Here is a 72,089-nt window from a genome sequence, read left to right on the forward strand (position 1 = left end):
CACCTTTCTCATTTTAAGCATCACCATTTTCAGTTTTATAACATTTCTTGCTAGCCTGGAGCCAATGTCAAGGTCTTCTTCACAGTGAAAACCTCATAGCATCATAATTATCCTTAATCAAGGGATAGGGAAAAATCTTCCCCCTAAAAAAAATCCAATTTGATGATTATTATCAAGATTTAAAAGGTACATCCCCAGGTCAGTTCTGATTTGTTTTAAAATGTTTTCTCTGAACTCTCAAACAAAAGACAGGTTTTGTTTTGTTTCTTTCCAGAAATGGTAACAGTATAACTGAAATCCACTGTGTGAATGCCTGTGTGCTCAGCTGTGTTGATGAACTGGTAATTAAGAGACTTGTTCTATCCGAAATCCATAGTTGAAACAGCTATATGGCCTTGAGTAAATCATATAATTGATTTCAACTTTGGCTTCTTCATGTGAAAAATCAGGTATAGTTTTGCCAAACAGTTTCTAGATAGGTCTTAGAGACCCCAACCTCACTCTAGATTGTCAAAGTATGCATGTGATAAACTTTTACTAGCTAGTAAACAGCTTGTCTTGGAATGTTCTCTTCATGTAATTGTGTTTTCTTTGTATTTATAGCCTTTGTTTGAACAGAATTCTTGTTCTGTCATGATGGACAAAATGACCAAAGGAAAAACAAACACCTCATTTAGAATATACACACCTCTATAGGAAACATACGTAAAACACACGCCTACACACATCCAGTTTTACTTGCGGAGGTAACCCCTTTAAAGATGGTGTGTTGAATAAACACGTTGCCTGCACAAAGCCAGATAAAGAACCAGGCCACCTCCCCCAACTTAGGCCCCTTTGTTTTAAAGATCTTGGTTGATTATGAAAACTGACCATTTGGGCCTTTTTGGGTTTTTTTGTCTTCTCACATTTTACATTCCTACTTTTATGTTTTAAATTTAACAATAAAGGGGGAGCCTGAAAGACACTAGGCCCCTACCCTTGACCTCAATAAAAGCAGAACTCCAGGACCACACCCTCTGCCTATAACCTCCTGACTGCAGATGCACTGTGTAAGTTTCAGGTCCTGAAAGTAATAAACCTTTATTTTTCCAAAGTTTCCTGACAGTTACTGCTGAAGGGTGACTTGCGCTCACAGTAAGAACCACAAGGGCTTGTCTACAACACTGGTTATTGATGGGCTGAGACAGGCACAGAAAACACCCTGTATGTACGTGCCTCAGACACACAAATGCAGCACTGGAAGTGGCAACTAAAAATTGTCACTCCCCATCTGCGTCAGCAGGGATAAATTCACTAGCCATTGTAAGTGCTGACCTTCAATGCATCTAAAAGGAGTTTAGGGCACGGATCAGGAATGGGGCACTCGAGGCTCTGGGAAAAACTGGCAGAAGAGGCTTTAAGAAAGTTAGATATTTTTCAGGAAAAGATTTTATGCATCCTATCTTTTACTAGCAAAGTAAAATCATTATAACTAGAAAAGTACTAAAATCATTAACAGAGACATCTGCTTCTCTTGACTAGCAGGAACCTTCTGTGGAGATGTGTGCTTGACTGCCCGTACCCCTTCACCAAAATCGTACGTATATTGACACTCCCCTACCTCTTTGGAGCAGGTCCTCACAGTTATCTGGTAGTCTGTCTCCCAGGCTATAGTCCTCATATTTTTCCCCAAATAAAACTTAACTCACAACTCTCATGCTGTGGATTATTTTTCAACTGGCAAATATTGAAGAACACCTAAGCTCTCCACCTCTGAACTTAGGCACCTACTTTCCTTAGCTCATTTGAGCTGCTATAACAAATTACCATGGACTGGGAAGGCTTTAAACATTCATTTTTTAATGTATTTATTAAAAATATATAAACGTATTTTTTCAGTTCTGGAGGGCTGGGAGTGTGCTATCAGGGTGCCAGCATGGTTGGGTTCTGGTGAGAGCCCTCAGTTGGGCTATAGACTGACTTCTGGCTGAGTCCTCATGTGGCAGAAAGAAGGCCAGAGAGCTCTCTGGAGTCTCTTTCACGAGGGCAGTCATTCCATCATAAGGATTCCACTTTCATGACCTTATCAACTCACAAAGGCCCCATCTACTAATACCCTCACATTTAGGGTTAGAATTTCAACATGTAAATTTGAGAGGAGGGAACACACACATTCAGTCCATAAAAATGGTCATTCTTTCATTTATTCAACAAAATTTTATTAACCATCTACTACTACATTCTGGGTGCTGTTCTACTGTGTTATGAGAGTCCTATGGGCTAATGAGTTATCTAAGTATCCACAGGTATTTTTATGAAGATCAAGATTCTGCTCAACAGAGAGCAATTGAGCTGGTTATTTTCTTCTAGAACTGAAAGGAATATGTCTGGATTTTTCTAATTCTCCACCCCCCCCTCCGGCCCCCCCCCTCCCCCCCGCAGTTTACAAGTCAGAAGACTGAGAAACAGAGTAGCAGAGTGAAGATAAAAGGAGAAAGGGCTTCTTTATTAATCTAATTATAATAGCAACTAGGCAAGTCTCTCTTAAAACACTGATTTGAAGCGACACTCTGAAGTAACAGACTTCTAAGTGTTTATTTAGCGGGAGGCCATTCATTTGTCAATTAAAAGAAAACACACTATACACTATACATCATGATTCACTCTGCTGTATAGCAGAAACCAACACAATATTGTAAAGCAATTATCCTCCAATAAAAATAATAAAATCTTTAAAAAAGGAACTACCCTTATTGCCCTCTTCTCTAACTTTCAACATCCATAAAGGAATTCCCCCTTTAGTCTCTTGAGCCCTACTTCACCGGGACCCTCTGTGAAGCTTATGGGGTTTGATAATCCCACCTCTTTCCTAGGCTCCCCCAGCCCTAGGGTGATGACTGCTTTCTGCAGTTACTGTCTCATGTACCTCACTGTTCCTCCCCTTGGTTTTTTTGAATCCACCAATATCTGTTTCACTTTTTCTCTAATTTAACTTCTCTCTGTTGAAATACCTAGTGTATGGTTTCTGTTTTCTTGAATGGTCCCGGATTGATACAGATAGGGAGTAACCAGGTGAGAGAGTGAAGGGTATCCCAGACAGAAGGAAGAGAAACAACAAAGCAATGAGGGCATGAGTGTGCACAAGGTAATTTAGAACCTGGGCAGACAAGTGGGGAAAGGGACAACATAGGAAGATAATGGGAGAGGATAGGGGTTGTGACTTGTTTTTGTATTTTCTTTACAAAATGTCAGTAATTAGTTTGTCAGTCTTTTAATGGACACTACAGGTATAAAATGAGACTACTGGGACATGACTGATGGGTTAGTGGAACTGGAACCTTGGAAAATCCTTCCCCCCAAAACCAACTGGACAAAATTATTAAAAACAACTGTTTCTGAACTCAGAAGTTAACCAAATGCATACAACAAACAGAGAAGCATGTATTTGAGAAAAACAACTGGATCTTGATAAGAAGAGTGGAATCTCTGACATTTTAACTCAAAGATGCTCATTCCACTCCCAGCACCATGGAGCAGTAGCCATGAGGAATGGCAGCTGGACAGGGCTAAGCTGATTTCGAGATTCACAGAAAAGCTCTACCATCAGGGATAATTTTGAAAACAGAACGATCCAGAGACAACTTCTGAAACAGTGGTTTGAGGGGCGATGTGTGGACCTTCTTCCCAGTGAAACAACTGTAACTCGTGAAAATAATGAAACACAGATTTAATGTCTCTGGAAGTTATCCTAAGGGAATACAGTAAAGGAATAAACATTTAAAAAAGAAAATATGCTGAATCTTGGTTAGAACAGCAAGACTTTATGGCATTTGAAACATGAAATGCTTCTTTTCTCCACCCACCCCGCCCCGTACCTGCCCCCTCGCCAGATGAGAATGACGGAAACTCTGTTCTGGTGGGCACAACCAAGAACACAGGGCTTCCCTTTCCCCAGCTTCCAGTAGAGGGTATCTTCCCCAGAAGGGTCAAACACCAGCATTTCTCACCCCCTCCAGCTCTATGTTGCAGAAATTCTATTCCAGGCAGAATGACTGAGAAATTGAAGACTCCCTTCCTCCTCCTAGCCTCTACTTGTAGGGCACGAATTTGTATTCCAGGTGTGGTAGACTAATAATTCTGGGCCCAAATATCACTCCCATCCAACTTCCTTGTTGGGAGAGACAAGCTGAGAAGATCTGTGTGCAAAGCTAGCACGTCACTCTGGGGAAAGTGGGCCACTGTCCCTGTCCTCAGTTCTGGAGCAAATTGCAGAGGTTTCAGAAAGGCAGAACATAGAACAGAGTGCTCCAAAGTTCTCACTGAGAGAACTGAGTTTATTTGGGAAGTTCAAGGCTAAGGACACTCTCAAAAACAGTGGCTACTGGTGGTAGGCAATTAGGAAGAGGCTGGTAGTTACATGAGAGCAACAAATTAAACCACAGACTGACTGGTTTACCAGAGAAAACCCATAGAAAGAGGAAACTAAGAGCCCTCTGGAATTGGAAAAAATTGCAATGACTAGTCTCAAAGACTGCCCATGCAAAGGGGCCTACATTTAATTGACTGGTCAAAAATAATGAAGTAATCAGTCAGCAATTACTCAAGCTGTTAGGGTGCTGTGTCAATAGATGCAGACAGCTTAACAGATCAGGATAAGAGATAGTCAAAGAGCCAAGAAATTTTCCTAAAATCACTGTCAATTCAGGGTGATTGTGTGCATGCCCAGGATTACACCTTCTGAGGAGTAAAAGCTGCATTCTCCAGGAGAAATAATCTTTACTAAAATAGTCAAGTAAACAACTAAACAAACAAGTAAACAGCATCAGTATCCAGCTCCACAGAGGGAGATCAGTGCATAGAGTTACTACAGTATATTACCTCAAATGTTCAGCTTTCAACAAAAACAACAGCAGCAACAAAAAGAGACATGCAAAGAAACAGGAAAGCATGACCCTAAAACAGGAAAAAAGAAAAAGGGCAAGCAACAGAAACTGCCCTAGATAGGACCAAGTTATCAGATTTAGTAGGGGTATGCCTCGATGTTCAAAGAACTAAAGGAAATTCTGCTAAAAGACATTAAAGAAAGATATTATGGCAATATCTCATCAAAGAGATCATCCATAAAGAAAAATCATTTTCAAAATAGCAAAACACAAATTTTAGAGTTGAAAAGTACACTGCTGCTAAGTCGCGTCAGTCGTGTCTGACTCTGTGTGACCCCATAGACGGCACCCTAACAGGCTCCCCCGTCCCTGGGATTCTCCAGGTAAGAACACTGGAGTGGGTTGCCATTTCCTTCTCCAATGCATGAAAGTGAAAAGTGAACGTGAAGTCGCTCAGGTGTGTCTGACTCCTAGCGACCCCATGGACTGCAGCCTATCAGGCTCCTCCATCCATAGGATTTCCCAGGCAAGAGTACTGGAATCGGGTGCCGTTGCCTTCTCTGGAAAAGTACACTAGTTGACTTGAAGTGAAAAGCTCAATAGTATATTTGAATTGGAAAATTATATTTGTAGATACATTGATAGAGATTATAGAGGAATAGAGAGAAAGATCATGAGAAAAATAGATATGTTCTCATAGGTATGTGGCACAATTTTAAGTACGTGAACATACACATCATAGGCAAACCACAGGAGAGGGGAAATAAAAAAATAGGAAAACTATTAGAAGAAATAACTTGAAACTTTCTCAAATTTAATGAAAAACACTAATCTGCATATCCAAGAAGCTCAGCCAGCTCCAACTAGGATAGTATAAAATAATACACTTCCAGACTATTAGAAAAAGTAAATAAGTTCAGCAAAGCTACAGAGTATAAGGTCAATATACCAAAACCAATAATATTTCTATAAATTACCAATGAAAAATCTGAAAATGAAATTAATAAAAGATTCTGAAACCATTTACCTCAGATTGGGAATTGAACCCATGTGTTGGAACTTGAACCCAGCCAAAACCCAGTTTGGGACTTGAACCCACATGGCTGGGGCTTGAACCCAGTCAAAATCCTGCTTGGGACTCTAACCCACGTGGCTGGGACTCAAATCTAGCCAAAACCCATGGTCTTCCAACTGAGATTTGGTTTTAGGACCTAATGAAGTTCAGGTTCTTAATGTCTCATCACAGAATGAATTCAGTGAGAGACAAAATGATATGTAATAAGTATACTTATTAAGACAGAAACATACTCCACAGACAGAGTGTGTGTCATCGCAAAGGGCAAGTACAACAGCCTTTAAATGTGGCATGGTTAGTTTTTATGGGCTGGGTAATTTCATAGGTTAATGACCCTGTGGATCACAACAAATTGTGGAAAATTCTTAACGAGATGGGAATACCAGAACACCTTACCTGCCTCCTGCAAAACTGAATGCAGGTCAAGAAGCAGCAATAGTTAGAACTGGACATGGAACAACAGACTGGTTCAAAATTAGGAAAGAAGTATGTCAAGGCTATATATTGTCATGCTGCTTATTTAACTTATATTCAGAGTACATCATGTGAAATGCTGGGCTGGATGAAGCACAAGCTGGAATCAAGATTGCCAGGAGAAATAACAATAACCTCAGATATGTAGATGAAAACCACCTTTATGGCAGAAAGCGAAGAGGAACTAAAGAGCCTCTTGATGAAAGTGAAAAAGGAGAGTGAAAAAGTTTGCTTAAAACTCAAATTCCCAAAACTGAGATCATACCATCTGGTCCCATCACTTCCTGGCAAATAGATGGAGAAATAATGGAAAAAGTGAGAGACTTAATTTTCTTGGATTACAAAAATCACTGCAGATGGTGACTGCAGCCATGAAATTAAAAGATGCCTCCTCCTTTGAAGAAAAACTATGACCAATCTAGACAGTATATTAAAAAGCAGAGACATAGTTTGCATAGCTTATTTGACAAATGGTGCTCAGTTCAGTTCACTTCAGTTCAGTCGCTCAGTCGTGTCCGACTCTTTGCGACCCCATGAATCGCAGCACGCCAGGCCTCCCTGTCCATCACCAACTCCCAGAGTTCACTCAGACTCACCTCCATCAAGTCGGTGATGCCATCCAACCATCTCATCCTCTGTCGTCCCCTTCTCTTCCTGCCTCCAATCCCTCCCAGCATCAGAGTCTTTTCCAATAAGTCAAATCTTCTCATGAGGTGGCCAAAGTACTGGAGTTTCAGCTTTAGCATCATTCCTTCCAAAGAACACCCAGGGTTGATATCCTTTAGAATGAACTGGTTGAATCTCCTTGCAGGCCAAGGGACTCTCAAGAGTTTTCTCCAACACCACAGTGCAAAAGCATCAATTCTTCGGTGCTCAGCTTTCTTCACAGTCCAACTCACATCCATACGTGACTACTGGAAAAACCATAGCCTTGACTAGACAGACCTTTGTTGGCAAAGTAATGTCTCTGCTTTTGAATATGCTATCTAGGTTGGTCATAACTTTCCTTCCAAGGAGTAAGCATCTTTTATTTTCATGGCTGCAATCACCATCTGCAGTGATTTTGGAGCCCCCAAAAATAAAGTCTGACACTGTTTTCACTGTTTCTCTATCTATTTCCCATGAAGTGATGGGACCAGATGCTATGATCTTCGTTTTCTGAATGTTGAGCTTTTTAAAGCCAACTTTTTCACTCTCCTTTTTCACTTTCATCAAGAGGCTTTTTAGTTCCTCTTCACTTTCTGCCATAAGGGTGATGTCATCTGCATAACTGAGGTTATTAATATTTCTCCCAGCAATCTTGATTCCAGCTTGTGCTTCATCCAGCCCATCGTTTCTCATGATGTACTCTGCAGATAAGTTAAACAAGCAGGGTGACAATATACAGCCTTGACGTGCTCCTTTTCCTATTTGGAACCAGTCTGTTGTTCCATGTCCAGTTCTAACTGTTGCTTCCTGACCTGCATATAGGTTTCTCAAGAGGCAGGTCAGGTGATCTGGTATTCCCAATTCTTTAAGAATTTTCCACAGTTTATTGCAATCCACACAGGACAACTGCATATTCACACACAAAAATAAAGTTAGAATACTTCCTCATAGCTTATATGAAGACAAACTCAAAATGGATTATAGTCCCATTGTTACAGCAAATCTACAAAACTCTTGAAGAGAAAATATATAACAGAAAAGAATCTGAAAAGAAATATTTGTATAGGAATCACTTTGTTGTACACATGAAATTAGCACAATATTGTAAATCAACTATAGTTCAATAATAATAATAAAAATATAAGACGTATGCTAAGAAAAAACAGCCAGGCATAAAATACCATATATTGAACAATTAATATTTATATGAAATATCCAGAAAAGGCCAAGTGACTGGAAGAAGATTAGTGGTTGCCTGGAGCTGGAGGTGTGAATATGCAGACAAGGAGTCTTTGGGGGTGATAAAGATATTCTAAAATTGATTTTTGTAATGGTTTGATAATTAAGTACATTTATTAAAAGTCAGTGAACTAAGCACTTAAAGTGGGTAATTTTACCGAATGGATATTATAACTTGATAAAGCTGTTAAAACAAAAAATTTACAGTTATGTGGGATATATGTCCAAATAGCAAAAGGCATCACATACTAGAAACAAATTGAGGGAAAATCAATCACTGTGTTTTGGGTTGGATGGTACTAAACATGAAACATAGATTGGAAACCATTCTTGGTTTTGTCTGTACCTGAACAAACCCCAAAACCCACTAAATACAGTCACTTGTGGTTTTCTAAGGTTAAAGTTTAAGCCAGTCCACCATGAGATTGGTGCAGAGAGAGTTCACATAGGTACTGGTGGTGGGAGCTAAGGGAGCAGAATCTACATTGCAGCACTGCTTTGTTATTTTCTCCTAGTGTGATATGAATATTATATGTAGAAAGTTGAATGTGATAGTATTTGAAATGGGGAGATTCTTAGAACGTCACCTTGGAGGTCTCCTATATAGTCGCTTTAACAACAAATGTTTTTTTGTTTAGTTACACACATTTTTATTTGTCTGCAGATCCTCATTGAATTATGTGCACGTGGAGCAGCAGATGCTGTGATTTTTGGTAAATGACTCTTTGTTGTTGTTGTTTTCAAAATTTTAATTTTATTATAGTTGATTTGCAATGTTGGGTTTGTTTCAGATGTACAGCAAAGTGAATCAGTTGTATGTATCCACACATCCATTCCTTATTAGATTCTTTTCCTATATAGGCCATTACAGAGTATTAAGTAGAGTTCCCTGTGTTTTACAGTATGTCCTTGTTAGTTATCCAACTTGTATATCAGTTCAGTTCAGTTCAGTCGCTCAGTCGTGTCCGACTCTTTGCGACCCCATGAATCGCAGCATGCCAGGCCTCCCTGTCCATCACCAACTCCCAGAGTTCACTCAAACTCACCTCCGTCAAGTCAGTGATGCCATCCAACCATCTCATCCTCTGTTGTCCCCTTCTCCTCCTGCCCCCAATCCCTCCCAGCATCAGAGTCTTTTCCAATTAGTCAACTCTTCGCATGAGGTGGCCAAAGTACTGGAGTTTCAGCTTTAGCATCATTCCTTCCAAAGAACACCCAGGACTGATCTCCTTTAGAATGGACTGGTTGGATCTCCTTGCAGTCCAAGGGACTCTCAAGAGTCTTCTCCAACAACCACAGTTCAAAAGCATCAATTCTTTGGCTCTCAGCTTTCTTTACAGTCCAACCCTCACATCCATACATGACCACAGGAAAAACCATAGCCTTGACTAGACAAACCTTTGTTGGCAAAGTAATGTCTCTGCTTTTGAATATGTTATCTCGGTTGGTCATAAATTTTCTTCCAAGGAGTAAGTGCCTTTGAATTTCATGCAGTCACCATCTGCAGTGATTTTGGAGCCCAAAAAAATAAAGTCTGACACTGTTTCCACTGTTTCCCCATCTATTTGCCATGAAGTGATGGGACCGGATGCCATGAGCTTCGTTTTCTGAATGTTGTAGATGGTAGTATGTATGTTCATCCTAAGCTCCTGATTTATCCCTCCCCACCTGTTTCCCTTTGGGAACCATAAGCTTGTTTTTCACATCTGTAAGTCTGATTCTGTTTTATAAATAAGTTCATTTGTATCATTTAAAAAATTATATTCCACATATGAGTGATATAATTTGATATTTGTCTTTTTCTGCCTTACTTCTCTCAGTATGATAATATCTAGGCCTATCCATGTGGCTGTAAATTCATTATTTATAGCCGAGTAATATTCCACTATAGGGCTTCCCTGGTGGCTCAGTGGTAAAGAATCTTCCTGTAGGTGTCGCTTCAAAATTATAGCACTATTTACAATAGCCAAGATATGCAAGCAGCCTTTAACAGCAATTCAAATAAAAATGCCTAGAAATTTATAAGGTTTCCCTGATGACTTAGCAGGTAAAGAGTCCACCTGCAATGCAGGAGACACAGGAGACATGGGTTCGATTCCTGGATCAGGAAGATCCCCTGGAGGAGGTCATGGCAACCCACTCCAGTATTCTTGCCTGGAGAATCCCATGGACAAAAGAGTCTGGTGGGCTGCAGTCCAAAGGATTGCAAACAGTTGGATACAACTGAGTGACTACCCACACACATACAGAAATTTGTTAGTGATACAAAAGGACATGTCAGCCAGTAGATCACTATGATCTGTGATGGCCTTAGGTGATTACTGGGTACTAGATATATCAGTGTAAGTGGCAAGGAGCCAGTAGAAAGCGAGGGCTGCCATCAACAGAGCTGCTTTCAAACAATTAAATCTCCATTTTCTTCTGTAGAATTCCCCCTAATTTTTGAGGATCATTCTCTTCTGCTAATACCCATCACACCCTCCTTTATTTGCCATGTATCAATCTTTCCCTTACATTGTAATTGAGTTTAGTATTGAGTTCATGACCTTCTTTCCACCCTAAATTTTGCTTTCATTCCACGTGTTTTCAATAGTCATCTGGATGACACATCTGACATCTAAACCCTCATAGTTTCTTGCCTTTTCAATCCAGTGATCTTCTTCCCCTTTTCACCACTTTAGAGAATCAGACCCATGGGCATACATTACAGCTTGTCATTAGCTGTAATTTCTCTGCCACCTCACTGCTCCTCTTAGTGAGTACACCCTCCTTTTCTTCCTGTAGCCTCCTGGATTTTTCACTCTTACTAATCTAATAAGTTATTAGACTGCTTAGACACAATATCGAAGGCAAATTTTCCTGTCAATGGCCAGATAGCAAAAATTTTAGCCTTTTGGATCACATGCTCTCTATCACAATTATTCAAATCTGCTGTTTCAGAGGAAAAGCAGTCCTAGACAATATGTAAGCAAATAGGAATGGCTGTCTTCCAAGGAACACTTTACTTACAAAAACAGGCCACAGATCAGATATGATCCATGACCACAGTTTATACTCCTCCCTCAAGTTTAGACTCAGACCTAGACATGGGCTTATGCAAGAAAATGCAAGTTATTTAATTTTTCTGAGCCTTGTTTCTCTGTCTATGTATTGGGGATGATGCTTTCTAACTCTCCAAGTTTATAAGAATGAAATGAAGGAACTTTGCTGGTGGTGCAGTGGCTAAAACTCCATTCTCCCAGTTCAGGGGATCTGGGTTTGATCTCTGATCAGGGAACGAGATCCCACATGCCTCAAATGAGAGTTCACATGCCACAGCTAAAGATCCCTCATGCCACAACTAAAAAAGATCTCATATACTGCAACAAAGATGGAAGATCTGGTGTGCCTCAGTGAAAACTCTGTGCAGCCAAGGAAATAAATAAATATTAAAAAAAAGAATTAACTGAGAAGATGTATCAGCATCATGTAATTGACGGCACACAGTTGAGGAATTAGAAAAAAGCAAATGGAAAACATTGCCCCACCCCCAAATTCACTGTTACTTATAAGAAATCTGGCATTGGAGAAGGTGGCTTATATCTGTAGGTAAGTGGCCTTTCTAATACTGAACCCCAGAATCAGAGAAGCTTACCTACGTTGTCTAGGCAGCACCACACCAAGCCAGGCCTTCTCGAACAGGAAGAAGTTGAGGAGACTGGGTACCTTTTTATAAAAAATCATTAAGGTCTGTCCAAATGGATGGAAATATCAGGAATGGGTTCTTAATGTTCTGGCGAGGGCAAATGTTCATCCCCTTCTCCCACTGTTGCCAGACTGGATGTTTATGTTTATGAGGTCAAGGCCGCCTCTCCCACCAGAGCGCTGGCAACACGCTGACACATTGTCATAGTTTCCTGAGTGTGTGCCAGGGGAGTTTTTCTGCATTTAGCTCAAATTTCTCTGTGAATGTATTCCAAAAGCAGACTAGAAGGGAATTTAAGCTTCCAGGACTTCTGGATGTGAGTGAAAAAGACCCCACTAAGGGGGTAAGATTCCTTGGCCATCTTTTCTTTTTATGCCAGTGTTGCATTTCCCTTGGGGTATGCTAAAGTTTAAATTGACAAAATTGTCTAAGTTATTTTCCAATTAAATATTTTTACTCCCCCCTCACCCACCAAATCATTGAGTAAAATTAACACTATAGGAAAAGTGTACTTTTGAAGTATATAAGTACCCTCTTCCCCTCGAATGTGGCTTCATACCATCCCTGCCATTGAGCAAAGTAATTTTAATTTGAGAAGCAAAAGCCAAGGCTTTGTTATATCAACCAAAAATAGTTCTCCTTCATTACACTTCTTTCCTTTCAAATTGGTCTCTGTGATGTGGAGACACACGCTGAACCCACCACACCCATTCCTATGGAGTGCGGGCTTGCACAAGTCCAGGGCTGGGAGCTCTAGCCTCAGCTCAGAGGCTAGCCTCAGCTAGCCTCACCTCAGCTCTAACTGCAGCTCAGTTGCTGACGCGGTGACCTCAGGCCAGTTTTGTAGATCCTCTCTGTGTCTCAGGGTGGTAGTAACTATCCCAACTAGCTCAGCAACTCTTATATAAACAAAATGAGTTAATTACATATTTTAGGGGTACAAAGCATTTGTCTGTTTACTATGCTATTATCTAAGGGACTGTGGGAATTATGCTGTGGCTCAGAGCATACATTTATCATCAAAAATTTAGGGAGCCAAGTGTTTTCACTTATTTCTACATGAGAGAAGGCTGTTAGGGTTTACTTTAAGAATCCTGGATGCACTATTATCATTGTCAGAATTTGAGTAGTACAAGGCAGTAGACAGAAATATGCCTTAGAAGGGCAGGGAAGGATTGGCAGGATCTAGATCTCTTTTCTTTCAATATATTCCTTTAGAAATTATCTACTCAATCTCTGTGCCAGTCTTCTACATGCTGTGATCACAGTCCTGATAGCCATACAGTTATATGTATAGATTAATACAGATGCAAACACACAAATGTTATGTGTACATCATAGTATGTATGTGAAATAAACATATGTCTATCTATATATGGGCTTCCCTGGTGGTTCACTGGTAAAGAATCCACCTGCAAACGCAGGAGACCTGGGTTCAACCCCTGGCTTGGGAAGATCTTTTGGAGAAGGAAATGGCAAGCCACTCTAGTATTCTTGTCCAGGAAATCCATGGACAGAGGAGCCTGATGGGCTACAGTCCGTAGGGTTGCAGAATCAGACATGACTTAGTGCCTAAAGAACAACACCTATATACACATCTCTACCTAGATATTCATCTCTATAGTTATCGTTATGCAAGTGTGCATGCATACTCAGTCGCTCAGACGTGTCTGAATCTTTGCCAATAGAATTTTAGCATGGAGTCCATTCTATGGGCTCTGTCCATAGAATTTTCTCTTTTGGATGCTCCCCTATCCTGTTACAGAGGCAGGCTACGGTGTGATTAAGACCTATGCCTCCTCCTTTTACAGCCTGAGATTTAATCTAGATCATCATTGTTGGATTGCTCAATCGATGTAGTTGCTTAGAGCAAGGGGAAGACTTTACAAAGAATACAACCTGAATGTTGAGAAGAACCAGTCAAATAAAATCTTAGTCATTCAGCAACTGTGGTCAAAGGCTATTTTCCTTCTTTCCAGTTTTTTAGATACTTCTGCTTTTGTGTAAGTAACTAATTCCACGTGACAGGGAAATGAGGGCATAAGCAAGGGAAATTCATTATGTAAATACGTAAAAAGTGTAAGACTGCAGTAAGAGGTGACCATGGGCTGGGATTAGATGTGTCTGTTTTCTAAAATGAATTTCTTCCTCCTCCTGGCTTCTTTCTCTGGCTCTGTGAAGTGAGCAGGGGCAGGGCTGTGATCCTATGAGTCACACTTGAGCCACCAATGGCATTTCAGCTTTTGATCAATGAAGCTTATAGGCAAAGTCCAGTCCCGAAATAAATGCAAAGACTGCTTTATCTGAAGAAAGTCTGGACGGCTGTAATTCCTGTGGGAGAATATGAGAATATGATGGAGAAGACATTCATTCATAGGTACTGTCCAACTCTTATTTGTAGGTATAATGGCAGAAACAGGAGGGAGAACCATAGACTCATCAGGGATTTTCAAATGGTGCCACCCCGTAGGGGATGAAAATGAGTTTTATTGGGGCATGAAAAAAATACTTTTAAAATGAAATAGTCACGGCGAGCTGAAGTGGTGTCCCTCCGCCCGGCCGAGGGTACTCCTTTTCGTGTCCTTCCACCGTTCCCGGGCGGCGTCTGAGCGGCTCACCGGGGGCGGCGACGCGTCTGCGGCGCGGACGGCGAGGCTCCGGGGCTATAAAAATAAATAAATAAATAAATAAAATGAAATAGTCACATAGAATAAATATAATAACTAGAAAATATCATAGTACAATGGATGCAGTACAAATAAGCATTGTTTATGAAACTTGTGATATGTGTGTGTATACATGTGTGTGTGTGCCCTGAAATGAGATTTAATATGATCTTACTGTGTGTCTCAGGCAAAAGAAGTTTGGGAAATGTTGCCATAATTTAGCTCTTTGCCACATACTTTTGGCATTCTATGTTTGCAAAACAAACTAAAATTCTGGCCACTCAACAGTGACCTTCTCTAAAGAATATACTCTTGCCCTTTATGGCAATGTTTCTAAACTACTTCAACATGAGGCAATTAAAAACCTGAGGTGGAATAAGCTGCCTAAGAAAGCAAAAGGGAGATTTAGAAGGAAGCCTCACCTGCTTCAGGGAGACAGGATACCAGATAATGCATATATGCGTGTGTGTGTGTGTGCGTGCATGCGTGTGTGTGTGTGTGTGTGTGTGTGTGTGTGTCTGAGAGAGATTTAGAGACCAGAATTCATTAGAGGGCATCAGAAAAAAAAACCTGTTTCTTAGGGTAAACAGCTGTAAAACCTCACTACACCTGCTGCTGCCGCTGCAACAACTGCTAAGCCATTAATGCGAGATCCCTGATATGACTCAAATGAAAAATTCATCTGAGAGTTAGGAACCAGGAGTTCTATCCTGCTTCAACTAGTTCAGTTCTTTTCTTTGGGGAGGACAGTTGTTTCTGATTTCTAATAGAACCTACGATGGAACATCTTGGAAACCCAGAAAAGGGCAGCTGTCTAGAACATAAGCTATTCTGGAAAAGTACTGAGGAGGAAGCTAGGTATGCAGAGCAATGTCATGTTTATTTGATTCAACATGTGACTATTTTTCCTGTCCTCTCTTATAGGCTCCTCGCTTTATTTCCAAATACCATAGCTCATAAATTACTGCTGATGTGGATGTTCGTATTAGCTTTCTGGGTCATTTCCTTCTCTCTCAAAGACCATACAAAGGTAGGTATTGTTTCCTTTTTCAGCATTTCAGAAAAGGTCACAATGGAATGTTGGAATGTTCACTGGGATTAACGCAAGAATTAAATGTTAAAAGCATGTAATCTTAGCAATAGATGTGGGTGAGAGGATCCTTTTTTTTTTTTCTTTTTTACTTTACAATATTGTATTGGTTCTGCCACACATCAACGTGAATCCACCACGGGCGTACACGTGTTCCCCATCCTGAACCCACCCCCCGCCACCTCCCTCCCTGTACCATCTCAAGGTCATCCTTTGTTAAGCAGTAATTCCTTTAACAATATGCATTCTATTATTCTTATTTTTTGAGTGACAGGTAGATTGCAGCCTCTATGTAGTGTTTGGTACTGCTAACCATTCTGCCTAAGCGTTTTCTCCAACCTTGGCCTCTGAGCCTCCAATCCAATTATCTCCATGTCAGTCCTTGCCTTTTTCAGTTTTTTTTTTTTCCAATTCTTTACATCAGTTCAGTTCAGTCACTCAGTTGTGTCCGACTCTTTCCAATCCCATGAATCACAGCACGCCAGACCTCCTTGTCCATCACCAACTCCCAGAATTCATCCAAACTCATGTGCATCGAGTCGGTGATGCCATCTAGCCATCTCATCTTCTGTCGTCCCCTTTTCCTCCTGCCCACAATCCCTCCCAGCCTCAGGGTCTTTTCCAATGAGTCAACTCTTCGCATGAGGTGGCCAAAGTACTGGAGTTTCAGCTTTAGCATCATTCCTTCCAAAGAACACCCAGGACTGATCTCCTTTAGAATGGACTGGTTGGATCTCCTTGCAGTCCAAGGGACTCAAAAGTCTTCTCCAACACCACAGTTCAAAAGCGTCAATTCTTCAGCGCTCAGCTTTCTTCACAGTCCAACTGTCATATCCATACGTGACTACTGGAAAAACCATAGCCTTGCCTAGATGGACCTTTGTTAGCAAAGTAATGTCTCTGCTTTTGAATATGCTATCTAGGTTGGTCATAACTTTCCTTCCAAGGAGTAAGTGTCTTTTAATTTCATGGCTGCAGTCACCATCTGCAGTGATTTTGGAGCCCCAAAAATAAAATCTGACATTGTTTCCACTGTTTCCCTATCTATTTCCCATGAAGAGATGGGACCAGATGCCATGATTTTAGTTTTCTGAATGTTGAGATTTAAGCCAATTTTTTCACTCTCCTCTTTCACTTTCTTCAAGAGGCTTTTGAGTTCCTCTTCACTTTCTGCCATAAGGGTGGTGTCATCTGCATATCTGAGGTTATTGATATTTCTCCTGGCAATCTTGATTCCAGCTTGTGCTTCATCCAGGCCAGCGTTTCTCATGATGTACTCTGCATATAAGTTAAATAAGCAGGGTGATAATATACAGCTTTGACGTACTCTTTTTCCTATTTGAAACCAGTCTGTTGTTCCATGTCCAGTTCTAACTGTTGCTTCCTGACCTGCATATAGGTTTCTCAAGAGGAAGGTCAGGTGGTCTGGTATTTCCCTCTCTTTCAGAATTTCCCACAGTTTATTGTGATCCACACAGTCAAAGGCTTTGGCATAGTTAATAAAGCAGAAATAGATGTTTTTTGGAACTCTCTTCCTTTTTCGATGATCCATTGGATGTTGGCAATTTGATCTCTGGTCCCTCTGCCTTATCTAAATTCCAGCTTGAACATCAGGAAGTTCACGGTTCACATATTGCTGAAGCCTGGCTTGGAGAATTTTGAGCATTACTTTACTAGCGTGTGAGATGAGTGCAATTGTGCGGTAGTTTGAACATTCTTTGGCATTGCTTTTCTTTGGGATTGGAATGAAAACTGACCTTTTCTAGTCCTGTGGCCACTGCTGAGTTTTCCAAATTTGCTGGCATATTGAGTGTAGCACTTTCACATCATTTTTCAGGATTTGAAATAGCTCAACTGGAATTCCTTACCTCCACTAGCTTTGTTCATAGTGATGCTTTTAAGGCCACTGGACTTCACATTCCAGGATGTCTGGCTCTAGGTGAGTGATCACATCATTGTGATTATCTGGGTCATGAAGATCTTTTTGTACAGTTCTTCTATGTATTCTTGCCATCTCTTCTTAATATCTTCTGCTTCTGTTAGGTCCATACCATTTCTGTCCTTTATTGAGCCTATCTTTGCATGAAATGTTCCCTTGGTATCTCTAATTTTCTTGAAGAGGTCTCTAGTCTTTCCCATTCTATTGTTTTCCTCTATTTCTTTGCGCTGATTGCTGAGGAAGGCTTTCTTATCTATCCTTGCTATTCTTTGGAACTCTGCATTCAGATGCTTATATTTTTTCTTTTCTCCTTTGCTTTTCACTTCTCTTCTTTTCACAGCTATTTGTAAGGCCTCCTCAGACAGCCATTTTCTTTTTTGCATTTCCTTTCCATGGGGATGGTCTTGATCCCTGTCTTCTGTACAATGTCACGAACCTCTGTCCGTAGTTCTTCAGGTACTCTGTCTATCAGATCTAGTCCCTTAAACCTATTTCTCACTTCCACTGTATAATCATAAGGGATTTGATTTAGGTCATACCTGAATGACCTACTTTACTTTTCCCTACTTTCTTCAATTTCAGTCTGAATTTGGCAATAAGGAGTTCATGATCTGAGCCACAGTCAGCTCCCAGTCTTGTTTTTGCTGACTGTATAGAGCTTCTCCATCTTTGGCTGCAAAGAACATAATCAATCTGATTTCGGTGTTGACCATCTGGTGATATCCATATGTAGAGTCTTCTCTTGTGTTGTTGGAAGTGGGTGTTTACTATGACCAGTGCGTTCTCTTGGCAAAAGTCTGTTATCCTTTGCCCTGCTTCATTCCGTACTCCAAGGCCAAATTTGCCTGTTACTCCAGGTGTGTCTTGACTTCCTACTTTTGCATTCCAGTCCCCTATAATGAAAAGGACATCTTTTTTGGGTGTTAGTTCTAAAAGGTCTTGTAGGTCTTCACAGAACCGTTCAACTTCAGCTTTTTCAGCCTTACTGCTTGGGGCATAGGCTTGGATCATCATGATATTGAATGGTTTGCCTTGGAAATGAACAGAGATCATTCTGTTGTTTTTGAGATTGCATCCAAATACTGCATTTCGGACTCTTTTGTTGAGCATGATGGCCACTCCATTTCTTCTGAGGGATTCCTACCTGCAGTAGTAGATATAAGGATCATCTGAGTTAAATTCACCCATTCCAGTCCATTTTAGCCACTGATTCCTAGAATGTCGACATTCACTCTTGTCATCTCTTGTTTGACCACTTCCAATTTGCCTTGACTCATGGACCTAACATTCCAGGTTCCTATGCAATATTGCTCTTTACAGCATGGGACCTTGCTTCTATCACCAGTCACATTCACAACTGGGTATTGTTTTTGCTTTGGCTCCATCCCTTCATTCTTTCTGGAGTTATTTCTCCATTGATCTCCAGTAGCATATTGGGCACCTACTGACCTGGGGAGTTCCTCTTTCAGTATCCTATCATTTTGCCTTTTCATACTGTTCATGGGGTTCTCAAGGCAAGAATACTGAAGTGGTTTGCCATTCCCTTCTCCAGTGGACCACATTCTGTCAGACCTCTCCACTATGACCCCTCCGTCTTGAGTGGCCCCAGACGGCACAGCTGGGTTTCATTGAGTTAGACAAGGCTGTGGTCTGTGTGATCAGATTGGCTAGTTTTCTGTGAGTATGGTTTCAGGTCTGCCCTCTGATGCCCTCTTGCAAAACCTACCGACTTACTTGGGTTTCTCTTACCTTGGACGTGGGGTGTCTCTTCATAGCTGCTCTTTACTTTGGATGATGTTGCCCCTCCTGACCTTGAACGTGGAGTAGTTCCTCTCGGCCCTCCTGCACGCACACAGCCTGGCACTCTCGGTTGCCACCCCTGACCTTGGGCGTGGGGTAGCTCCTCTCCGCGGCACTTCTGCGTGGTCTGTCACAATTCTTTACATAGTTCAGTTCATGTTTCTTGATTTTTCCTTTTCCTCAGTCTTTTTAAGAACTGATTTTGCTTTACTTTTTCCTCTTCTCAACCATTCAGTACAAATCTGATCTTTCAAAAGTCTGTTTTCATCATCTTCTTGTCCTGATCAAAAACTTTCACCAATGGCTTTCAGAGGGCAGTGCTGAAGAGATCAACTCCTTAACCATTCAAGCGTCTTCTAAATTTGAGCCGAGCTTCTTTTCAAAGTTATCTATTCCACCTTGGTCTAATACAGACCCTCACCTCCAAATGAGAAGGACCGCAAATCTAGGACGTTCAGACAATGATGGAAACTGGTAAACTGTAGAGCTCTCAAACCACAGCTCAGAAACTTCCTCTCTGTGAACCCTCTCTGTAAATATGTGTCTTCTAGATTTCTTCCATCAATCTTCTTCTTGTTCATGCTTGTACTCTTTAATTCATATGCTCAGGTCCCATCCACAAATATTTGTGTTTCTTAAAAGTGAGGCCTGGACAATCTGCACTGAAATGCCCATGTTTGTGCATGTGTGTGTAAAATGCAGATTCCTGAGCCCTACTCCAAAGCTGCTAAAAACAAATCTCTGGACTTGAGCCTAAAATGAAGTTTTGAAAAATCTAATCAGAAAAGATACAAGTACACCAATGTTCATAACAGCACTGTTTACAACAGCCAAGACATGGAAGCAACCTAAGTGTCCATCAACAGAGGAATGGATAAAGAAGATGTGGAATACATACTCAGTGGGATATTACTCAGCCATATAAAAGAATGAAATAATGCCATTTGCAGCAACATGGATGGAGCTAGAGTTTATCATACTAAGTTCACTCAGCAAGTCAGAGAAAGACAAATGTTGTATGATATCACTTATTTGTGGAATATAATAAATGATACAAGTGAGGTTATTTTCAGAACAGAAATAGACTCACAGACTTGGAAAACAATCTTATGGTTACTAAAGGGAAAGTAGGGATGGGGGAGGGGTAAATTAGGAGTTTAGGATTAACAGATACACACAACTGTATACAAAATAGAGGGACCTTGGTGATCCAGTGGTTCAGACTCTGATTCCACAACAGGGAACTGATTTCTGCTTGGGGAGCTAAAGATACCACATGCTGTGCAGCACAGCCCCCCCCCCGCCAAATAGAAAAACAGCAGGACCTACTATATAGAACAGGGAATTTTATTCAATATCTTGTAATAACCTATAATGAAAAAGAATCTGAAAAAGAATATATATATACATATATATATATATATATATGTATATATATATGAATAACTTTACTTTAGACCAGAAGACAACTGTACCCCAATAAAAATGAACAGAATGATAAAGTTTCAACAAGTCCCCCAGCTGATTCTCACACTCACTGAAGTTTGAGAATCACTGCCTTTGTATTTCCAGATCTGAGATCTTTTCTGTGCCTCACTCTTGAATTCATTCCTTGGTTATCTGCACCTCAGTTTCACTAGTGTTACCAACACAGAGAAAAGCACACAGAGGTTATCTTCTTCCTTGCCTCCGTCCTTGGCAAAACAGAATCATATGGAAACAAATTCTCTGTGCTTTCTCCTATGTCTCCTGTGTTGCCTCAGCCCATTAGTCAACTAAACCAATTCTCTCTGCACAAGCAATCAGTCACGAATCTCCTAAATTCTACCTCCTGTTTCTCTCGTATCTATCCTTTTATCTCCATCCCCAGAGTCTTGATTTAGTCAAGTCCTTTGTCATTTCTCATCTATGGTGTTGAAATAGTCCCCTCATTAATTTCCCTGCCTCCAGGCTCAGCCTGATCCAATCATTCATTCAACAAACCTTTGTTGGGTATAGATTGTGTGTCAGGGCTGAACTGGGTATTAGGGATACAGAAATATAGGACATAATCTTTGTGTTCAAGATCCTGAGATTGTATTTCTAAAAGAAAAATGCCATGCTCCCAACTTCAGGGGAAACATGGCGGGGTTCAGACTTCCTGGCTCAGTGTCTTAGTCAGGGTTTTTTATGAAAGGATTTAGGACCTTTCATAAAAAAGGATCTAGGTATTCTTGCACTGGCCAATTCCTCTGCTTTTTCTTCCTCCAAGTTTTCATGTAGCTAGTGCTCTGCCTTCAGGTCTTTGCTCAAATGTCATCTTTATTTAGCACTAGAAATGACCCCCACCCCACCACTTAGCATTTCCCTTACTCTGACTTTAAAAAATAACGATAATACTTTTCACTTTCTAAAATACTATATAATTTATTTATTTACTCTGTTCATTGATTATTGTCTCTCTTGGCCTGCTGTAAGGTGACCTCCATAAGAGAAGGATTTTTATCATTATTTATTTGTTGGTATATCCCAAGTGCCCAGAACAGTGGTTGGCACATAGTAGGTGCTTAACAAATAAATTTCTTTAAATTACAAAATAAGGACTGCTCAGTGGTCTTGGTGAGATATAATGGTGACCTGAAATAAGGTATAACAATGAGGATGGAAAAAAGTCAAGGAATTTGAGTTAGAATTGACAGGAATAAACTGACTGTGGGGCAAGGGTGAGGATGTGGAATTAAGTAGGAATTATTCCAGATAACAACTGCCCGGCTGGTGATGCCATTCGTTGAAGTATAGAATAGAGTAAGAGAAATAGTTTTGGAAGAAAAAAGACAAGTTTAGATATGAACAGTCTATGTTGGAGGTGCTTTTAGGTCATCTAAAGGGAGAAGTTGCTTCAATAGACTTGAATATACAAAGCTGAAGCTAAGAAAGATGTTGTTTAGAAAAATGGATTTAGTGGCACCCCACTCCAGTACTCTTGCCTGGCAAATCCCATGGATGGAGGAGCCTGGTAGGCTGCAGTCCATGGGGTCGCTAAGAATCAGACACGACTGAGCAACTTCACTTTCACTTTTCACTTTCATGCTTTGGAGAAGGAAATGGCAACCCACTGCAGTGTTCTTGCCTGGAGAATCCCAGGGACGGGGGAGCCTGATGGGCTGCTGTCTATGGGGTCGCACAGAGTTGGACACGATTGAAGCGACTTAGCAGCAGCAGCAGAATATAAATGGCAGCTTAGCTTATTGATGAGGGTGACAATTCCTTGGGTGAGCTACAGAGTGAAAAGGAAAGGGCCTACTATACAGCACAAGAAACTCTACTCAGTACTCTGTAATGGTCTATATGGGAAAAGAACCTAAGAAACAGTTCAGTTCAGTTCAGTCGCTCAGTCATGTCCGACTCTTTGCAACCCCGTGAACCGCAGCATGCCAGGCCTCCCTGTCCATCACCAACTCCTGGAGTTTACCCAAACTCATGTCCATTGAGTTGGTGATGCCATCCAGCCATCTCATCCTTTGTCGTCCCCTTCTCCTCCCGCCCTCAATCTTTCCCAGCATCAGGGTCTTTTCAAATGAGTCAGCTCTGGATATATGTATATGTATAACTGATTCACTTTGCTGTACACCTGAAACTAACACAATGTAAATCTACTATACCGCAATACAAATTTAAGAAAAGAAAAAAAAAATGTTGCTAAAGCTATTGCCCCAAGGAACAAAAAGAGCACTGGTCTGTGAAGTGAGTGGGAGGAGAGAAAGAGACTGACAAGAACTCCCGAGAAGTTTAACTGGGTAGGTTTAGGGAATAAGCAAAAGTTTTAGTATAGCAGTTCTTTGTATAATATGGGAGATACGTGAATACATTTAAATTCCTATGGAAAGAAGTTAACAGAAGTAAATAGGAAGTAGAGGAAAAAAATGTGGGGAAAAAAATTAAGTAGGGAAGGGTAACAGAAAGTTGAATTGCTATATGACTACTTAAAAAAATTTATTTGGATTAAAATTTTTTTTAATTAATTAATTTATTTTTGGCTGTACTGGGTTTTTGTTACTGTGTGGGCTTTTCTCTGTCTGAGGTGAGCGGTGGCTGCTCTCTAGTTGCAGTACATGGGCTTCTCATCATGGTGGCTTCTCTTCTTGCTGAGCATGGGCTCTGGGACATGTGGATTTCAGGGCTCAGTAGCTGCAGGTCCCTGGGCTCTAGGGCACAGGCTTAGTTGTGGCGCATGGGCTAAGCTGCCCTGCGGCATGTGGGATCTTCCTGGAACAGGGATCAAACATGTCTCCTGCATTGGCGGGTGGATTCTTTACCACTGAACCACCAGGGAAGCACTGGATCTTTTTTTAAAAATAAGAATTAAAAAAAAAAATTATTTATTTGGCTGTACCAAGTCTTTGTTGTGGCATGCAGGATCTTGGATTTAGTTCCCTGACCAGGAATCGAACCCACGCCCCTGCATTGGGAGAAAGGAGTCTTAGCCTCTAGACCACCAGGAAGTCCCTGACGACTTTTTTAGATTTTTAAAGTTTAGGAACAAAAAAATTCAGTTATTGGAGGAGTTGCCTCCTGGATGTTGAGGGCTGCTTGGAGGTTATCAGGATTTTTAATGATGAAGACTATATAAGCCAACGTCTTCAAAATTTTCAGTCAATGAGTTGAATAGAAGCTACCAATCATTAGAACATGATGGATGATAGGAGGATTATGTAGTGATATTAGTGAAATTTGGTTAGACATATCTTAGAAGACTCTAAAATCTTTCAGAAGATCTTAGAGTCTTCTGAAAAATACAGTATGTATTAGGGCCTATATATGGGAAATATAAATGCATTTAAATTAAGTATTTATATTTAATATGCATTTGTATTTACTCTATATTTATCTCTAATATACACTTGAAAAAATATATATATCCCTAATATTTATATTTGAAATAAGTATCTTTGAAACAGGTTGTCAAAGGAATGAGGCAACTGGGTAGGAGAAATTGAGTGCTGAATCCTGATCCCCGCCCTACTACTACTATCTATCTTAAAGAGACATTCCCCTTTCTATGACTCATTTTAAGGGTCAGGCACAAAATTGTTTTCCCTAGCTCATATTTATGGCTCATATATTATGTGATTTCACTACACAATATTCTTCAAACAATGGAGGAAGGGAGAATAAAGGATAATGGATTAAGAAGGGGTGGGAATGGGAGGGACTAAGTGTGACTAAAAAGGGCTATATGAAGGAGGCAGATGGTGATGGAAATATTCTGTATCTTGATTATCTGAGTGTTAGTCTCTCAGTCATGTCCTACTCTTTGTGACCCTATGACTGTAGCCTGACAGGCTCCTCTGTCCATCAATTCTCCAGGCAAGAATACTGGAGTTGTTAGCCATTCCCTTCTCCAGGGGATCTTCCTGACCTGGGATCCAACCTAGGTCTCCTGTATTGCAGGCAGGTTCTTTAATATCTGAGCCACCAGGGGAGCCCCATCTTGATTATATTCAGTGTCAATATGCTGGTTGTGACATTTTACTACAGTTTTACAAGGTGCTATTGTTGAAACTGGGTAAAGGATACATGAGGTCTCTCTGTTATTCTTATTTTTTTGTATTTACTTTATTCTATTGTTATTTTTATATATGTGTGAATTTACAGTTGTCTAAAAATAGTTTTTGTTCGCTCACTGCTATACTACTGTTCAGATTAAACATCTCATTGCAACCTGAATCTTGCCCGAAGTGCATATCCCTTAAGAGTAGATCCTCATGAGGTACTTAGATTGCCTTTATCAGTTGTTGTTGTTGTTTAGTAGCTAAGATGTGCCCAGTTCTTTGTGAGTCCATGGACGGTAGCCCCCCAAGGCTCCTTTGTCCGTGGGATTTCCCAGGCAAAAATGCTGGAGTGCCATTTTCCTACTCCAGGAGATGTCCCAGACTCAGGGATCAAACCCACGTCTCCTGCCTGTCGGGCAGATTCTTTACCACTGAGCCACCTGGGCCTTGTTCAAATGCTCCTGCCTGATTCAGGTGCTACAGGAGTTATAGGGAAACATGTTAAGTTTCTCATGCAGGCTACGAAACCTTCTTCTTGCCCCATTTGCCTGGCTGAAGGGCCAAAAGTAGGGATTCCATAGAGTGGGCAGAGAAGACAAAGCTCAAAAGGGTTATCCCACAAAGCGGAGGTTAGCCCGTGTCACTCTTACCCTAAATAGCATGCTAAAGGCTTGGGGGAATTGAACTACAGGCTGGACATTGCCCAGGTCCCAGGGTGGCCACTGGATGTTAGATGCATGGGACAGATTCAAACAGTACAGGCAAAGGCTTACAGAACTGAACGGACCTTGAAACTAGGGCTTGTAAAAAGTAGGTTGGAAGTTATGGGTTTACCCTAACTAGGTTTGATTGCCTGGTTAAAAAAAAAAAAATCAACATTATCTTTAGGGTTTAACAAGACCCGAACCTCATAGCACAATAGTTAAAATATCCAGTATCTGAGCCAAAACGATTTAGCATATGAGGAACCCGGAAAACTGTAACTTTCAGGAGAATAAGCAAAGTTACTAACTCTTAGACACATAGCTGTTGAAGTCATGAAAAACTTTAAGACAGTAGTTATAACTGTATTATAACCACTGCTGTGACATATTATCACCAACTTGGTGGCTTACACCATACAAATGTATTTTATGTTAGGTTTCTTGAGGTCAAAATTCCAGAATGAGGTTCAACTGGGCTAAAGTCAAGGTGTTGACAGTATGTACACCTTTCTGGACACTCTGTGGGAGAGTACAGAGTGTACTTGCCTTTTCTAGCTTCTAGAATTTGTCTGCTTTTCTTGGCTCCTCCATCAGTGAAAGCCAGCAACTTTGGGCCAAGTTCTTCTTAGCTGGCTGTCTGGTCCTCCCTCCTTTGCCTTCCTCCTTTATTTTTTTTTTTTTTTCCCCTGTTTTACTTTTGAGGACCCTTGTTACATTTGGCCCACCTAGGTAATTCAATATAATTCAGTATTCCCTATTTTAAGGTCAGCTGATTAGCAACTTTAATTGCATCTTTGATTTTAATCTTGAGATGCAATCATCCTGGGTGGACCCTAAAGCCCATGACAAGTGTCCTTTTAAAAGAGAAGAAGGGAGAGGATGCACAAGGGGAAGGTGAATCTGATGGCAGAGATGGCAGTGATGCTTCTGTAGGCCAAGAATACCAAGGACTGCCAGCATCCACCAGAAGCTAGGAGAGAGGCATGGAGTATACGCTCCTTCAGAACCCCCAGAAGGAATCGTATCTGTTGACATCTTGATTTTAGAATTCTGGCCTTCATATCTGTGAGAGAATACATTTATGTTGTTTTAAGCCACCAAATTAGTGACAATTTGTAATGGCAGCCCTAGGAATCTAAAACAGTCAGCAAAAATATAGAAGAACTAAAGAATACAATTAACTGAATCTGTTTGACATTTATAGAACATTTCACCCAGCAATAGCAGAATATATATTTTCAGTGCACATAAAACATTCACCAAGATAGAACATATCTAAAGTCATAAAATAAACCTTAATAGACTTTAAAGTGACTGAAATTACACAAAGTTTGTTCTCTGACCATAATGAAATTATACTGGAAATCAGTAACAGAACAATAACTGGTAAATCTCTCAGCATTTGGAAATTAAGTGACACAATTCTCCATAACCCATGAATCAAAGAATAAGCTTCAAGGGACATGAGAGAACATTTTGAACTAAACAAAAATGGCAATATAACATTAATATTTGTTGTGTTTCCAGTACAGCTAAGGTAGTAGAGTGAAATTTATAAGTGAAAGAAGAGCAATGCAGGAGTCAACAACTATACTTTTGAATTTGTTCTTTTTTTCTTTCATGTATAACTCATTTATAAATTAAGTGGTTATTTTAAAAAAGAAGAAAGGTACAAAATCAATAATCTAATTTCCACCTTACAGAACAAGAAAGAGAAAGCAGAAATAAGGAAATAATGAATATTACAGTCGAAATCATTAAAATTGGAAACAAATACAATGGAGAAAATCAATAGAACAAAAGTTGGTTCTTTAAAATGATTAATAGAATTGATCAAACTTTAGCCAAACTGATATTGAAAAAAGAAAGAGTAGGTATAAATAACCAATATTAGCATTGGCAAAAGAGATATTATTAAGGAAATTACAGACATTAAAGATAATAATGGAAAACCACAAGCTACTCTATGAATGTAAATTTGGCAACTTAGATAAAATGGATGAATACCTTAATGACATAAACTACCAAAAGTCACCAAGAATAAATAGATGTTCTGAATAGTTAAAACTCTTCCAAAATAGAAATATCTAGGCCCAGATAGTCATTTTACATGGTAAAATTCTATCACATACTTAAAAAATAAAGAACACTAATTTTACGCAGTCTCTTTTTCTAAAGGATAGAAGAGAAAGGAAAATCCCTAAATTATGTTATTAGGCCAACATTATACTGATGCCCAAACCAAAGAGTACAAGGAAATAAAATAACAGACCAATATGCTTTATGAACACAGGCGCAAACATCCTCAACAAAATATTAACAAATCAAACCTAGCAATATAGAACAAGACTAATAGACCATAACTAACTGGATTTTATCCCAGGAATACAATTGCTGGTTTAGTGTTTTTAAAAATCAATCAAAATATTCAACCATGTCAACAGGCTACAGAAGAAAAAAATACTTGATCATATCAATTTATACAGAAAACATTTGATAAGATTCACATGTCATTTATGACAAAACCTTTAGCAAGCTAGGAATGAAAGAGAACCTCTTTAACCCATTAAAGTACATCCATAGCAAATATAGAGCTAACATAATTCTTAATGGTGAAAAGGATTCTTAATCCCCGAGACTGTAAAGAAGGCAAGGATGTCCATTTTCACCACTTCTGTTTAACATCATACTGGAAGGGCTGGCCATTGTAGCAAGAGAAGAAAGAGGAAGTAAAGCACATACACTGGAAATGAGGGGATAAAACCGAACCTATTTGCTCTATTTGTCCCAGGTGACTTGATCGGCCACATAGAAAATCCTGAAGAGCCGACAAAAATGCTCCCAGAACTATTACGTAATTTTATCAAGGTCATAGGTTATAAGGGTAACACAAAATTCAGTTTTTTTCTATACACCATAATTTTAGCAGTGAAAAATCAGATATAAAAACCCACATAATGCTATTTCAGTTCAGTTCAGTCACTCAGTCGTGTCAGACTCTTTGTGACCCCATGAACCGCAGCACGCCAGGCCTCCCTGTCCATCGCCAACTCCTGGAGTCCACCCAAACCACGTCCATTGAGTCGGGATGCCATCCAACCATCTCATCCTCTGTCGTCCCTTTCTCCTCCTGCCTTCAATCTTTCCCAGCATCAGGGTCTTTTCAAATGAGTCAGCTCTTTGCATCAGGTGGCCAAAGTATTAGTTTCAGCTTCAGCGTCAGTCCCTCCAATGAATATTCCGGACTGATCTCCTTTAGGATGGACTGGTTGGATCTCCTTGCAGTCCAAGGGACTCTCAAGAGTCTTCTCCAACACCACAGTTCAAAAGCATCAATCTACATAATGCCATTTACAAGAGATTAAAAAATGAAATCCTGAGATAAAATCCCAACCAAATAAGGCAGAATTTATAGTCTGAAACTTTAAAATACTGAAAAAAAATTATATACATAAAAATGTTCATACAGTGTTGAACACATACAGTGTTCATGGATTGGAAGACTCAATATAACTGTCATCAAACTATAGATTTAACATGATTTGAAACAAAATCTTCACAGGAATTTTTGTTGATCTAGATAAGATAATTCTAACATTTATATGGAAAAGCAAAGGAAGTAGCACAGACAAAGCAAGTTTTAAAAAGAAGAATAGAGTTGGAAGCCACACTAAAATAATTCAAGACTCATTATAAAGATACAGTAGTTGACACAGTACAGAATTAATGAAGGAATAGACACAAAGGTGAGTAAAACAGAATAGAAAGTCCAGGAATGTAGCCACACAAATAAGGTGACTTGACTTTTGAGGAATGTAGAAAGGAAGTTCAATGGAAAAATGATAGTTTAATAATGTGGTTAGAATCATCAGCCATCTGTATGGTAATAAAATGAATATCAACCTAAACCTCACAAATTATACAAAAATTAACTCAAGTGGATCATAAAGTGTTAAACCCATAAAAGTTTTAAGGAAGCAAATTATCTTAACCTCCTGTGGTTAGTCAGATTTCTCAGATACAATGCTAAAAACATGATCCATAAAATTAAAAAAATAATAATATGGGACTTCATCAAAGTTAAAACATTTTTCTTTCCAAAAGATACTGTTGAGAGAATGAAATGACAAGGAACGGAATGGGAGAAAATATTTGCAAATTATACATTCAACAAAGCACTTGTATCTATAAAATACAGTGAACACTTGATTAACATGAGTTTGAACAGCACAGGTCCACTTACATGTGGATTGTTTTCAACAATAAACATGCCAGTTCTACAGGATCTGCCGCTGATTGAATCCATGGATGTGGAATCAAGTGTATGGAGGAGTTGCATTTACTGTTTGTAAATGACCATGAGTTATACTTCTAGTATACCTGACACATAGTGTAAGTAGAGCTGACTGTAAGTTATACTCGGATTTTTGACTGTGTGGAGAGTTGGTCCCCCAACCTCCACATTGTCCATGGGACAACTGTATAAAAAGAACTCTCAAAATTCAACAGTAAGAAAGCAAATAATTCAATTAAAAATTAGGCCCCCAAACTTGAATAGATCCTTCACCAAAAAGATATAATGGATGGCAAGTAAGCAAAATAAAAATATATAATCCATGTGATTTGGCACTAAAGACATCCAAATTAAAACTCTGATGAGCTGATCCTATGTACCTACTAGCATGGCAAAAAAAAAAAAAAAATACAAAAAATGAAAACTCTGCAATTTCAACTGCTGGTAAAGACATGGCACTTTCATTGCTGGTGAGAATGTCAAAAATACACATGTTCTAGAAAACAATTTGGTTGTTTCTGGTAAAGTTGAAGATGCACTTACCATACACCTTTATAATTCCTACTCTTAGGTATTTTTTTGTGGGGCAGGTCTCTCAATTGTAGAACTCTCAACTGGGCCAGTAATTATTTGTTGTTGGGGGCTGTCCTGTGCATTGTCAGAAGATACACCTTGACCTCTACCCACTAGATGTTAGCAGCAACATTTCAGCCTCCTCACCCCCCAACACTGCTTCAGTTGTGACAATGTCCCTCAGAGACAGTCAGAAAAGCACCATGAAAAAGATGCTCAGCATCACTAATTAGCTGAGAAATGCAAATGAAAACTACGAGTTATTACCCCACACTGATCAGAAAGGCCATCACCAATAAAACCATGAATAAACACACCTTGACCCTGAGTAATCAATGGAAAGTCCACTCTGGAAGTCCCAAGAAGAGTTAGTTCCAATTCTTCAAAATCTTCCACAATACCTTTATCATTTATTAGCCTAGACTCTTCTTTTATTTAGTTGTTATTGGGATCTTTATATCATAAGAACTATTGGATATTTGTTTTTGTAAAGAAATCAGGAAGCATGATTGCATAGTTAAAATTAATGAAGACCATTGATGAAAGTGATAGAGGAGAGTGAAAAAGTTGGCTTAAAGCTCAATATTCAGAAAATGAAGATCATGGCATCTGGTCCCATCACTTCATGGGAAATAGATGGGGAAACAGTGTCAGACTTTATTTCTTTTTGGCTCCAAAATCACTGCAGATGGTGACTGCAGCCATGAAATTAAAAGATGCTTACTCCTTGGAAGGAAAGTTATGACCAACCTAGGTATCATATTGAAAAGCAGAGACATTACTTTGCCAACAAAGGTCCGTCTAGTCAAGGCTATGGTTTTTCCTGTGGTCATGTATGGATGTGAGAGTTGGACTGTGAAGAAGGCTGAGCACCGAAGAATTGATGCTTTTGAACTGTGGTTGTTGGAGAAGACTCTTGAGAGTCCCTTGGACTGCAAGGAGATCCAACCAGTCCATTCTGAAGATCAGCCCTGGGATTTCTTTGGAAAGAATGATGCTAAAGCTGAAACTCCAGTACTTTGGCCACCTCATGCGAAGAGTTGACTCATTGGAAAAGACTCTGATGCTGGGAGGGATTGGGGGCAGGAGGAGAAGGGGACGACAGAGGATGAGATGGCTGGATGGCATCACTGACTCGATGGACGTGAGTCTCAGTGAACTCCAGGAGTTGGTGATGGACAGGGAGGCCTGGCGTGCTGCGATTCATGGGGGTGCAAAGAGTTGGACATGACTGAGCGACTGAACTGAACTGATTGTCAGAAAGAAGGAAACCAAGATGGCTGATTCTCCTTATTAGTTTGTTCCCCTGAGCTCCTCCAAGTCCTTTAAATATTTAGGTTAGACTTTTTGTTCTTTTTTCTTTTCTTTTTTGACACTAATTGCCTTCTTGACTCAAAGAATTGTTCTTGATGAAAGGTTAATGGTTCTGGACTTATGGCCACAGTTTAGAGACAGGTAGTAAAGACAGTCCTTTTCTGCAAAGATAAAAATCTCAGTGCAAGAAATAGCTCTCCTTAAAAAGCCTTTTTTTCTTTTCTCTATCTGGTAATCTTCCTCTTATCTTTTGGGAACTATATGTCATCAGCTCTGTGAAGCCATTCATTCTTCAAGAGGGCAAAAAACTTTATTGGGGTATAACTCGTATAACATACTACTCACTCATTTAAAATATATAATTCAATACTTTGGGGTTACAATTGGTTTTATAATTATTAATTGTAAAAACTGTGATCAAATATAACATAAAACTTTATTTTAACAATTTTAATGTTATAACACAATGACATTAATAATATTTATAATATTGTGTAACCATCACCACTGTCTATTTCTAAAACATTTTTATTACTCCGAATAGAAACTCTGTGACCACTAAACCCCAATTCCCATTTCCCCCTCAGGAAGCCATTTTTAGCAGTCTGGGGCCAAGTTTGCAACAATCTCTTTGAAATGCCCTTGCAGTTCTACTTACATGTCTTTCAAATTATTCTTTTTTTAATAATAAGTTTGTATATTCATTCTTTTCACTAGGTTGGTTTTTCTGGATATACAATCATATCCTCTCATAATTAGTCAGAAATAATTAATTAAATTAAAATTATTATTACTGAGATCAGTAAAGGCTAAGAATATCTATACCATAAGAACCAGTAGACAGAAATCAACACAATATTGTATAGAAATTATCTTCCAATTGAAAAAAAAAGCCAGTGGAGTAGATCTTTCTATCCACTTATTTGAATTCTAGATAGACAAAAGAATTTAAAAATCCAGTCATACAAAATATGAAAAAACTGATTCTAAAGTTTGTGTGGAGAGGCAAAACCCCCAGGGTAACCAAATCAAGAGTAAAGAACAGAGTCAGAAGACTGACTTCAAGACTTACTATAAAGCTTACTATACTTACTATAGTACAGTAATCAACACAGAATGATATTAGTGAAAGAATGATGAACAAATCAGTGGAGCAGAGTAGAGACTCCAGAAACAGACCCACATATATAAAGTCAACTAATGGTTGACAATGGAGGAAAGACAGTCTTTTCAATAAATGGTACTGGAACATGTTTAAAAAACAAAAAAACAAAAAAAACCTAGACAACTTTTCTAAAAATGAATCACTGACCTAAATGTAAAATGTAAAACTATAAAATTTCAAGAGATAACAGGAGAAAATGATACTGACTTTGGGTATGGAGATGACATTTTAGATATCATACCAAAGGCACAATCTATAAAGGAAATAATTCATAAACTGAACCTCTTTAAAAGTAAACTTGTGCCCTATGAAAGGCAAGAGAATGAGAAGACAAGCTGCAGACAGAAAATATTTGCATAAGACACATCTGATAAATAAATGTTATCAAAAATATACAAAGAACCCTTTTTTCCCCTCTAGGATTATTTGGCACATTTACACATGAAAAAATTAGAAACCACTTGAAACATATATAATACACACACAAGAGTATCTGAAGCATCATCTTTAGAATTTGAAATATGAACCTTAGATAAAGCTGTAGCTGTAGATAGCACATCCGTTTCCAAACTGAAAGATCCTCTTATTTATCTCAAAATTGCCACAGGAGATGCTAGTTGTGCAATATTAAACATCTTCTCCTAAGGGAACACTCTACCATTGCTTAAACATGAAATTTATCTTCACTACACTTATATCCTTTGCCAAACCCATTTGAAAAGCCATTTATTTGGAACATTTATTTGATCAATCTAGTTTGTAGCCAAAATATCTTCTAGTCCTGTAATCAAAATTTGGAGCGTATTTTAAAACAGAACCAGATTCTATATCCTAAAAGATAAACATGAACTAAAACTTAGTAAGACAACTCACAGTAACCACATCAAGATGAAATGTTCACTGCTAAAGTAGGTCAAAATTGTTTATAAAAAGCACAAAATACATATATATTAAAAAAAAGACTTCATGGTAAAAAATAAACCAACTAAGCTTTTTAATTTATTCCCTTATTGTCGACCAAAGAACTTCTTCAGCGTGTAGTACAGTTTAGTGGTTAAGACTACAGGTTCTAGAGTCTGCCTTCCTGCATTTGAATCATACTTCCCATCACTTACTAGCTCTGCATCTCTGGCCAAGTTATTTAACTTTCTCAGGGCTTCAGTTTCACTTTCTGTAGAAGAGGGGAAGCAGTTCTACTAGCGTCAAAGGATTGTCATGGGGCTACATTAGAAAATCCAATTAAAACAATTAGAACAGCATCGACTCATAGAAAATGCTTGCTTATTATTATTATTATTAATGTTATTTAATACTGTTGTAATTTCTTACTTTGTTTTCTAATTTTCCATCTAAGTCTTCCAACTTAAAAATTCAGGGGAGATCAGGTGCGTCTTGCTTATGTTTCCACATGTCTCCATAGTTAACCCAAGGTTGGGTGCATAGCATGGACTCACTATGTATTTTATGGAAGAAGGAAGGGGAGAGAAGGAAAAAAGAGAAATGAAGTAGGGAGGAAGAGAAGGAAGGAAAAGGAGGAGGAGAGGAGAGGAGAGAAGAGATGTGGGAGAAGAGAGGAAAGGAGAGAAAATAAGGAGTAAAAGAAGTGAAAATGTTTAGTCAGGAGCAGAAAACCAATAATAGTACGGCATGGTTTCATGATTTGGAGTAAAACTCTCTTAATAATTTCACAGGTAACTTGATTGTTCTTTATCTAAATCTATTTATTTAATACTTTTGATATATATGTACAATCACAGTTGTTTGAATACATTATAGATTTGTTTTCACCTGTGGCTCATTTATGTTGATGTGTGGCAGAGGCCAACTCAATATTGTAGAGCAATTGTCCTCCAAAAAATAAACAAAAAATGTATCCAAATATTTTAAAACATTTAATCCATTTGGTTTGTACACATACACTGAAAGGTATGAGGGAAAACACAGAATGAAGCATAAATTCATGTACACAGGCTAATTAGAAGTTTAGCTTTTAGACTTATTTACCTTGAGACCCATCTTCAGCTTTCAGGTTGGTTGGGGTGGTAGGCCCAAGGCAGCTTCTGGAATTTCTGAGTGGCTCTAGTCAGTACCAGATAGTTCCGGTAGTCTTGAGTTATATGTATAGTCTACTGAGGCTGTCAGACATCTCACTACTGGATCCTCCAAGCTGGCTCAATGACCGTATTACTGGGTCTGCCTTTGAGCACTTTGTCAACAGTCAACTTCATGACTGCTCTGACCACATCTGCTTCATCAGCCCTGAAGTCACTCAGTTCATCAAGGACACTGGCAACCCAGGTATTAAAAAGTTTTTTTCTATGGGTAGGTATTGCCCAAGCCATTAGATGTTAAATTTGTTAATTTGAAAGTGCTATATGTTACCTGGCAGCTTGGAGGGGAGGGCTGTTTGGGGAGAGTGGATACATGTTTATTCATGGCTGAGTTCTTTCGCTCTTCACCGAAACGATCACAACATTAATTGACTAGACCCCAGTACAAAATAAAAAAAATTTCTTTTTTTTAAAAGTGCTATAATTGAGACTTCCTTGGTGGTCCAGTGGCTGAGACTACAGCTCCCAATGCAGGAGACATGAGTGCAATCCCTGGCCAGGAAACTAGATCCTGTGTGCTGCAACTAAGACCCAATGCAGCCAAATAAATAAATAAACAAAGTAAATATTTAAAAAGTGCTATAATCTTAATAAGAAGTAATAAAGTTGTTATCCAATTTAAGATTAAAAATTGGGGAGAGTGATTATTTACCAGATAGTGAAATTACGATCATATATGGTAATAAAAAGGAATGAAAATAATGCAATAAAGTGAATAAATTCAAAACAGGTAATAATCCTGCTAATTTAACTAAATCTAATTAGAATGATTATGGGTAGTCTAAATGATCTAGTTTGGCTGACTAGGTTTTTCCTTAATAAAATAGTTGATTTTTTTCTTTGACTTAGTACCTGATAGACTTAGTACAAAGGTACTTGTTTATAATTTGAAATGACATATTTTTCATGATTTTCCAATAGTGCTAATTCCTATAGAACAAATACTTTCTCAAAATTTTGCTCTCTACTGAGCGGGTATTTTTATTCACTAAATAAACATTTTATTTTGTTTAAAAAATAGAATTGAATATTTAGAAAATGAAAGTGTGGAGAACAGTCTAAGATTAGAAGCAATAGAAGTATATCACAAAGGGATTTTTCAGCACTTTTACAGTAAACATTAAATACTTCTAAAAATGTCAAGAAGTGACATTTGCAGGTAAAAAGTTTTTTCTGCAAAACTGAGAGACGAAATGTTAAAATGTTTGTTATATAAAGTACTGATGTACCAAGAAATTAAAAAGCATTGAAATCAATGAAATCAGAATAAAAAATTGAACAAATGAAATAAACTATATGGAAGAGAAGAAAACACTATTTCTTATACAATATTTGAGAGAAAATAAAGTCGAAACATACTAGTATTAAAATAAATGTAATTTAAAACAATAGTAAGTCTCCATTTTTACCTGTCAACTTTGCAAATAGTTTTAATGACAACGTTTTGTAATTTCACCAACAGTATTTAAAATGATGAATTTTGTAAGGGAAACTTAATTAACTGAGATATCCAACTCCTTTCTCTCGGTGAGCAGAAAGCTATCCAAACTTCTCAGTCAGAAGACAGATTTTATATGACTCTCTTAGTCAGCCCACAGTCCAATTATTAGAATATGAAATGGATGCATGTGTGCTAAGCTGCTTCATTTGTGTTTGACTTTTTGCAACCCCATGGGCTGTAGTCCACCAGACTCCTCTGTCCATGGGATTCTCCAGTATTCTTGCCAGGAGAATGGAGTTGCCATGCCCTCATTTAGGAGATCTTCCCAACCCAGGGATTAAACCCACATCTCTTATGCCTCCTGCTTTGGCAGGCAGGTTCTTTACCACTAGTGCCAACTGGGAGGCAGAATATGATATATGTGATGTTATATATTGTTTTGGCATAACTAAATATCTTGTTCTAGAAAAATCTTTGACTATAGTTGCAGTGCTGCTTAGTCGCTCAATCATGTCTGATTCTTTGCAACCCCATGGACTGTAGCCTGACAGGCTCCTCCGTGGGGTTTTCTAAGCAAGAATACTGGAGCAGGTTGCCATTTCTTACTCCAAGGGGTTTTCCTGACCCCGCAATCGAACCCACGTCTCTTGCATATCCTGCATTGCATCTTTATGACAGAGGAAATAAGACATCTGAGCTTCAAGCCTTTCTGTATAAGTATTAAACAGCAGTTGACTTAAAAAGCAAAACAAAGTAGAACAAACCACAAACACGACAATTAAGAAACAAACAGGAGTTGTTTCCAACCCTGGCTTTACTCATGTCATTTTAGGCTACAGCTAAATGTACTTCCTTGAGGCCTGAGAGATTCCTGGGACCTGAACAGACTTTAAACTGGTGGTGATGTTTCCTCCAATTACCTCATTGTCCCGCAGAAAACATGCATTCCTTGTCAGCTAAACAAACTTCTGAGTTGATTAAAGATGTCTTTCAGTACCCTTGTAATGGAGCATTGTATTTAACTCATACTTTGCTGCAGTGTGGCACGCCAGCTAGTCTTACATATTGCTGGTGGCAATGAAAACTCTTATCTTGAGGATATATATTTGACAGTTAAGGATAGAAATGTTTATATTCTTTAGTTGACAGATAATTCAATAATATATGATCTGATATGCCCATCCCTAGGAATCCTTCAAAGAAGTATCTTATGTTTGGAAAGTTGGAAACTATCCAAATGTAATGTCAGATGGAAGTGAATAACTATAATCCAATTGTCTAGTGTCACTGGCCACAGAATTCATTTTACATCCTCTTGACAGAGTATCATGCAACCATTAAAACTGATCATGAAAATTATCTAACAATATTAAAATGTTTAAAATCCATGGTATTATCTGCAAATATGTGTTAGTACTATATATTTAGTATGGTTACAACTAAATGAATTATATGCATGGAAGGAAAAAGAAGGAGTGGACATAACAATTCAAAAACACCATGAAGAGCAAAGCTTAGGTAAGATCATATTTTTAAAACATGGTGTTTTCCCTATTGCCTATAATATGGCTATATGATTTTCATAAAGAAAAGTAAGCCAAGTGAAGAGTTGGTGAAGGAAAACACTTAACCAGCCAATCATTTGGTAGTATAAAATTATTTCATATATTTAATTTTTAAGCCAATGACTTCTAACAGAAATCATCAGCTGGTAACTAAGGAAGTTACATTTCATGGAAATTAGTCCTGTGATTCCAAAACTGAAAACTAGTTAGAATCCATTTTTTATCTGTGTGATTATATCAATCGAGATGTATATAACTAACCCATAATAGTTTATTTTGAAAAGCAAGCCATATTATTTGCTGATAATATATCCTTTTTTCCTCAATACTTCAGTTCTTGTTCAGCTTGAGAAATTCTATTTCTCTGAATCATTGGAACATATTCAGAAATTCCACCTATCTGGAAGCCCCACCAAATCCAGAAATTTCACCAACTGAGACTGAGCTGAGGATAAAGAGGATCATGGAGAAGCTAGACCAGCTGGTCCCACCCAGACCCTTCACCAACGTGAGCTCCACCACCAGCGCCACACACAGCAGAGCCACCGTCCTCAGCCCTCGGGACACGTACTGCAGGGGGGACCGGCTGGACGTCCTGCTGGAGATGAGGGACCACCTGGGACGCAGGAAGCAATATGGCGGGGATTTCCTCAGGGCCAGGATATTTTCCCCAGGCCTGAAGGCGGGTGCTTCAGGAAAGGTGACAGACTTCAACAACGGCACCTACCTTGTGAGCTTCACCCTGTTCTGGGAGGGCCAGGTGTCCCTGTCCGTCCTGCTCATCCACCCCAGTGAAGGGGTGTCGGCTCTCTGGAGGGCCAGGAACCAAGGCTACGACAGGGTGAACTTTACAGGCCAGTTTGCTAACGGCCCCTCCCGGGTCTTCTCTAAATGTGGCCTGACCCTTCACACCAGTGCTGAACTGTGCGAGTACCTGGACGATCGCGACCAGGAAGCCTTCTACTGCTTGAAGCCTCCCCGTGTTCCCTGTGAGGCGCTGACCCACGTGACCACCAGGAGTGCAAATATTTCCTATATTAGACAGAAAGAATGGGCCCTTTTCCACAGGTAAATAGGCCTTCAAATACTATTATTGATACAAAGAGGGAGACTTAGGTTCAGACCAACTCTGCTTAATAACTTTTCATAATCAAGCTCCCTTAAGTCAATAATGTTGACTAGGTTATAATTAGAGTCAGTTGGGATGGTAATATATTAGCAGAGCCCCATACAGGTCCCCTTCTCAACTGTGCTTTTAGTCATCCTGACTATTTGTAAAATGAGTATAATCCATGAAGCAATTTCTATAGGTTGAAGGAGATCAGCCCTGGGATTTTTTTGGAAGGAATGATGCTAAAGCTGAAACTCCAGTACTTTGGCCACCTCATGCGAAGAGTTGACTCATTGGAAAAGACTCTGATGCTGGGAGGGGTTGGGGGCAGGAGGAGAAGGGGACGACAGAGGATGAGATGGTTGGATGGCATCACTGACTCGATGGACGTGAGTCTGAGTGAACTCCGGGAGTTGGTAATGGATAGGGAGGCCTGGTGTGCTGTGATTCATGGGGTCGCAAAGAGTCGGACACGACTGAGCGACTGATCTGGTCTGATCTGATAGTTTTCCATGGCTTGTCACACTTTTAGATTCAGTAATTTTCTGGAGACCAACATTTTCTATAATATATTCCATGGGATGCCAATCCTACAGAGTGTTAATAGATGCTATGCAAAAACAAAAACAGAACAACAATGACAAAAAAAAAAAAAAAACAACAAACAAAGCAACAAAAAACCCACAGGGAGTGAATGTTGTCATTATTTGGTCTACCTCACCCTTGACATCAAATGACTCACCAAATCCCATGAATTGTACCTTTCAAATATTTCCTGAACCCAGCCATTTCATTCCATGGCTGTTCCCTCTGTCCTTGTATAAACTATCATCTTGCCTCAAATTATTGCAACGATCTCCAGAGATGTTTCCTTGCTCACAGCCTGGTTTCCTTCCTATCCATACTGCATTCAGACCAGTGTTTTACTTTTCCTTGCCTAAAATCCTTAATATGATCCCATTCCTCTAAGGATGACATCTAAACTCTTTAGTATGTTTACAAGGGCTTGTCTCTCTCTGAAGCCCCGTATCTCACCTTTCAGCTACCTTGCTCTCTGTCACTCAAACTGAACTCCTTTAATTATACAAAAGGACCATGCTCTCTCTCAGCTCTGGCATTTCACAAGCCTGCATCTAAACATCATTTCCGCTTTGTTTGGTAAACTGCTCGTCCCGTAGTCTTCCATTGTATTCTATTCTCCCCCAATCAAAATACTCATTACACTATTAAATTTCAGATAAACATTTTATATCCTCTGCCAAGCTGTAAGCTCTGTGACCCAATAACTGTGACGATTGGGTTGGCTAAAACGTTCTTTTGGGTTTTTCTATAACATCTTGTGGAAAAACCCAAACGAACCTTTTGGCCAATCAAATTTTTTTCAACATTCATTCATTCAATTTGTAAATAGTTCTCACTTTCTATATTCCAGACACAGCTCTAGGTGTTGAGAATTTAACATTCTGGGCTGGGGTAGAAAGACAACAAAGAGATTTGTAACATAGAGTCATCAGAATAAGATCGGAATGTGATAGTGAATGTTATTTTATTTATTTATTTATTTTTCATACGCATGCTCCTGTGCTCTTGGAGTCATCTATGATATTCTTTTTTCTCTCTTTTTTTAATATTTTATTTTATTTTTAAACTTTACAATATTGTATTAGTTTTGCCAAATATCGAAATGAAAAGCATGGTCAGGTAAGTATCTTGAGCAGCAAACTGAGAATGGGTTACTTGAACAGCAACCTGAATGAAGTGAGGAAGTGAGCCACGTGCATTTAAGGGGAACACTATTTCAAGAAGGGGACTAGAACCTGAAGCAACAGCATACTGGAATCTTCCAGGAACATGAAGGGGACCATTGAGGCTGGAATGCAGTGAATGAAGGAAAAAGGAGATCCAGCAAGTAGGTGGAGCGTTGGAATATCTATTAACTTTAGTATCTATTCCTTCAAGTCAGATAGAACACAAAACACTTCCCAAAATTATTTGACTATGGGCCACCCATTTAATGGATTATTTTAAGGGGTTGTGGTTCTATAGTAAATGCTGCTGCAGAATGGCCTTGGTTTTCTAAAACAGGTTCAGAAAAGCAAGTTGGATAGCATAATATCCTGGAAGTTCAAGTTCAAATCCAATTCAAACATTATGATGACACAAGGGGAGGGGGCAGGATACAACAGACCCTACCTGGCTATAAGATTTCCCTTCCACGCCTAGGTTGCCTTTATTTCTTTTTGTTTTCCTGGTCAAGGTGTGAAAAAATCCATTGATCTTATAGCTCAGCCATAAAAGGCAGGACTTTTTCAAATATTTTGCTAATAACTAAAGGATACATAATCATGGAGACATAAAGGCCTAAATAATCGCAAAAGCATAAAGACCTTCTTGTCTTGAAGGTCTCAAAACCACATCTCAACTCTATGCACAAAGATTACCTGTGCTGATTCCATATTTCCTGTTCACTACATCTGCTCCCTCTTGAGAAAATGGTCCTCCTTGCAGTTTGGGATGGAGGAGCACTCCTTGCACATTCTCCTGTCTGCTCTCAGGAATGCTAAGTTCTGGGTCTGGCAGGTCTGCAGATCTCTATTTTGGGTCTAATTATACTTCTCATCTCACACGCTAGTAAAGTAATGCTCAAAATTCTCCAAGCCAGGCTTCAGCAATATGTGAACCGTGAACTTCCTGATGTTCAAGCTGGTTTTAGAAAAGGCAGAGGAACCAGAGATCAAATTGCCAACATCTGCTGGATCATGGAAAAAGCAAGAGAGTTCCAGAAAAGCATCTATTTCTGCTTTATTGACTATGCCAAAGCCTTTGACTGTGTGGATCACAATAAACTATGGAAAATTCTGAAAGAGATGGGAATACCAGACCACCTGACCTGCCTCTTGAGAAATTTGTATGCAGGTCAGGAAGCAACAGTTAGAACTGGACATGGAACAACAGACTGGTTCCAAATAGGAAAAGGAGTTCGTCAAGGCTGTATATTGTCACCCTGTTATTTAACTTATATGCAGAGTACATCATGAGAAACGCTGGGCTGGAAGAAACACAAGCTGGAATCAAGATTGCCAGGAGAAATATCAATAACCTCAGATATGCAGATGACACCACCCTTATGGCAGAAAGTGAAGAGGAACTCAAAAGCCTCTTGATGAAAGTGAAAGTGGAGAGTGAAAAAGTTGGCTTAAAGCTCAACATTCAGAAAACGAAGATCATGGCATCCGGTCCCATCACTTCATGAGAAATAGATGGGGAAACAGTGGAAACAGTGTCAGACTTTATTTTTCTGGGCTCCAAAATCACTGCAGATGGTGGCTGCAGCCATGAAATTAAAAGATGCTTACTCCTTGGAAGGAAAGTTATGACCAACCTAGATAGCATATTCAAAAGCAGAGACGTTACTTTGCCAACAAAGGTTCATCTAGTCAAGGCTGTGGTTTTTCCTGTGGTCATGTATGGATGTGAGAGTTGGACTGTGAAGAAGGCTGAGCGCCGAAGAATTGATGCTTTTGAAGTGTGGTGTTGGAGAAGACTCTTGAGAGTCCCTTGGACTGCAAGGAGATCCAACCAGTCCATTCTGAAGGAGATCAGCCCTGGGTGTTCTTTGGAAGGAATGATGCTAAAGCTGAAACTCCAGTACTTTGGCCACCTCATGCAAAGAGTTGACTCACTGGAAAAGACTCTGATGCTGGGAGGGATTGGGGGCAGGAGGAGAAGGGGACGACAGAGGATGAGATGGCTGGATGGCATCACTGACTCGATGGATGTGAGTCTGAGTGAACTCCGGGAGTTGTTGATGTACAGGGAGGCCTGGCGTGCTGCGATTCATGGGGTTGCAAAGAGTCGGACACGACTGAGCGACTGATCTGATCTGATGCTTCTCAAGTGAGCTATGTTCATGACAATAATCTGCCTGACTCCATTTTACTTCCCCAAAGACACATTTACTTCCTCCAAACCCTGCTCTATTCAAACCATTTATCCCTCCCTCCCTTACCCCACACCCCTCCCCCCTCCCCTGTCCATCAATGCATGGAAGTAGAGATATGAGTAGTAGAGTTCACACTGCTGCTGCTAAGTCGCTTCAGTCGTGTCTGACTCTGTGTGACCCCATAGACTATAGCCCACCAGGCTCCTCTGTCCATGGTTTCCCAGGCACGAATACTGGGCTGCCATTTCCTTCTCCATATCTGGCTTATTTTATTTAGCAAAATGGTCTCTAGAATCATCCATATTGTTGCAAATGGCAGGACTTTCTTAAGGCTGAGAAATATTCCATTGTACATATAAACCATATTTTTCTTTATCTATTTACCCATTGATAGACACTTAGCTTGTTCCCATATCATGGCTATTGCCAATAATGCTGCTATGACCACAGAACTACAGATATCTCTTCAAGTTTGCAGAACTCTTACATCAGAAGCTCTGAAGATGAAGCCCAGTGATCTGAGTTATAACAAGCACTCTAGATGATTCTGATGCAAACTCGAATTAGAAAAGTACTCGCCTAAGAAAATATCCATGAAGGACTAAATTACTATGCGTGCTAAATGTGGTAGAATGTGGTCAAAAATAATTTGGATGGTAAAATCGAAGAGATTTATACTTGATTAATTGCACATACAAGGTGAGTGACTCTCTGGATCTCTGGATTCCTATCATTAGCAGGAGAACAGTTTTACAGAATCCTGGCCTGTTTCTTTTCTGTATAATATCTAAAATATATCAAAATAAAGAAAAAACGTATTTACAGAGAGTTGAGAGTGGTTTGATTGTTCTAAGTCCCCCATGATTTATTCTTACTTTAATGTCTCAACAGTTATCAGGCTAATTTATTTTCTCGTTTCTTGGAGGTCCAACGTGGGGGTTGAAATGATGAAGAACTTTGCCTCCATCAAGGTCTTAGCATGTGGCAGTAAGTCTATTGTGTTCAAAATTTATCCATTTAATGGACATCCTTACTTTAAGAGATATTTATTGAATACTAACCATTTCAATTTTTCATTTCCTGGAATAAATAGTATTAATTATCTTGGGCTTTGCAGAAGGGGTTTTATTCTTGGAAATTATTTTCTTATAAATTTAAACCAATTTTCATCTTGAGTCCGCTATAAAAGGCTAGGCAACCCTTCATTTCAGCTGCCTTCTCTCAAAATGTACAGGTTATTTGTATTTGTATTTCAACTTGGGATTTGTTCCTGAAAAACCAATAATTGGTTACTGGTGAAAATGTCTCAAATGAACTACAGAGCTTGGAAATTTCTTTGATGGTTTCTAATCTCTCTTTCAGCCAAACCATCTCAGTTAAAGTTCTATAAATGAAAATTCCTGTGGATTTCTTTCAGTTTTATCACATAAACTTCAGTGGTCAATTCAAAGCCATCTCAGTTATCAAAGTGATGTTTCTGCTATACTGAAATTAAAGTGAACTTCAAAGAAGCAAATTACTTCCATTTTAACAGTCAATAGGGTATACATCTACCCACTGCCCTTTTCTCATGTATTCAGAAATGTTTATTGAGGACCTACTATAGGCAAAGAACTTTGCTAAACCCTGTGGGGATATAAATAAACCAGAAACCCAGATCTAAAGCTCACAGGCTATGGGTGAAAGATAGATTCCTTCCCTGCCATGGCAACCATCATCCATCCATCACTTTTACACCAATGAAAGTTCTTTGACTCTTGAGGCCAATTAATGTGTAACACCCCTCCTTGGTTTCCCTCTTGCCTAGATAGTAATTTCTAGTAAAGTCTTATAAGATGGTGTGTTCCTGAACATATATCCCAAATCTGAGCGATGTAGGTAGATAACAAAAAGATGTGGCTTTAAAAAAATTGTGTATTTATTTATTTATTGGCTGCACTGGTCTTCGTTGCTGCGCATGGGCTTTCTCCAGTTGTGGTGAATAGGGGCTACTCTTCCTTGTAGTTCATGGGCTTCTCACTGCGGTGGCTTCTCTTGTTGCAGAGTACAGTCTATAGGCTCAAGAAATCAGTAGCTGTGGCTCTTGGGCTTAGTTGCTCCGTGGCACGTGGCATCTTCTCGGGCCAGAGACTGAACTACCGTCACCTCATTGGCAGGTGGATTCTTAACCACTGGACCACCAGAGAAGTCCCAAGATTTTTTCTTTTTAACTTATTTATTTATTTTAGTTGGAGGATAATTACAATATTGTGATGTGGCTGATTCATGTTGATGTATGCCAAGATTGGTTTTAAAGTGGCAAAAGATAAAAATAGCTGAGTTACACATGGATGGAAAGATTTTGATATGAGTCAGTGAGTTCAGCTTAGGCCACTTTTAAAGTGGAATAGTCGGGCTTCTCTGGTGGCTCAGATGATAAAGAATCCACCAGCAATGCAGGAGACCTGGGTTCGATCTCTGGGTTGGGAAAATACCCTGGAGGAGGGCATGGCAACCCACACCAGTATCCTTGCCTGGAGAATCTCCATGGACAGAGGAGCCTGACAGAGGACAGAGTCGGACATGACTGAGCGACTAAGCACTGCAAAGCAGAATATTCAGAAAAAGCAGATATTGTTCTTCTCTTTTTCTGCACTAATCAGACCACACAGCATATTAAGTTCAGTTTTGGGCACAAGGAAGAAACACTGAAGGAGTTTTCCTGTGAACTAGAAAACATGGCTCTGATATATACAGAATAAGAAGCAGCAGTCATTTCGTAAATGTGTTCAAACTTTCTCCATGAGTAAGTAGTTTGAGGAAGAGATGTCCAGTCCTGCCTGGCCAGGGTCATGGAAATGATATTCAGTTGGGCTACTGATTGCTGCTTTTTACCACCACGCATTTCTCCCTCAATTTTGGCTAGCTGTCTCACAACTGCATGGCCTTAGGAATAACATGAAGCCCTGGGAAACACTGAAAATTCACAAGGGAAAAATCTAACCCCCCTCTGTGTGTGTGCATTCTCAGTCATCCAGTCGTATCTAATTCTTTGCGACACTATGGATTGTAGCCCTCAAGGCTCCGCTGTCATTAGCTATTCCAGGCAAGAATACTGAAGTGGATTGCCATTTTCTACTCAAGAGGATCTTCCAAACCCAGGGGTCAAACCTGTGTGTCTTGTATCTCCTGCACTGGCAGGCAGATTCTTTACCACTGTGCCACCTGGGGAGCCTCAACCCCATTCTAGGGAATACCATACATTACTGAGATTATTCAAAAGTGATAAGTTTTAAGTCATCCCTTTAACATGATCTTGTTAAGTAAATATTTAGGAAGAAGACAAAGCAATAGAGAAGGGTGGAGGGAAAAGGGGAAAAAGAGGAAGAAAATGAGGAAACTGTCTTTGAAATAATTTGTGATAATAAAAATTGCTGATTGTGGGAATTCTTATCACCAGAGAGTAAGAACATAGAAGCAAAATGTCGGCTCGGCATGAAGAGTCCTTTCCCCAGTGGTTATACTGTGAAAAGAAAGTGGATTGCAGCATTTTGTAAACAGATAGAATTAAATGAAACAAAAACTATAAATGACTGCTTGAAGAGAAAACTTATTTACCTAATGGGAGATTCAACACTGCGTCAGTGGATTCAATATTTACCAAAAATGGTAAAAAGTACGTGTCTTATTTTTATTTTGAAATTATAGTTGCCTTCAGAGGCTATTTTTATAATAGAAGTCTTCATTTTCCTTTTCTAATGTTAATTATTTTTTAAAATGCATCAAACATTTAGATTTGGGCTTTTAATCAAAAGTTAAATTTTATCTTTTCGTTCTCAAATATCAACATTTTATTCCTCTGTCTCTATGCTGGTAATAATTTCACAATTTTGTTAAGATTTTAATGCATTTGGTAAAGTTCTCTTCTTCCCATAGGCAGCAATGTTTTTATAGTTAGAAGTGATCTTGGTCAGAATTTTATAAATATGTACATCTAAAAATTATATCATTATTTTCCTTTTGTTAAAAGAGTTATTGATTTTTTTTTTACCCATCAGCCTTAAAAGATTTTGATCTTCATGGAGTTGGGCCCTTTAAAACACATATGCTTCTGGATGCTGAAAGACATACTTTGATTCAGTGGAAAAAGCATGGTCATCCATTTGTTACTCAAAGTCTGTTCTCGGTGAAGGATGATAATTATATCCCACGGGAAATTGACCGGATAGCAGGAGACAAGGACACCGCCATTGTTATCACTCTTGGTCAGCACTTGAGACCCTTCCCCATAAAAATTTTTATCCGTAGGGCCATCAATGTTCAAAAGGCCATAGAACGACTATTCTTGCGAAGCCCAGAAACCAAGGTGATCCTGAAAACTGAAAACACTAGGAGGATGTTTGATAATGCAGAGATGTTTAGTGATTTTCACGGTTATATTCAGAATCTTATCATGAGGGATATTTTCATGGATCTCAATGTGGGTATTATTGATGCCTGGGACATGACTATTGCTGATAGCACCAATAATATCCATCCACCTGATTATGTGATTGAAAACCAGATTAACATGTTCTTAAACTACATTTGCTAGAGGAAAAATATAGCAATAACAAAAATACCCTGTGCTAGCCATTCTATATAGATGATCTCATTTATACTGCAAGGGTAGTTTAATACAATCCAAGGTAGGAGGAAACAAAATTGAAAAGTTACTGTTAAAATAAACATAATATAAAATTTAAAACCTAAGCCATTTTATGTGTACAATTCCATGGCATTAATTACATTCACCATATTGTGCAACCACCATCATGATCTCCAGATATTTTTTATCATCCCAAACAGAAACTTGTATCCATTGACTAATAATTCCCCAACTGCTCTTACCCCCAGATAACAACCATTCTACTTTCTGTCTCTATGAATTAAACCATTCTAGGTAGCTCATATCAGAGAAGGAAATGACACCTCACTCCAATACTCTTGCCTGGAAAATCCCATGGGCAGAGGAGCCTGGTAGGTTGCAGTCCATGGGGTCTCAAAGAGTTGGACACAACTGAGCAACTTCACTTTCACTTTTCACTTTCATGCATTGAAGAAAGAAATGGCAACCCACTCCAGTGCTCTTGCCTGGAGAATCCCAGGGACGGGGGAGCCTGGTGGGCTGCTGTCTGTGGGGTTGCACAGAGTCGGACATGACTGAAGCAACTTAGCAGAGGCGGGTGTTCATACAAGTGGAATTATACAGTATTTTTCCATTGTTCTGGCTTATTTTTCTCAGTATAATGTCTTTTGAGTTTCAGACATGTTGTAGCATGTGTCAGAATTTCCTTCCATTTTTGCAGATGAAAAATTCCATTGTATTATGTCTATACACATTTTGTCTTTCCAGGCATCTATTGATGGGGATATTTGGGTTGTTTCCATCTTTTGGATATTGTGAATAATACTGCTATGAAGAGGAAATAAAACTTAAAGGATTGTTTCCAGTGCTGAGTGTGATGACAGAACAGCAAAAGGTCATCATTCATAGTTTAATTTTAGGAAATATAAGGCCTGGAAATGAGCAGTCTAAATGATTAAAGTTTAGAGAAGTTTAGAGAAAATGTGAAATATAGAAGAAAACCTAGTGGAATCATAATAGCAGTCTTTGTACTTAAGATAATTATTTGAAATTTGTTAACCAGTTGTTCTCTAGATTTCAGTAAGAATCAGGAATCACAGCCCAAACCTGCAAACATGTTGAGAAAACCAGCTACAATTATTATGTCAATGTACAGACCCTACAATCCTGGTTCTTGCTGATCCTAAAAGTATGAGAGGAGGTCTCCTTGAGACGACTTCAAATGACTTTATAAGATTTTCTCTAGATTGTCCTCTCAGAATAAAATTATCCTCCCTTTCTATTAATATACTTGAGGTTCAGTCAGTTCAGCCACTCAGTTGTGGGCTTAGTGGACCCCATGGACTGCAGTACGCCAGGCCTCCCTGTCCATCACCAACTCCTGGAGTTTACTCAAACTCATGTTCATAGAGTTGGTGATGCCATCCAAACATTTCATCCTCTGTCATCCCACCATCTCATCCTCTGTCATCTCCTTCTCCTCCTGCCTTCAATCTTTCCCAGCATCAGGGTCTTTTCCAATGAGTCGTCAGTTCTTCACATCAGGTGGCCAAAGTATTGGAGTCTCAGCTTCAGTCCTTCCAATGAATTTTCAGGACTGATTTTCTTTAGGATGGACTGGTTGGATCTCCTTGCAGTCCAAGGGACTCTCAAGAGTCTTCTCCAACACCACAGTTCAAAAGCATCAATTCTTCGGCACTCAGCTTTCTTTATGGTCCAGCACTCACATCCATATATGACTACTGGAAAAATCATAGCTTTGACTAGATGGACCTTTGTCAGCAAAGTAATGTCTCTGCTTTTAATATGCTGTCTAGGTTGGTCACAGCTTTTCTTCCAAGGAGCAGGTGTCTTTTAATTTCATGGCTGCAGTCAACATCTGCAGTGATTTTGGAGCCCAAGAAAATAAAGTCTGTCACTGTTTCCAGTCTTTCTCCACCTACTTGTCATGGAGTGATGGGACCAGATGCTATGATCTTAGTTTTTTTAATGTTGAATTTTAAGCCAACTTTTTCACTCTCCTCTCTCACTTTCATCAAGAGGCTCTTTAGTTCTACACTTTCTGCCGTAAGGGTGGTGTCATCTGCATATCTGAGGTTATTGATATTTCTCCCAGCAATCTTGATTTCAGCTTGAACTTCATCCAGCCTGGCATTTCACATGATGTACTCTGCATAGAAGTTAAATAAGCAGATTGACAATATACAGCCTTGACATACTACTTTCCTGATTTTGAGCCAGTCTGTTGTTCCATGTCCGGTTCTAACTGTTGCTTCTTGACCTGCATTCAGATTTCTCAGGAAGCAGGTAAGATGGTCTGGTATTCCCATCTCTTTAAGAATTTTCCACAGTTTGTTGTGATCTACACAGTCAAAGCCTTTGGTATGATCAACAAAGCAGAAGTAGATGTTTTTCTGGACCTCTCTTCCTTTTTTAATGATCCAACAGATGTTGGCAATTTGATCTCTGGTTCCTCTACCTTTTCTAAAACCAGCTTGAACATCTGGAAGTTCTTGGTTCACATACTGTTGAACCCTGGCTTGGAGAATTTTGAGCATTACTTTGCGAGCATGTGAAATGAATGTAATCGTGTGATAGTTTTAACATTCTTTGGCATTGTCCTTCTTTGGGATTGGAATGAAAACTGACTTTTCCAGTCCTGTGACCACTGCTGAGTTTTCCAGAATTGCTGGCATATTGAGTGCAGCACTTTCACAGCATCATCTTTCAGGATTTGGAATAGCTCAACTGGAATTCCATTACCTCCACTAGCTTTGTTCGTAGTGATGCTTCCTAAAGCCCACTTGACTTCACATTCTAGAATGTCTGGCTCTAGGTTGGTGATCACATCATCGTGATTATCTGGGTTGTGAAGATCTTTTTTGTACAGTTCTTCTGTATATTCTTGCCACCTCTTCTTAATATCTTCTGCTTCTGTTAGGTCCATGCCATTTCTGTCCTTTATTGTGCCCATCTTTGCATGAAACGTTCCCTTTAATCTCTAATTTTCTTGAAGATATCTCTAGTCTTTCCCATTCTACTGTTATCCTCTATTTCTTTCATTGATCACTGAGGAAGGCTTTCTTATCTCTCCTTGCTATTCTTTGGAACTCTGCATTAAAATGGGTATGTCTTTCCTCTTCTCCTTTGCCTTAAGCATCTCTTCTTTTTTCAGCTATTTGTAAGGCCTTGTCAGACAACCATTTTGCCTTTTTGCATTTCTTTTTCTTGGGGATGGTCTTGATCCCTGTCTCCTGTACAATGTCACGAACCTCCATCCATAGTTCTTCAGGTACTCTGTCTATCAGATTTAATCCCTTGAGTCTATTTGTCACTGCCACTGAATAATCATAAGGGATTTGATTTAGGTCATACCTGAATGACCTAGTGGTTTTCCCTACTTTCTTCAATTTCAGTCTGAATTTGGAAATAAGGAGTTCATGGTCTGAGCCACAGTCAGCTCCTGGTCTTGTTTTTGCTGACTGTATAGAGCTTCTCCATCTTTGGCTGCAAAGAATATAATCAATCTGATTTCAGTGTTGACCATCTGGTGATGTCCATGTGTAGAGTCTTCTCTTGTGTTGTTGGAAGAGGGTGTTTCTATGATCAGTGTGTGCTCTCTTAGGAAAACTCTATTAGCCTTTGCCCTGCTCCATTTTGTACTCCAAGGCCAAATTTGCCTGTTAGTCCAGATATCTCTTGACTTCCTACTTTTGCATTCTATTTCCCTATGATGAAAAGGACATCATTCACAGAAGACTGAGTCAGACCTGTGTTTGAGTCTCCTGTGGAGGTATGGGTCAGCAGTGGCCTGCCACAGGGGCAGGGGTTCTGGGTGCAGCTGCCTGGTCACATAGCCTGTGGCATAAGCCCTCTTGGAGGTCGCCATTAACCCCACCACAGAGATGCAGAGCAGATGACCCACAAACTGCAGAACAATTATACCAAAGAAATTATTGCACTGTTAAGAAAGTTCTAGGACCCACAACAGATTTCCCAACCTTGGGGTCTGGCAAAGGGACTGAGAACCCCCAGGGCATTTAACTTTGAAGGCCAGTGGGATTTGATTATAGAACTTACACAGGACTGGGGAAATGGACTCTTGCAGGGCACAAACAAAACCTGTGTGCACTGGGACCAAGGGGAAAGGAGCAGTGACCCCCACAAGAGACTGACCCAGACTTGCCTGTGAGTGTCCGGAGTCTCCAGCAGAGGCATGGGCTGGTGGTCACCTGCTGCAGGGTCCAGGGCACTGAGTGCAGCAGTGCATGCATGGGGCCTTTTGAAGGAGGTCGCCATTATCTTCATTACCTCCACCATAGTTTGGTCTCAGGTCAAACAGCAGGGAGGGAACACAACCCCACCCATCAACAGAAAATTGTATTAAAGAGTTACTGAGCATGGCCCCACCCATCAGAACAATACCCAGTTTCCCCGACAGTCAGTCTCTCCCATCAGGAAGCTTCCATAAGCCTCTTATTCTTATCCTTCAGAGGGAAGACAGAATGAAAACCACAATCATAGAAAACTAACCAAACTGATCACATGGACCACAGCCTTGTCTAGCTCAATGAAACCATGAGCCATGCCATGTAGGGCCACCCAAGCTGGACGGGTCATGGTGGAGAGTTCTGACAAAACGTGGTCCACTGGAGAAGGGGGTGGCAAAACATTTCAGTAGTCTTGCCTTGAGAATCCCATGAACAGTATGAAAAATCAAAAAGATAGGACACTGAAAGATGAACTCCCCAGGCTGGTAGGTGCCCAATATGCTACTGGAAAAGACTGGAGAAATAACTCCAGAAGGAACGAAGAGATGGAGCCAAAGCAAAAACAACACCCAGGTGTGGATGTGACAGGTGATGGAAGTAAAGTCCGATGCTGTAAAAGAGCAATATTGCATAGGAACCCGGAATGTTAGGTCCATGAATGAAGGTAAATTAGAAGTGGTCAAACAGGAGATGGCACAAGTAAACATTGACATTTTAGGAATCAGTGAACTAAAATGGACTGGAATGGTTGACTTTAATTCAGATGACCATTATATCTACTCCTGTGGGCAAGAATCCCTTAGAATAAATGGAGTAGCCCTCATAGTCAACAAAAGAGTATGAAATGCAGTATTTGGGTGCAATCTCAAAAATGACAGAATGATCTCTGTTCGTTTCCAAGGCAAACCATTCAGTATCACAGCAATCCAAGTCTATGCCCCAACCAGTAATGCTGAAGAAACTGGAATTGAATGGTTCTATGAAGATCACTTGAAGTTACAAGAGTGGAAATGTTGTTACTCCAGGGTGATTTCTTTTTTGTACTGTCTTTCTTAGGGAGAGGAAGTGAAATTATAGTGCTGTAACATCAGTATGAATGTCAATCCATACAGCTTAGAATCAGGCTTCTCTAAATAAGAGAAACATATTAGAAGTCTTTTCCTTTGGTTCTAAATCATCACATAGAAAGCTTTCAAAATAAATCTATCTGTTCTTCCAATCATTGCACTCTTAAATGCTTATATGAGTTATCATTGTCCTACCAACAAAGTTATCTTAAGTCCCTCTAACCTAATTCTGAGGTGATAGAGTTTACACTTTTATTATGATTACTCTTCTCTGATTGCACTGAACTGTGTCTGTGTCATTCTACAACATGTGTTCTACCCCATCTCTCACTTCAACAAAGTCAATGCTCTAATTTAAATGTGATTAATCAGCATTAAATAGTAAGGGTCTGTTCACTTGTTCTAAAGCTGCACTGTAAGTATTATAGCTGTGAGTCACATGTCACTGTTTAAATTAAAATTAAATTAAATGAAAAATCATTTACTTGGTTGCACTAATCACGTTTTGTGTTCAGTGGCCACATGTGGCTAGTGGCACTGTGCTGACAGTACAATACTTCAATACTTACTTCCATTTGAAAAGCCCACACATTTTAGTCAACATAGAAAGACTAAAAACTTAGCTTCTAGAATCAGGAACAAGGCAAAGATTCAACATAGTACTGGATATTCTAGCCAATGCAATTAGATAAGAAAAATAAACAAAAGGCATGGAAATTGAAAAAGAAGAAATAAAATTATTTCCGTTTCCAGGTGACATGATCTTATATTTAGAATCCTAAGGATGTTACAAAAATACCCGTTTGAACTATTAAATTCAGCAAATTTGCAGAAACAAAATCAACGTTTAAAATCAGTTGCACTTTTAAATAAAAAACACAATGAGGTGTCACCTCACAATGGTCAGAATAGCTATTATTAAAGAAATCTACATATAATAAATGCTGCAGTGGGTGTGGAGAAATGGGAACCTTTGTACACTGCTGATAGGTATGAAAATTGGTTCAGCTACTATGGAAAACAGTATAGATATTCCTTAAAAAACTAAAAATAGACCTACTATATGATCTGGCAACCCCACTCCTAGATACATACTCAGGAAAAAAAGCTTCTAATTCAAAAAGATACATGCATCCCAAAGTTTATAGCCACATTATTTATAGTCAAGACATGGAAACAACAGATAACTGGATTAAGAAGATGTGGTACATATACAATGGACTGTTCAGATCAGATCAGATCAGTCGCTCAGTCGTGTCTGACTCTTTGCCACCCCATGAATCGCAGCACGCCAGGCCTCCCTGTCCATCACCAACTCCCAGAGTTCACTCAGACTCACGTCCATCGAGTCAGTGATGCCACCCAGCCATCTCATCCTCTGTCGTCCCCTTCTCCTCCTGCCCCCAATCCCTCCCAACATCAGAGTCTTTTCCAATGAGTCAACTCTTCGCATGAGGTGGCCAAAGTACTGGAGTTTCAGCTTTAGCATCATTCCTTCCAAAGAACACCCAAGGCTGATCTCCTTTAGGATGGACTGGTTGGATCTCCTTGCAGTCCAAGGGACTCTCAAGAGTCTTCTCCAACACCACACTTGCAAAGCATCAATTCTTCGGTGCTCAGCCTTCTTCACAGTCCAACTCTCACATCCATACATGACCACAGGAAAAACTATAGCCTTGACTAGATGAACCTTTGTTGGCAAAGTAACGTCTCTGCTTTTGAATATGCTATCTAGGTTGGTCATAACTTTCCTTCCAAGGAGTAAGCGTCTTTTAATTTCATGGCTGCAATCACCATCTGTAGTGATTTTGGAGCCCAGAAAAATAAAGTCAGACACTGTTTCCACTGTTTCCCCATCTATTTCCCATGAAGTGATGGGACCAGATGCCATGATCTTCATTTTCTGAATGTTGAGCTTTAAGCCAACTTTTTCACTCTCCGCTTTCACTTTCATCAAGAGGATTTTGAGTTCCTCTTCACTTTCTGCCATAAGGGTGGTGTCATCTGCATATCTGAGGTTATTGATATTTCTCCTGGCAATCTTGATTCCAGCTTGTGTTTCTTCCAGTCCAGCATTTCTCATGATGTACTCTGCATATAAGTTAAATAAACAGGGTGACAATATACAGCTTTGACAAACTCCTTTTCCTATTTGGAACCAGTCTGTTGTTCCATGTCCAGTTCTAACTGTTGCTTCCTGAACTGCATACAAATTTCTCAAGAGGCAGATCAGGTGGTCTGGTATTCCGACCTCTTTCAGAATTTTCCATAGTTTATTGTGATCCACACAGTCAAAGGCTTTGGCATAGTCAATAAAGCAGAAATAGATGCTTTTCTGGAACTCTCTTGCTTTTTCCATGATCCAGCGGATGTTGGCAATTTCATCTCTGGTTCTGGCCTTTTCTAAAACCAGCTTGAACATCAGGAAGTTTACGGTTCACATGTTGCTGAAGCCTGGCTTGGAGAATTTTGAGCATTACTTTACTAGCGTGTGAGATGAGTGCAATTGTGCAGTAGTTTGAGCATTCTTTGGCATTGTCTTTCTTTGGGATTGGAATGAAAACTGACCTTTTCCAGTCCTGTGGCCACTGCTGAGTTTTCCAAATTTGCTGGCATATTGAGTGCAGCACTTTCACAGCATCATCTTTCAGGATTTGAAATAGCTCAACTGGAATTCCATCACCTCCACTAGCTTTGTTCGTAGTGATGCTTTCTAAGGCCCACTTGACTTCACATTCCGGGATGTCTGGCTCTAGGTCAGTGATCACACCACTGTGTTTATCTGGGTTGTGAAGATCTTTTTTGTACAGTTCTTCTGTATATTCTTGCCACCTCTTCTTAATATCTTCTGCTTCTGTTAGGTCCATACCATTTCTGTCCTTTATCGAGCCCATCTTTGCATGAAATGTTCCTTTGGTATCTCTGATTTTCTTGAAGAGATCCCTAGTCTTTCCCATTCTGTTGTTTTCCTGTATTTCTTTGCATCGATTGCCAAGGAAGGCTTTCTTATCTCTCCTTGCTATTCTTTGGAACTCTGCATTCAGATGTTTATATCTTTCCTTTTCTCTTTTGCTCTTCGCTTCTCTTCTTTTCACAGCTATTTGTAAGGCCTCCCCAGACAGCCATTTTGCCCTTTTGCATTTCTTTTCCATGGGGATGGTCTTCATCCCTGTCTCTGGTATAATGTTACGAACCTCATTCCATAGTTCATCAGGCACTCTGTCTATCAGATCTAGGCCCTTAAATCTATTTCTCACTTCCACTGTGTAATCATAAGGGATTTAATTTAGGTCATACCTGAATGGCCTAGTGGTTTTCCCTACTTTCTTCAATTTCAGTCTGAATTTGGAAATAAGGAGTTCATGGTCTGAGCCACAGTCAGTTCCTGGTCTTGTTTTTGCTGACTGTATAGAGCTTCTCCATCTTTGGCTGCAAAGAATATAATCAATCTGATTTCAGTGTTGACCATTTGGTGATGTCCATGTATAGAGTTTTCTCTTGTGTTGTTGGAAGAGGGTGTTTGTTATGACCAGTGCATTTTCTTGGCAAAACTCAGTCTTTGCCCTGCTTCATTCCATATTCCAAGGCCAAACTTGCCTGTTACTGCAGGTGTTTCTTGACTTCCTACTTTTGTATCCCAGTCCCCTACAATGAAAAAGACATCTTTTTTGGTTGTTAGTTCTAAAAGGTCTTGTAGGTCTTCATAGAACTGTTCAACTTCAGCTTCTTCAGCGTTACTGGTTGGGGCATAGACTTGGATTACTGTGATATTGAATGGTTTGCCTTGGAAATGAACAGAGATCATTCTGTCATTTTTGAGATTGCATTTCAGACTCTTTTGTTGACCATGATGGCTACTCCATTTCTTCTGAGGGATTCCTGCCCACAGTAGTAGATATAATGGTCATCTGAGTTAAATTCACCCATCCAGAACATTTCAATTTGCTGATTCCTAGAATGTCAACATTCACCCTTGCCATCTTTTGTTTGACCACTTCCAATTTGCCTTGATTCATGGACCTGACATTCCAGGTTCCTATGCAATATTGCTCTTTACAGCATCGGACCTTGCTTCTATCACCAGTCACATCCACAGCTGGGTATTGTTTTTGCTTTGGCTCCATCCCTTCATTCTTTCTGGAGTTATTTCTCCACTGATCTCCAGTAGCATATTGGGCACCTACTGACCTGGGGAGTTTCTCTTTCAGTGTCCTATCATTTTGCCTTTTCATACTGTTCATGGGGTTCTCAAGGCAAGAATACTGAAGTGGTTTGCCATTCCCTTCTCCAGTGGGCCACATTCTGTCAGACCTCTCCACCATGACCCTCCCATCCTGGGTTGCCCCATGGGCATGGCTTAGTTTCATTGAGTTAGATAAGGCTGTGGTCCTTGTGTGATTAGATTGACTAGTTTTCTGTGAGTATGGTTTCAGTGTGTTTGCCCTCTGATGCCCTCTTACAACACCTACTGTCTTACTTGGGTTTCTCTTACCTTGGGTGTGGGGTATCTCTTCACGGCTGCTCCAGCAAAGCGTAGCCATTGCTCCTTACCTTGGATGAGGGGTATCTCCTCACCGCCACCCTTCCTGACCTTCAACATGGGATAGCTCCTCTAGGCCCTGTTACTCAGCAGTAAAAATGGAATGAAATAATGCCATTTGCAATAGCATTGATAAACCTAGAGAATACTATACTTAGTGAAGTAAGTCAGGCAGAGAAAGACAAATACTCTGTGATTTCACTTAAATGTGGAATTTAAAATATAATACAAATAAATTTGTATACAAAACAGAAACAGACAGAAAACAACTTATGGTTACCAAAGGGGAGAGGGAGGAAGGGAAGAAGGGAAAAATTAGGAGTGTGGGATTAACAGATAAAAACCACTATACATAAATAGGTAGGCAACTAGACTTTATTGTATAGCACAGAGAATTATATTCTACATCTTGTAATAAACTATAGGAATATAATCAGAAAAAATAACTGAATCACTATGCTGCACATGTGAAACTTACACAGTATTGAACATCAACTGTACTTTGATTAAAAAAAATTCATTTGCGTTTTTATACACTTACAATGACCAACCCGAAAAAGAAATTAAGAAGGCAGTCCTATTTACTATTCCTCAAAAAGGATAAAATATTTTGGAATAAACTTAATGAAGTAGATTATAGACTTGTACACTAAATGATACAAAAAATACTTTTAAAATCAAAGAGGTTACAAATAAATGGAAAGACATTCACGTACTTGTAGACTGGAAGACTTAATATTATCAGAATGTTCATACATACCAAATAAAGCAATCTGCGGACTCAATGCAATACTTATAAAAATTCCAGTGGGTTTTTTTTGTGTGTGTGTGTGTGTGTGTGTGAAAATAGAAAAAAAATTCTAAAATTCATATGAACTCTCAAGGGAACCTGAATATCCAAAACAATCTTGAAGAAGAACAAAGTTGGAAGACTCAGACTTGCTGATTTCAAAATGACACTACAAAGTAACAGTGATGAAGGCAGTGTTCTTGTTGTTTAGTCAGGCAGGTGTCTGCAACTCTGCAACCCCTTGGACTGTCGCCTGCCAGATTCCTCTGCCCGTGGGATTTTCCAGGCAAGAATACTGGAATGTGTTGCCATTTCCTTCTCCAGGGGATCTTCGCTACCCAGGGATTGAACCCAGGTTTCCTGCATCTCCTACATTTCCTGCATTGGCAGGTGGATTCTTTATCACTGAGCCGCCTAGGAAGCCCAAGTAATGTGATATGGTACAGGCATAAAGATAGATATATAGGCCAATGGAACAGGATAGCGAGTATAGAAATAACCCCTTGCATATATGGTCAAATGATTTTTTTAACAAGGGTGCTAAGCCTAATCAATGGGGAAAGAACAGTCTTTTCAACAAATGGTGTCAGGAAAACTGGGTATGCACATACAACACAATGAAGCTGGACCCTTACCTTATACTGTACATAAGAATTCACTCAAAATTTATGAAATAACTAAACAGAAGACCTAAAACTGCTAAACTTCTAGAAGAAAACATAGGGGAAACTCTTTAAGACAGTGGATTTGTCAATGACTTCTTTGATATGACACCAAAAGCACAAGTAAGAAAATAAACACAAATGGGACTGTACCCTGAACTCAAACACTTGCATGTCAAAGGGAAAAATGCATGAAAAGACAGCCTACAGAATGGGATGAAATAATTTTAAATTGTACATCTGGCAAAGCTTAATATCCACAATATATAAGGAAGAGCTACAACTCAACAATAGTAATACAACAACCTGATTGAAACTATGGGCAAAGGATTGAGGCTGGAGTCAATAGTGGAATTCTCAAGGCAAGAACAGTGGGTAGCCATTCCCTTCTCCAGGGCATTTTCCTGACCCATGGATCAAACCCAGGTCTCTTGCATTGCAGGTAGATTCTTTCCCATCTGAGCCACCTGAGTATCAGCTATTGGTTTAGTGTGCTAGAGTCCTTGAAGAGTAACTGCTGACCTTAATCACTGGCTTTGGCGTAGTCAGTCACCAGGCTAGTGACATGCAACAGAGGAAAAAACTGAGCAAAGGAATCGATTAGGTTTTCTCCAAAGAATATATACAAATGGCCAATAAGCATATGAAAAGATGTTCATCATCACTGATCGTTAGGGAAAAGTAAATCAAAACCAAAATAAGACATCACTTCATGCCTATCAGATGGGCCACAATCAAAACAACGTTCGTGAGGATGTAGAGAAGTTGGGACTCTTGTGCACTGTTAGTGGGAATGTAAAATGGTGCTGTTATTGTGGAAAAAAGTATGGAGGTTACTCAAAAAGTTAAAAATAAAATTACCATGGAACCCACTGGTTCTGCTTCTAGGTATATTCAGAAGAACTAAAATCAGGATCTCAAAGAGTTACGTGCACTCCCATGTTCATTGCAGCAAGATTGACAATAACCAAGATACGGAAACAACCCAAATGCCCACTGAAAAATGGATGCATGAATGAAGAAAATGTGGTATATACATGTAATGGAACATAATGGAAGTCTTAGGGAAAAAAGGAAACCCTGTCACATGTTATAACATGATGAACCTCAAGGAAATTATGCTAAGCAAAATAAGTCAGTCACAAAAGGACAAACAGTGTTATTATTCCACTAATATGAAGTATCTAAAGTAGTTAAAATCATAGAAACAAGAAGTACAAATGTGGTTATCAATGTGGGGGAAGGGCAACAAGTATTGAGTGGGTGTGGAGTTTTGCTGTTGCAAGACAAAAGTTCTAGAGACCTGTTGGAGAGCAATGTGAATATACTTAATGCTACTGAAATGAGCATTAAAAATAGTTAAGGTGGTAAATGTAATATTATGTGTTTTTTACATGGTGTATGTTCTTTCCATATTATAGCAAATAAACATCAGTGTTGAAATCCAAAGCAGTTCATTTCTTTGCTCAACATGTTAAAATGAAACAGCCACAGTTGCACAGTAGCTGTTAGTGTCTTGAATTCTTAATTTTCTTTCATAATGAGTCAACATTAGGAGGCATATTGTTGTTTTTTAAAAAAAACCCTGACTGTTCTCTGTTAGTAAGCAGCATGTGAATTGGCTTCAGGTATAAGTCTTGCTGCACACATAGCTGCTGTCCTAATGGGAGTAATCCCAACGCTCCTTTCCATTCTACACCATAGCACACTAAGTAACTTATATGAAAATTCTTCCTCTACAGCATGAGTTTTCAGTGACAACCAGAAGCAAAAAATCAAGTGCTTCAGCTTCTTATAAATGCTGCACAGATGCCAAGAGCTTATTTATACCCTCATATCAATCACTTCAACCTATTGTAAAGCAAAATGTAGTCTAGCACACACCTTTCAATCCACATCCTATGTTATTGACGTTGTGTTTGCACAACAGTATCATTTGACAAAGGAATTTTACCAGCAGTTCCTTCTGATTTAGCAGTAACCATATTTGTCATTAACTTGTGGTTGGCTTTGTGGTTTGACATGTACCTTTTTTCATTATCAGGAGTGCAATGCTGAATGATATCTTAGTAATTCTAATCTTTCTTTTGGCTTTACTGATAGAACTCATCAAGTTTGTACTAGAAGGAAATCTTTTGTTCCTGCTCTGAAAAAAAAGTAGATTGCTTTAGCAGAGAGGTTACGGTGCTCTCTGACAATTACATAAAATCTTTGACGGCTTTAGTCCTCTGCATTAGATGAGACTTTTTTTAGCAGGTGATAGAAATCAACATCAAACTAACCTAAGAAGGGGTACGGTGAAATGCATTTCATTTCAACTCTTTGAAATATAAGTACAAAATATTTACGTGTTTTTCTTTGAGAACTACCCAAATACCTCCTGACTCCTTGATAAACTATTGTAGGTCACACTCTGAGGGTTAGTGCTTTCTCCTAAAAGGGTATTTTCTTTTCTAAAAAAATTTTTTTTAAATTTATTTTTAATTGGAGGATGATTGCAATACAGTATTGCTTTACAGTATTTACAGTATGATGTGATGGCTTCTGCCACACATCACTATGAATCACTCATAGGTATACATATGTCCTCTCCCTCCTAAACCTCCCTCCCACTTCCAACTCCATCCCATTCCCCTAGGCTGTCACAGAGTACTTGTTTTCCAGGCCACAGAACTGGAAAATGTCAGTTTCCATTCCAATCCCAAAGACAAGCAATGTTAAAGAATGTTCAAACTACTGCACAATTGCACTCATTTCACATGCTAGCAGGGTAATATTCAAAATCTTTTAAGCTAGGCTTCCACAGTATGTGAACCAAGAACTTCCAGATGTACAAGCTGGAGCAAGAAGAGGCAGAGGAACCAGAGATCAAATTGCCAACATCCATTGGATGATAGAAAAAGCAAGAGAATTCCAGAAAAAAACATCTACTTCTGCTTCATTGAGTATGCTAAAGCCTTTGACTGTGTGGATCATAATAGACTGTGGAAAATTCTTAAAGAGATGGGAATACCAGACCTTCTGTATGCAGGTCAAGAAGCAACAGTTAGAACCAGACATGGAATAATGAATTGGTTCCAAACTGGCAAAGGAGTACATCAAGGCTGTATATCATCACCCTACTTATTTCACTTATATGCAGAGTACATCATGCAAAATGCCAGGCTGGATGAAGTTCAAGCTGGAATCAAGATTGCTGGGACAAATATCAATAACCTCAGATATGCAGATGACACCACCCTAATGGCAGAAAGTGACGAGGAACTAAAGAGCCTCTTGATGAAAGTGAAAGAGAAGAGGGACGAAGCTGGCTTAAAACTCAACATTCAAAAAACTAAGATCATATATATGTGTTAGTATACTGTATTGGTGTTTTTCTTTCTGGCTTACTTCACTCTGTATAATGTTGATGTATGGCAAAACCAATACAATATTGTAAAGTAAAAAAAAAAAAAAAACTAAGATCATGGCATCTGGTCCCTTCACTTCACTTCAAATAGATGGGGAAATAATGAAAACAGTGACAGATTTTATTTTCTTGGGCTCCAAAATCATTGTGGACAGTGACTGCAGCCTTGCAATTAAAAGATGCTTGCTCCTTGGAAGAAAAGCTATAACAAACCTAGACAGCATATTAAAAAGCAGAGACATCACTTTGCCAACAAAGGTCTGTGTTGTCATAGCTATGGTTTTTTTTCAGTAGTTATGTACGGATGTGAGAGTTGGACCATAATAACGCTGAGTGCTGAAGAACTGATGCTTTCAAATTGTGGTGCTGGAGAAGACTCTTGAGAGTCCCTTGAACAGCAAGGACATCAAACCAGTCAGTGCTAAAGGAAATAAATCCTGAATATTTATTGGAATAACTGATGCTGAAACTGAAGCTCCAATACTTTGGCCACCTGATGCAAAGAGTTGACTCATTAGAAAAGACCCTGATGCTGGGAAAGACTGAGGACAAAAGCAGAAACAGACAACAGAGGATGAGATGGTTGGATGGCGTCACCGATTCAATGGACCTGACTTTGAGCAAACTCTGAGAGAGAGTGAAGGACAGGGAAGCCTGGCATGCTGCAGTCTATGGGGTTTCAAAAAGTCGGACACGGCTGAGCAACTGAACAATACCAACCAGTTTGAACTCCCTGAGTCATACAGCAAATTCTCACTGACTATCTATTTTACACACGCTAAGGTATATGTTTCCATGCTACTCTCAGTTTGTCCCACCCTCTCGTTCCCCCGCTATTTCCACAAGTCCATTCTCTGTGTCTGCAAGCATATGTTCAAAGTCAGCTCCTCCAAGAGCTTGGGTACCACAACTACCTCTGAAGCTTATAAAAGACGTTGATTGACATGTCCAACTTCTGGCCAGCCAAATAAGACCTTCCTTGTGTAATGCTCAGAAATCTCTATTTTAAATGGTCTTCCAGTGTAACTCTAACATACCCATTCTGGCATCTTGCAATAAGATCAATTTAGGAATCATATTCTACAGTATTCTCTCTCTACTCTATTTCCTGAGGTCAGGCAGCTTACACTTGTCCATTTTCCCTGTTTATATCCCTCCTCCGTTCTTATTGGAGAAGGCAATGGCACCCCACTCCAGTACTCTTGCCTGGAAAAATCCCATGGATGGAGGAGCCTGGAAGGCTGCAGTCCATGGGGTTGCTAAGATCGGACACAACTGAATGACTTCACTCACTTTTCACTTTCATGCATTGGAGAAGGAAATGGCAACCCACTCCAGTGTTCTTGCCTGGAGAATCTCAGGGACAGGGAAGCCTGGTGGGCTGCCGTCTATGGGGTCGCACAGAGTCGGACACGACTGAAGTGACTCAGCAGCAGAAGCAGCAACAGTTCTCATCTAAACCTATCACATGGCTGAGTCCTCACCACGGATACTATGGGAAACAGCTCCCAAGACAGGTAACTCATAATCCTTGTGGAAGTTTCATCAGCAGGTAGGACAAGAAAAGCAGCCTTCATGGGACCTGCTTACCAGCAGTTTGTCTCTATCCTCACCTGCTCTGGATCCAATAAAGCTCAGTGTCTACATCTCCACTTCTACTCTACTTCATGAAAAAAGGAATTCCAGTGCTCAAGGAAGGTCACTCCATTTATGGCATAGAAGTTACCCTAGGAATAGGGGAGGCATGATGAGGGATGAAATAAAAATGCTCTGAAATGCAGGTGAGTATGTTTCTTGTCTCTTCTATTTATCTCTGTCTCCATTATCTGGGTCTTGGATGTATTACACAATATGTCCTTCCTGCAAAGTATGACCTGGGCAGAGAAATAAGTGTGTGGCTCTTTTTAAGGATTTGGCCAGCATATATTGAGATGCAAGCCGAGGGCAAAGCAGTGAATGATCAGTGCTGCTTATATTGTCTTGAGTAATTCAGCTCTGATCCCCAGGCTGCATATCCCACTAAGCCAAATGAGAGCTCTGTGATTGAAAAGACCTGCCCTACTCAGAAAGTTATTTGGTATCAGGCCATTGTCACTTAGATATACACTGTAGGGAGGAGGCAGGTGGCGTTTCAGTATTCCATACTTGAAGCAGTTGATGAAAGTGTTCATTCCACTTGCAAAGAGCACTTTCTCTAAGGAGAATGGAAATAAATAAATAGGTTCTGCCTTTCTGCAGATCTGCTGCTAGTTTAGGAGTCAACAAATGAATGGCTACCAGCCAAACCCAGATGGCAGCCTGCCTTTATGCAGCCTGAGGGGTGGGGCCTAAGTATGGTTTTCGTCTTTTTAGGTTTGTAAAAATAAAACAAAGAAGAATATGTGACCAGCAAACCTAAGATAGTTACCATCTGGCCTTTTACAGAAAAATTTGCTGGTATTTGGCTTAGAGTCCTTTTAGACTCATGTACCTGGTAACTTCCTGTCTGGTTCTCCTCTTAATTGGACTCTTTCTGGCTGCATCATGAAGACCAACTAAGCGTTGTTTCTGACCGAGTTCATGTACCTGTTCTCGGTTCACCCAGTCTCATTTGTGTTTGGGTAAGTGTTCAACAACCATCTGGAGAAGGCGATGACACCCCACTCCAGTACTCCTGCCTGGAAAATCCCATGGACGAGGGAGCTGCAGTCCATGGGGTCGCTAAGACTGAGCGACTTCACTTTCACTTTTCACTTTCTTGCATTGGAGAAGGAAATGGCAACCCACTCCAGTGTTCTTGACTGGAGAATCCCAGGGATGGGGCAGCCTGGTGGGCTGCCGTCTATGGGGTCACACAGAGTTGGACACGACTGAAGTGACTTAGCAGCAGCAGTAGCAGCAGTCAACAACCAGCAATTGGAACAAACAAGCCCTGCTTTGTAGCATCTGCCAATTTCTGTGGTGTAAATACTCCCCTCCACAGCTGATTTCAAGCTGTCAACAATTTCAAGCTGTAACAATGATGTTACTGAACACAAAACTGGGGGGCAATGCACACAATCAGATCTTGCTAGATGGTAGGAGTTAACTCCTACAACCACTGCCCAATCTTGAGAAGTGTGAGGCAGCTGGCATAGTGGAAAGAGAATCATTTGCCAGTTAAATATTCTTAAATTCAAATTAAATCATTACTTCTCCGGATGTTGCTGTTGTACAGTCACTCAGTCATGTCTGACTCTTTGTGACCCCATGAACTGCAGGCTTCCCTGTCCTTCACTATCCCACAGAGTTGGCCCAAACTCATGTCTATTGAGTCTATGGTGCCATCCAACCACCTCATCCACTATCACCCCCTTTTCCTCCTGCCGTCAGTCTTTCTCAGCATCAGGGTCTTTTCTAATGAGCTAGCTCTTTACATCACATGGCCGAAGTATTGGAGCTTCAGCTTCAGTATCAGTTCTTCCAATAAATATTTAGGGTTGACTTCCTTTAGGATTGACTGGTCTGATCTCCTTGCTGTTCAAGGTACTCTCAAGAGTCTTCTCCAGCGCCACAGTTCCAAAGCACCAATTCTTCAGTGCTCAGCCTTCTTTATGGTTCAACTCTCATTTGTTTCAACTCTCATTTGTAGTCTCAATGACTACTGGAAAAACCATAGCTTTGGCTATATGGACCTGTGAGGGTAACAGGCAGGAAGGCCAGGGGTCTCCAAATGGAGGAAATAGCCTGCAAGTGTCAGACATTTTTATCTCTCTTAAGCGGCAGGAGGAAACAAACTAGCGATATTTTTTCCTTCTCTATACAAATTTAAAAGGAGGTTTCTCTTAAAATACGGTGTTGCCATAATGACACCTGGGTTCACCTGAAGTTAACTATTCTCAAGCCTAGAGATAACCAATGCCTTTTCCTTATGGAAATGTTTGTCTTAAGCTACGTAATGTACTATGCATTTACACCAGACTCTGTCTTCAAGTCGGTTCCACCTCTTGGCTCAGAACCTACTTGACAAACCAGTATGTTATACTCAGATATTGTTCCTCTAATCTATGTAAACAAAATTATTTGTATGGTGATCTGCCCTTCTTCAAGATTCAAGTTAACCATTTTATGGCCCAGGATGAACCATTTGGTGCCAAGATTATCCCAAAATGCATCTTATGGGTGAGGGGCCTGGTGCCATTCAGAGTTTTAAGACATTCCTTTCTTTCATTAACAGACTGCTAGTGACTATATAACATCCAGCTGAAGACTAGCAGGGGGTACTCTTTCTGCCCCCTTCTGATGCCTATGTCAGAAGCTTTCTCTATCTCCTTTATACTTTAATAAAATTTTATTACACAAAAGCTCTGAGTGATCAGGCCTTGTCTCTGGCCCTGGATTGAATTCTTCTCCTCCAGGGGCCAAGAATCCCAGCGTCTTTGAGTGATTCAACGACAACCTTTCAGACCTTTGTTGGCAAAGTGACGTCTCTGCTTTTTAATATGCTGTTTAGGTTTATCATAGCTTTTCTTTCAAGGAGAAAGTATCTTTTAATTTCAGCACCGCAGCCATTGTCCACAGTGATTTTGGAGTTCAAGAAAATAAAATCTGTCACTGTTTCCATTCGTTCCCCATCTATTTGCCAGGAAGTGATGGGACCGGGTGCCATGATTAGTTTTTTGAATGTTGAGTTTTAAGCCAACTTTTTCACTCTCCTCTTTTGCCTTCATCAAGAAGCTCTTTAGTTCCTCTTCACTTTATGCCATTAGGGTGGTATCATCTGCATATCTGAGGTTATTGATATATTTCCCAGCAATCTTGATTCCAGCCTGAACTTCATCCAGCCTGGCATTTCACATGATGTACTCTTTGAAATAAGTGAAATAAGTAATGTAAGTGAAATAAGCAGAGTGACAATGTACAGCCTTGACGTACTCCTTTCCCAATTTGGAACCAGTCCATTGTTCCATGTTTGGTATTCCCATCTCGTTAAAAATCCCTCCCCCCCCCCCCAAAAAAATAAAATAAAATAAAAATTTCCCATTTGTTGTGATCCACATAATCAAAGGCTTTAGCATAATCAGTGAAGCAGATGTAGATATTTTTCTGGAACTCCCTTGCTTTTTCTATCCAATGGATGTTGGCAATTTGATCTCTGGTTCCTCTGCCTCTTCTAACTCCAGCTTATACATCCAGAAGTTCTTGGTTCAGGTACCATTGAAGCCTAGCTTTAAAAATTTTGAGCATTACCTTGCTAGCATGTGAAATGAGTTCAATTGTTCAGTAGTTTGAACATTCTTTGAAATTACCCTTCTTTGGGATTGGAATGAAAACTGATCTTTTCCAGTCCTGGGGTCACTGCTGGATTTTCCAAATTTGCTAACATATTGAATGCAGCACTTAATGTCAATGATCTTGGTTTTCCATGTATAAATTTGAAATAATGGCACATTATTATCTCAATATTCCAGTGGTCATGTATGGATGTGAGAGTTGGACTATAAAGAAAGCTGAGTGCTGAAGAATTGATGCTTTTGAACTGTGATGTTGGAGAAGACTCTTGAGAGTCCCTTGGACTGCAAGGAGATCCAACCAGTCCATCCTAAAGGAGATCAGTCCTGGGTGTTCATTGGAAGGACTGATGCTGAAGCTGAAACTCCAATACTTTGGCTACCTGATGCAAAGAGCTGACTCATTTGAAAAGACCCTGATGCTGGGAAAGATTGAGGGCAGGAGGAGAAGGGGATGACAGAGGATGAGATGGCTGGATGGCATCACCGACTCAATGGACGTGAGTCTGAGTGAACTCTGGGAGTTTGTGATAGACAGGGAGGCCTGGTGTGCTGCGGTTCATAGGGTGGCAAAGAGTCAGATACAGCTGAGTGACTGAACTGAACTGATTATCTCAAAAAAAGGATCTGGGAAGACTGAGATCAGATAGAAGCAAACAAACCACACAGTGCTTAGGACACCCCTTCCCTACTTTTTCTCCGCTGGCCCCATGGCAGGCAGGGTGCAGGCGTCCTCTTTTCTCCTCCATCTTCTCTGCTGCCCTCTCTGCTTAGGTCAGGACTGGATGGGAGTCCAGGGGATCCACCTTCTGGGTCTGTTTGAGGTATTTGGACCTCAGGAAAAGCCTGAGGTCTGAGAGAGTTGGCCGGGATCTTACAAGCAGGACAAACACAGAACTTTGAGTGGGTTGCTCTGGGGATGTTTGTCAAAGAAGACAGTCACTGGATTCCACTTTAAGAGCTGAGTTCTGGTCTTATTTTGCTCTGTATCTACCACGCCTGACACAATTGTATGGAAATAGGAGCCATTCAGTGTATGATTGCTGGATGAGTGAATGAATGATGATTGTATCTACCTATAAATGAATGCAATCATGATCAAATATTGATTAAGAGATTGGGTTCTGACAGCCTGAATTTGAATCCCAGCTTTGTCCCTTATTAGCTCTGTAACTCTGAACAACTTACTTAACCTCTCTGGACTTCAGTTTCATCGTATGTGAAATACATAATAGTAGACCTCCAAGACCTTTTAAAACTAACACCCCCAAAATATGTCCTTTTCATTATAGGGGACTAGAATGCAAAAGTAGGAAGTCAAGAAACACCTGGGGTAGCAGGCAAATTTGGCCTTGGAATACGGAATGAAGCAGGGCAAAGGCTAATAGAGTTTTGCCAAGAGAATGCACTGGTCATAGCAAACATTCTTTTCCAACAACACAAGAGAGGACTCTACACATGGACATCATCAGATGGTCAACACCGAAATCAGATTGATTATATTCTTTGCAGCCAAAGATGGAGAAGCTCCATACAGTCAGCAAAAACAAGACTGGGAGCTGACTGTGGCTCAGATCATGAACACCTTATTGCCAAATTCAGACTTAAATTGAAGAAAGTAGGGAAAACCAATAGACCATTCAGGTATGACCTAAATCAAATCCCTTATGATTATACAGTGGAAGTGAGAAATAGATTTAAGGGACTAGATCTGATAGTGTGCCTCATGAACTATGGACGGAGGTTCATGACATTGTACAGGAGACAGGGATCAAGACCATCCCCATGGAAAAGAAATGCAAAAAAGAAAATGGCTGTCTAGGGAGGCCTTACACATAGCTGTAAAAAGAAGAGAAGTGAAAAGCAAAGGAGAAAAGGAAAGATATAAACATCTGAATGCAGAGTTCCAAAGAATAGCAAGGAGAGATAAGAAAGCCTTCCTCGGCAATCAATGCAAAGAAATACAGGAAAACAACAGAATGGGAAAGATTAGAGATCTCTTCAAGAAAGTTAGAGTTACCAAGGGAATATTTCATGCAAAGATGGGCTTGATAAAGGACAGAAATGGTATGGATCTAACAGAAACAGAAGATATTAAGAAGAGGTGGCAAGAATACACAGAAGAACTGTACAAAAAAGATCTTCACGACCCAGATAATCACGATGGTGTGATCACTCACCTAGAGCCAGACATCCTGAAATGTGAAGTCAAGTAGGCCTTAGAAAGCATCACTATGAACAAAGCTAGTGGAGGTGATGGAATTCCAGTTGAGCTATTTCAAATTCTAAAAGATGATGCTGTGAAAGTGCTGCACTCAATATGCCAGCAAATTTGGGAAACTCAGCAGTGGCCACAGGACTGGAAAAGGTAAGTTTTCATTCTAATCCCAAAGACAGGCAATGCCAAAGAATGCTTAAACTACCACACAATTGCACTCATCTCACATGCTAGTAAAGTAATGCTCAAAATTCTCCAAGCCAGGCTTCAGCAATACGTGAACCATGAACTTTCTGATGTTCAAGCTGGATTTAGAAAAGGCAGAGGAACCAGAGATCAAATTGCCAACATCTGCTGGATCATGGAAAAAGCAAGAGAGTTCCAGAAAAACATCTATTTCTGCTTTATTGACTATGCCAAAGCCTTTGACTGTGTGGATCACAATAAACTGTGGGAAATTCAGAAAGAGATGGGAATACCAGACCACCTGACCTGCCTCTTGAGAAACCTATATGCAGGTCAGGAAGCAAGAGTTAGAACTGGACATGGAACAACAGACTGGTTCCAAATAGGAAAAGGAGTACGTCAAGGCTGTATGTTGTCACCCTGTTTATTTAACTTATATGCAGAGTACATCATGAGAAACGCTGGGCTGGAAGAAGCACAAGCTGGAATCAAGATTGCCGGGAGAAATATCAATAACCTCAGATATGCAGATGACACCACCTTTATGGCAGAAAGTAAAGAAGAACTAAAAAGCCTCTTGATGAAAGTAAAAGAGGAGAGTGAAAAAGTTGGCTTAAAGCTCAACATTCAGAAACGAAGATCATGGCATCTGGTCCCATCACTTCATGGGAAATAGATGGAGAAACAGTGGAAACAGTGTCAGACTTTATTTTTGGGGGCTCCAAAATCACTGTAGGTGGTGATTGCAGCCATGAAATTAAAAGACGCTTACTCCTTGGAAGGAAAGTTATGACCAACCTAGATAGCATATTCAAAAACAGAGACATTACTTTGCCAACAAAGGTCCGTCTAGTCAAGGCTATGGTTTTTCCTGTGGTCATGTATGGATGTGAGTTGGACTGTGAAGAAAGCTGAGTGCTGAAGAATTGATGCTTTTCAACTGTGGTGTTGGAGAAGAGTCTTGAGAGTCCCTTGGACTGCAAGGAGATCCAACCAGTCCATTCTAAAGGAGATCAGTCCTGGGTGTCCTTTGGAAAAAATGATGCTAAAGCTGAAACTCCAGTACTTTGGCCACCTCATGTGAAGAGTTGACTCATTGGAAAAGACTCTGATGCTGGGAGGGATTGGGGGCAGGAAGAGAAGGGGACGACAGAGGATGAGATGGCTAGATGGCATCACCGACTCGATGGACATGATTTTGGGGACTCAGGGAGTTGGTGATGGACAGGGAGGCCTGGTGTGCTGCAGTTCATGGGGTCGCAGAGAGTCGGACATGACTGAGCAACTGAACTGAACTGAACTGATCTACTTTCTAGGACTGATTTATTAACGTATTTAGTAAAATAAGTCTGGAACAATATAAGTATGCAACAATGTTTTTTATTTGTTATTTTTGTTTATTATTAATACCTATTATATTTTTCATCAAAATCAATGTTAACAACTAACACTCACTGATATCCACTATGCCTCATGCTCTTGTTTTAAGATATTAGTTGGTGTAACATTTCAAGGAAAGGAAGTCAAAATACAATGGTACCACTCTAATATGGCAAGATGCTTAATTTTATTAAAAACATTTTTATGCTTGTATAATGTTTTATTTTTTTAATTGACTTATTATTTTTTTAATTAAATTTATTTATTTTAATTAGAGGCTAATTACTTTACAATATTGTATTAGTTTTGCCATACATCAACATGAATCTGCCACGGGTATACACGTGTTCCCAATCCTGAACCCCCCTCCCACCTCCCTCCCCATACCATCCCTCTGGGTCATCCCAGTGCACCAGCCCCAAGCTTCCTGTATCCTGCATCGAACCTGGACTGGCGATTCGTTTCTTATATGATATTA

The 72,089-nt window shown here is 39.8% G+C and overlaps 1 protein-coding gene across 1 annotated transcript; it reads left to right on the forward strand.

Annotated features, from left to right (window-relative positions):
- The first annotated feature begins 14,140 nt into the window (after window positions 1–14,140).
- On the forward strand, window positions 14,141–54,739 carry LOC133261767 (NXPE family member 2-like). The gene is made up of 6 exons (XM_061440374.1): window positions 14,141–14,363; window positions 15,577–15,682; window positions 38,514–39,247; window positions 44,159–44,220; window positions 46,673–46,888; window positions 47,271–54,739. The coding sequence occupies exons 1-6, from the start codon at window positions 14,272–14,274 to the stop codon at window positions 47,804–47,806; spliced, it is 1,746 nt and encodes a 581-aa protein (XP_061296358.1). The 5' UTR covers window positions 14,141–14,271; the 3' UTR covers window positions 47,807–54,739.
- The last annotated feature ends 17,350 nt before the right edge of the window (window positions 54,740–72,089 follow it).

This window comes from Bos javanicus, chromosome 15 (genome assembly GCF_032452875.1).
Source record: "Bos javanicus breed banteng chromosome 15, ARS-OSU_banteng_1.0, whole genome shotgun sequence".
Lineage (NCBI taxonomy): Eukaryota > Metazoa > Chordata > Mammalia > Artiodactyla > Bovidae > Bos > Bos javanicus.

What these genes read in the sequence shown, in the direction of transcription:
- LOC133261767 (XM_061440374.1), top strand. Translation starts at nt 14,272, where the DNA reads ATGCAAAGACTGCTTTATCTGAAGAAAGTCTGGACGGCTGTAATTCCT. An exon ending in CTCTCAAAGACCATACAAAG is followed by an intron (nt 15,683 to 38,513) that starts GTAGGTATTGTT and finishes TCAATACTTCAG; the next exon opens with TTCTTGTTCAGCTTGAGAAA. An exon ending in CAAGGTCTTAGCATGTGGCA is followed by an intron (nt 44,221 to 46,672) that starts GTAAGTCTATTG and finishes TCTTATCACCAG; the next exon opens with AGAGTAAGAACATAGAAGCA.